Below are 72,089 nucleotides of genomic sequence, written 5' to 3' on the forward strand. Positions count from 1 at the left end.
TTTCCTGGTTATGACTCAGTACTTACTACGACACTTCCATATGTACTGAATACATGAGACATAACGTTAGAAGGGATACATAATTGTAGATTGTGATTGTTGCACTCCACGCTAGCATTTTCGTACAGTAGACATGTAACTAAACATTTTATTATTTTACTGGCCTTCAGTATGTACAGGATTATTTTTTTTACACATTTCTTACCTGGTTTTTAACGTCATTTTTCTAGGGTGAACTACAATTGTGCAGTTACTGTTCTTGAGATAGCATTGACGTTTTTAGTTTTTAGTAACTTTCTATTTTTTTCTCAACTCCTGTATGACGCAAGTTAATGTAGCCTTGACGTAATCACGTGCTTAACTTCATTCTTGCTACACTACAGTTGTTGGCATTATGGAATTAGTCTTGTGAGTTCCTTCCTCTTTACCTTTTTTCGATGGCACATGAAGTGACATGGGTGTTCGTTTATACTGCATTCTTGTACCTCTAATGCCTTGAAAATAACTGACACGGTGTTCTGGAATATTTATTGACCTCCACATTCTCTGTTAACCATCTACTCACGAAGGTGCCAACTGACGCATTCCATATACTGACATGTTTTCTGGTTGTTTTTCTGTCGTAGGTTGTATTTTCTTTTGTCTTTCCCTCCTTAAGATCTACATTGCGGGTATAGGTACATGTCCTTGGTTCTTCTGATTGAAATGAATACACATGTATTGCAGGACTCCTCTTCAGACTTAATTCGTAGTTTATGGTTTGGTGCATCACCCAGCTACTACTCAAGAGGACGTCGTTATCAGGAGAAAGAAAACTGGTGTTCTACGGATCGGAGCGTGAAATGTCAGATCCCTTAATCGGGCAGGTACGTTAGAAAATTTAAAAAGGGAAATGGATAGGTTAAAGTTAGATATAGTGGGAAATAGTGAAATTTGGAGGCAGGTGGAACAAGACTTTTGGTCAGGTGAATACAGGGTTATAAATACAAAATCAAATACGGGTAATGCAGGAGTAGGTTTAATAATGAATAAAAAAATAGGATTGCGGGTAAGCTAGTATAAACAGCATAGTGAACGTATTATAGTGGCCACGATAGACACGAAACCGATGCCTACCACAGTAGTACAAGTTTATATGCCAACTAGCTCTGCAGATGACGGAGAAATTGAAGAAATGTATGATGAAATAAAAGAAATTATTCAGGTAGTGAAGGGAGACGAAAATTTAATAGCCATGGGTGACTGGAATTCGAGATTAGGAAAAGGGAGAGAAGGAAACATAGTAGGTGAACATGGATTGGGGCTAAGAAATGAAAGAGGAAGCCGTCTGTTAGAATTTTGCACAGAGCATAACTTAATCATAGCTAACACTTGGTTCAAGAAACATAAAAGAAGGCTGTATACATGGAAGAACCCTGGAGATACTAAAAGGTATCAGATAGATTATATAATGGTAAGACAGAGATTTAGGAACCAGGTTTTAAATTGTAGAACATTTCCAGGGGCAGATGTGGACTCTGGCCACAATCTATTGGTTATGAACTGTAGATTAAAACTGAAGAAATTGCAAAAAGTTGGGGATTTTAGGAGATGGGACCTGGATAAACTGACTAAACCAGAGATTGTACAGAATTTCAGGGACAGCATAAGGGAACAATTGAAAAGAATGGGGGAAAGAAATACAATAGAAGACGAATGGGTAGCTCTGAGGGATGAAGTAGTGAAGGCAGCAGAGGATCAAGTAGGTAATAAGACGAGGGCTGCTAGAAATCCTTGGATAACAGAAGATATATTGAATTTAATTGATGAAAGGAGAAAATATAAAAATGCAGTTAATGAAGCAGGCAAAAAGGAATACATACGTCTCAAAAATGAGATCGACAGGAAGTGCAAATTGGCTAACCAGGGATGGATAGAGTACAAATGTAAGGATGTAGAAGCTTATCTCACGAGAGGTAAGATAGATACTGCCTACAGGAAAATTAAAGAGACCTTTGGAGAGAAGAGAACCACTTGTATGAATTTCAAGAACTCAGATGGCAACCCAGTTCTAAGCAAAGAAGGGAAGGCAGAAAGGTGGAAGGAGTATATAGAGGGTTTATATAAGGGCGATGTACTTGAGGACAATATTATGGAAATGGAAAAGGATGTAGATGAAGGTGAAATGGGAGATAAGATACTGCGTGAAAAGTTTGACAGAGCACTGAAAGACCTGAGTCGAAACAAGGCCCCGGGAGTAGGCAACATTCCATTAGAACTAATGATGGCCTTGGGAGAGCCATTCCTGACAAAACTCTACCATCTGGTGAGCAAGATGTACCAGACAGGCGAAATACCCTCAGACTTCAAGAAGAATATAATAATTCCATTCCCAAAGAAAGCAGGTGTTGACAGATGTGAAAATTACCAAAGTATCAGTTTAATAAGTCACAGCTACAAAATACTAACGCGAATTATTTACAGACGAATGGAAAAACTGGTAGAAGCCGACCTCGGGGAAAATCAGTTTGGATTCCATAGAAATGTTGCAACACGTGAGACAATACTGACCTTATGACTTATCTTAGAAGAAAGATTAAGGAAAGGCAAACCTACGTTTCTAGCATTTGTAGACTTAGAGAAAGCTTTTGACAATGTTGAGTGGAATACTCTCTTTCAAATTCTAAAGGTGGCAGGAGTAAAATACAGGAAGCGAAAGGCTATTTACAGTTTGTACGGAAACCAGATGGCAGTTATAAGAGCCGAAGGGGCATGAAAGGGAAGCAGTGGTTCGGAAGGGAGTGAGACAGGGTTGTAGCCTCTCCCCGATGTTATTCAATCTGTATATTGAGCAAGCAGTAAAGGAAACAAAAGAAAAGTTTGGAGTAGTTATTAAAATCCATGGAGAAGAAATAAAAACTTTGAGGTTCGCAGATGACATTGTAATTCTGTCAGAGACAGCAACGGACTTGGAAGAGCAGTTGAATGGAATGGACAGTGTCTTGAAAGGAGGATATAAGATGAACATCAACAAAAGCAAAACGAGGATAATGGAATGTAGTCGAATTAAGTCAGGTGATGCTGAGGGAATTAGATTAGGAAATGAGACACTTAAAGTAGTAAAGGAGTTTTGCTATTTGGGGAGCAAAATAACTGATGATGGTCGAAGTAGAACGGGTATAAAATGTAGACTTTCAACGGCAAGGAAAGCGTTTCTGAAGAAGAGAAATTTGCTAACATCGAGAATAGATTTAAGTTTCAGAAAGTCATTTCTGAACGTAGTTGTATGGAGTGTAGTCATGTATGTAAGTGAAACATGGACAATAAATAGTTTGGACCAGAAGAGAATAGAAGCTTTCGAAATGTGGTGCTACAGAAGAATACTGAAGATTAGGTGGGTGGATCACGTAAGGAATGAGGAGGTATTGAATAGGATTCGGGAGAAGAGAAGTTTGCGCACAACCTGACTAGAAGAAGGGATCGGTTTGTAGGACATGTCCTGAGGCATCAAGGGATCACAAATTTAGCATTGGAGGGCAGTATGGAGGGTAAAAATCGTAGAGGGAGACCAAGAGATGAATACACTAAGCAGATTCACAAGGATGTAGGTTGCAGTAGGTACTGGGAGATGAAGGAGATTGCACAGGATAGATTAGCATGAAGAACTGCATCAAACCAGTCTCAGGACTGAAGACCACAACAACAACATTACGTAAGTGGTACCTTATTAATCTATTGCTTTGATGTAACTTTATATTCTCGTTTTAATAGTTATTATTAGTATATGGAACATGATGATACAGATAATTGTGGAGTTGCCCTCCAGCGAATGGTTAATGTCTTATTGTTATATGACAACATGTAGTTAAATATCTTACATTCAATTTGTACTCAGCAGTTTACGACTAAATGTAATTTATCTTCGCTCTGATGTTACTCCCTGTACAATTAGGTATTCTTGTATATTGGTACATATTACCAATATATGTAAGACTTGTACTGCCCCTTTTGTTACGTATTTCACAATGCTACAATGTTGTCTGTACGCAGGAGCCTGAAGATGGCGTAACATACAGCTTAAACTGGTTGCTAAGTAAAGTAACAATTGGAAGTTTAGATGTCTGAAAGATGTTTTGATTCAGCACCCATATCCCCAATGGGAGCCAGGTAGTTCTTATTTCCACAATACCTCTTCACAAGTTAGAAAAGTGTGTAGCAGATTGGGCTGTAATCTGCCCATAGGTTGAGGAGGAGATATGTAAGACACACACACACACACACACACACACACACACACACACACACACACACACACACACACACACGCACGCACGCACACGTGAATGAGTGCAAATGTGAACACACACACACACAAACACGAGCACACAAGCACACACACCCATACACTGGTATACGCATGCGCACACACATCGTACATGGACACCAATTCTTATGCACTTAAGCCACTAATTTCCATAGCTTACTATACTGAAATTCATTTAAGAACCATACACATAACGTCAATGGATCATCACACCGAAGAGTAAAATATATAATATTCCACGATATGGTAAAAGCAAATTAGAATAACTATTGTAGAGTATTTACGTCCCCTACGTTAAACGTGCTGCTGATTTTTTTTTTTTTTTTTTTTTTTTTTTTTTTTGTAGGTACTGCCAGTCTCGTCTTTCTCTATCAACGTATAAATATCTTAGAGGCGATATGTATAAGGTCTAAAGGTGTCTCTGAATACTTGCTCAAGAAATTGTGTTGATAATTGACTGAATGAGGGGCTGAGACACGCAAACTCACGTATATTAAGACAAGTAAATCTATACAGCTGCGGTGTTCGCTAAATTGTTACCGGAAATGTTGACATACTCAAGAACTTTTTCAAGATTACGACTATGGAATTATGACACCGTCGTTTTTGCTTTATCAAACTGGTGTATTATTTTCTCCTTGACATTACGAACAGCCTTCGGCAAAATATTTTAATCCAATAACACCACCATGCCCTGTTACCATGCAAGGCACGGTGTTTCGCGAGCAACTGATCCTAAGAAACCCACCTGTTCTGCTAATAATGTTTGCATTCATCTGTGCAGGATGGTCGCAGCATCCATCGTGTTGTACCCTATCTATTGTCTTATGGGCAATGGAATATCTTGAAATATCTACTGCATCTTATATGTTACGATCTGTAACTTAGTTCCACCAGTAAAACATGGACCAACAGTGAGGCTTTTGAAAACCGGCACACCGCGTTGAGAGAGCGAGGCAGTTGTTTATCGACATCGCACAGTTATCTTTGGTCTTGGGATGACCAGTGGTGCATAATAAGAAGATGGATCTCCAAATTGTTTCTGATTAATATTTCATGTGTGAACGAACTGTTGCTTGGATATAGATTTTTCGTACACGCCATTCGGCGAACTGTAAACGAGTTTGAAGTTCATTTTCATGAAGCTTATGTAGCGGAATGTGGAAACGATGAAATGCATCCGAATACAGTATTTAACAACTTCTCCTTTGGGTGGTCCTACACTCACATTCCAACTGTCTATGGATCCCGTCGTAACGGTGCCGAAATATTGGTTGCATTTCTCTCATCGGCTGCTGTTTCACATAGGTGTATTTCATTCTTTACACTTCCAGTTTCTAGAATTTTTATGAAATATTTGATAAATCAGACTGTGAAAATTTGGAACTATCAAGATTCATTTTGGCCTACAACTCAACTCCCACTCTTATAGATTGGCGATATTCATCATTATTTCTATACATTTTTGTCGTATACGTGACGAGAGTCTGAATACCACTACGAGCAAGTTCGCAACAACACCGGACCACTTACTGGTGGGCTACAAAACAAACTTATTTATGTACCCCTTATGTATGGAACACTATGGCAGATGTTTGTGCGACTTATTCTCATGGCGGTGGTACAGATCTTTCTCCTACTTTGACTTATTTCTCTCTGTTCGGGTTCCACACATGTTACGTCACTGAAGTCCGCATTGAAAGTTCTTTCCATTGATACGGAGAGATATATATAGTACTTGAGTGTGGCATCAGAGTACCCAACAAAAATGAATAGGTGCGCCAGCGGGAAGAATTTAAGGGAATCAGTCATAAAAATCTACACTAGTGGCCATTAAAATTGCTACAGCAAGAACAAATGCAAATGATAAACGGGTATTCGTTGACAAATATATTATACTAGAACTGACATGTTATTACATTTTCACGCAATTTGGGTGCATAGATCCTGAGAAATCAGTACCCAGAACAACCAACTCTGGCGGTAATAACGACCTTGATACACCTGGGCATTGAGTCAAACAGAGCTTGGATGGCGTGTACAAGTACAGCTGCCCATGCAGCTTCAACACGATACCACAGTTCATCAAGAGTAGTGAGTGGCGTATTGTGACGAGCCAGTTGCTCGGCCACCATTTACCAGACGTTTTCAATTGGTGAGAGATCTGGAAAATGTGTTGGCCAGGGCAGCAGCAGTCGAACATTTTCTGTATCCAAAAAGGCCCGTACAGGACCTCCAACATGCGGTCGTGCATTATCCTGAGAAATGTAGGGTTTCTCAGGGATCGAATGAAGGGTAGAGGCAAGGGTGGTAACACATCTGAAACGTAGCGGCCACTGTTCAAAGTGCCGTCAATGCGAACAGGAGGTGACCGAGACGTGTAACCAATGGCATCCTATACCATCAAGGAGGGTGATACGCCAGTATAGCGATGACGAATATACACTTGTAATGTGCGTTCACCCCGATGTCGCGAAACACCGATGCGACCATCATGAAGCTGGATTCATCCGAAAAAATGACGTTTTGCCATTCGTGCACCCAGGTCCGTCGTTGAGTGCACCATCGTAAGCACTCCTGTCTGTGATGCACCATCAAGGGTAACCGCAGCCATGCATCGTCTCCGACCTGATAGTTCATGCTGCTGCAAACGTCGTCGAACTGTCTGTGCTGATGGTTGTTGTCTTGCAAACCTCCCCATCTGTTGACTCTGGGATCGAGAAGTGGCTGCACGATCCGTTACAGCCATGCGGATAAGAGGCCTGTCATCTCGACTGCTAGTGATACGAGGCCGCTGGAATCCAGCAGGGCGTTCCGTATTACCCTCCTGAAACCACCGATTCCATATCCTGCTAACAGTCGTGGGATCTCGAGCAACACGAGCAGCATTGTCGCGACACGATAAACTGCAATCGCGATAGACTACAATCTGACCTATATGAATGTCGGAAACGTAATGGTACGCATTTCTCCTCCTTAAACGAGGCATCACAACAACGTTTCACCAGGCAACGCCAGTCAACTGCTGTTTGTGTATGAGAAATCGGTAGGAAAATTTCCTCATGTCAGCACGTTGTGTGAATGCTCTGAAAAGCTAATCAATTGAATATCAAAGCATCTTCTTCCTGGTGGTTAAATTTCGCGTCTGTAGCACGTCATCTTCGTGGTGTAGCAATTTCAATGGCCAGTAGTGTATCTGTAGAAACAAACAGTCTATGGACCACGGTTATTCAAATACATTTACAAATTCAATTTGTTCGTAAGGAAAGGAAACAATGAATTGTTTAGATGAGAGATAGGGGGGGGGGGGGAGGGAGGGAAGGAGGGAAGAGGGGGTGGCGGAGCCGGAGGAGGCTGGGGAGAGAGAGAGCTAAAGTGAATTTTTACGAGATGATGCACAGGCTGATTTCCACGTGTACGAATGCGTAATGGAGACGGATGGCGACGCCTCGGTAGTGGCATATATTCGGCGAGCGACGCCAGTCTGGCTGAGGACAGAGCTGAGTGTCCTGCATTGGCGGCGCGACAGAAGACGCTCACCGACCTCGTGTCATCTCTTTCCTGTAGGCAGAAGGTTTCCCTTTTCCTCTTGGATGACAGATGTCGCCGGCCGGTGTGCCCGAGCGGTTCTAGGCGCTTCAGTCTGGAACCGCGAGACCGCTACGGTCGCAGGTTCGAATCCTGCCTCGGGCATGGATGTGTGTGATGTCCTTAGGTTAGTTAGGTTTAAGTAGTTCTAAGTTCTAGGGGATTGATGACCTCAGATGTTAAGTCCAATACTGCTCGGAGCCATTTGAACCATTTTTTTGACAAATGTCCTCTTTGCCGGCTCGATCACAAGTGTCTCCAAATCAGTCACTTTCCGTCCTACAGATCTCTGTCCCTGGGCATGGTCATAAAATCACGTTATTATTGCTTTACATTTTTGCACTCAACAGTTTCAAAATTCTCACGGCAAGAATGGATAACCACATGTAGACTTCACTGTGGATAAAACTTCTTCACCCGGCAAGCTCCATGTAGCTATTTACTGGTCGAGACCCTGTGAAAAGTTCAGAGGGATGGTTCTAGAAATCAAACAAACACCGATAACGATAGTTCAGGTATGCCGACGTCGTAAGCTGAAGATGAAGGCATAGAGAAAGGATACTGAAAGCGAAATACGTAAAGGAAGGTGAAACTCTAAGAGTCATCGGTGACTGGGATGCAGTTGTAGGGGAAAGAGTAAAATATGAGCTTGGGACCAGGAAAGATAGGAGAAAGACTAATTGAGGAATTTCAGCTAGTAACAGCGAATATTCTGTTCAAGAATTACAAGAGGAGGTAGTGTACTTGGTACAGGCCGGGCGATACGGGAAGATTTAGTTAGATTACATTACGGTCAGGCAGAGATTCCGAAATCAGATACTGGATTGTAAGGCGTACTCAGGAGCAGATTTAGACTCAGATCACAATACAGTGATGAAGAGTAGGCTCATGTTTAAGAGATTAGTCAGGAAGAATCAATACCCAAAGAGCCGGCCGCGGTGACCGAGCGATTCTAGGCGCTGCCGTCCGGAACCGCGCGACTGCTACGATCGCAGGTTCGAATCCTATCTCGGGCTTGGATGTGTGTGATGTCCTTAGGTTAATTAGGTTTAAGTAGGTCTAAGTCTATGGGACTGATGACCTCAGATGTTAAGTCCCATAATGCTCAGAGCCATTTGAACCATTTTGAATACGAAAGGAAGTGGGATACGAAAGCACTACAGAATGACGAATGCACTTGAAGTTCTCTAAGGCTATAGATACAGCAATAAGGAATAGCTCAGGAGGCAGTACAGTTGAAGAGGAAGGGCAATCACAGAAGTTGGAAAGAAAAACATATGTACAAAGAAGATAACTACCATGAAACCGAGGGTAACAGCAGAGATACTTCAGTTGGTTGATGAACAAAGCAGAAAAATGTTCAGGGAAATTCAGGAATACAGAAATACAAATCGGTGACGAATGAAATAAATACGAGGTGGTGGGAAGCTAAGACGAAATTGCTGCGCGAAGAAATTGAAGAAACAGAAAAAGAAATTATTCTCGGAAGGACCGACTCAGTGTTTAGGAAAGTCAAATCAGCTTTCGATGAAATTAAAAGCAACAGTAGTAAGATTAAAAGTGCAACGAGAATTCCAGTGTTAAATGCAGAGGAGAGAGCGGATTGTTGGGAGGAGTACACTGAAGGTCTCTATGAGTGGAAGATTCGTATGATGTGATAGGAGAAGAAATAGGAGTCGATTTACAAGAGATAGGGGTTCCAGTATTAGAGTAAAAATAGAGCTTTGAAGGACTTAAGAACTAATATGGCAAAACGGTTAGATAACGTTGCATCAGAATTTATAAAATCTTTGGGGGAAGTGGAAACAAAACTACTATTCACGGTGGTGTGTAGAATGTATGAATCTGGCGAAGTAACATCTGACTTTCGAAAAAATATCATCCAAACAATTCGAAAGACTGCAAGAGCTGGCGAGTGCGAAATCTATCGCACAGTTACTTTAATAGTTCATGCATCGAAGTTGCTGACAAGAATAATGTACAGACGAATGGAAAAGAATATAGAGGATGTGTTAGGTGATCGGTTTGGGCTTTAGGAAAGGTAAAGGCATCAGCGGTGAATTCTGACGTTGCGGTTGATAACGGAAGCAAGACTAAAAAAATCAAACACGTTCATGGGATCTGTCAACCTGGAAAAAGCGTTCGACAATGATAAATGCTGCAAGATGTTTGAAATTCTGAGATAAATACAGGTAAGTTATAAAGAGAGACGGATAATATACAAGAGAGAATAATAACATTGGACAACCAAGAACGAAGTGCTCGGATTAAAAAGGATGTAAGACAGGGATGTAATCTTTAGCCCCTACTGTTAAATCTGTAGATCCAAGAAGCAATGACGGAAGAAAAAGAAAGGTCCAAGAGTGGAATTGAAATTCAAAGTGAAAGGATATCAATAATAGGATTCGCTGCTGGAACTGCTATCCTGTGTGAAAGTGAAGATAAACAGTCTGGTGAGTACACAATGTGGATTGAGAGTAAATCGAAAAAGAGCAAAGTAATGAGGTTGAAGAAAAATATCCGCTACCATTGACAAGTCCGCAGCTCGTGGTCGTGCGGTAGCGTTCTCGCTTTCCACGCCCGGGTTCCGGGGTTCGATTCCCGGCGGGTTCAGGAATTTTCTCTGCCTCGTAATGACTGGGTGTTGTGTGCTGTCCTTAGGTTAGTTAGGTTTAAGTAGTTCTAAGTTCTAGGGGACTGATGACTATAGATGTTAAGTCCCATAGTGCTCAGAGCCATTTGAACCATTTTGTATGTAAACATAGTGTAGTGCACATCATAACAGTGTAATATGGAGCTATACCTGATATATGGACGTGAAAATGACCGTAAGTGTATAACTAAGTGGGGAAACTATCATCACAGCATAAATGTAATAATGGTGCTTCATCTTTTTGTAAGTACAGATGTATTTTCATCAAATGGTGCGTTACCACTTACAATTGTTCCCACTTGTATTTGTGTAGTCGCCAGCAAATAATTTTTTGTATTTATGCAGTGATCTCCAACAGTACAAACACGTAAACGAATGTACTAACACCTGAAGATGGCCGCAAGCCCGAAACCGGTCCTGTGACGAATAAACACCTTTTATTGTGACTGGTAGCGGATATTTTTCTTAAACCCCATTAAGGAACAGTCACGGAGTTCGACAGCATCCACTATGGATAAAATTCATCGAAAGTAATGAGAAGTAGCAGAAATGAGAACAGTGAGAAAGTTAACATCAAGGTTGATGATCACGAAGTAGATGAATTTAAGGAAGTCTGCTACCTAGGCATCAAAATAACCAATGACAGGCAGAGCAAGGAGGACATCGAAAGCAGACAGCACTGCGAAAAAGGGCACTCCTGGCCAAGAGAAGTCTACGAGTACCAAACATATGTCTTAATCTGAGAAAGTAATTTCTGAGACTTTTCGTTTGGAGCGCACCATTTTATGGTAATGAAACATATGTGGGGAAACGGAAACAGAAGAGAATAGAAGAATTTGAGATGTGGTGCTACAGACGAATGTTAAAAATCAGGCGTACTGATAAGGTAAGGAATGAGGAGGTTCTGTGCAAAATCGGAGAGGAAAGGAATATGTGGAAAACACGACAAAGAGAAGTGACAGGATGAAAGGACATCTGTTAAGACATCAGGGAATGACTTCCATGGTACTAGAGGGAGCTGTAGAGGACAAAAACTGTAGAGAAAGACAGAGATTGGAATACATCCAGCAAATAATTGGGTATGTTGGTTGCAGGTGCTACTCTGAGATGAAGAGGTTGGCGCAGAAGTGGAATTTGTAGCGGGCTGCATGAAACCACTCAGAAAACTGATGACTCAAATAAGAGGAATCCTGTTTTCCATCGATTTGTCACTTCAGCCACCTGCTCTGTTAAGATCTTCTTCCACTTCAGTACGCCTTTCCCACATTGCTCTCACCGAGAGAGCACACACCGTCACTAACAGGCATTCGCAGCAAGTATTGTTTCTCTTAGCAAACTGCACATCGCTATCTCACATAAGCGTCGCAGGTCTTGTACAGGAACGCAGTTGTCCCGTTGTCTGGCTCTCTGCAAAACCTCCTTTTCCAGTCTTAAAAGCTGTCTGACTTTGCGTCTCTTCCACTCTTCTCAAGCGCGCAGAAAAACGATCTGGTGGATCATAGCCAGCAAGTCACGACGTGTGGCGGGGGGAGGGGGGAGAGGTGGGAGCAGTTCGTTCTCCGTCCGTCCACATCCGTCTGCCACCTTCAGTGGCGATCAGTATCTGGTGACGGCGGTGGCGAGGCCTCTACCCACAGGTTCAGACAGTGTAAATCAACAGAAACGGCGCACCGCGAAAGAATTACCCTAATGGTATGGAAATCGGTAAAGGTGGAGTACATGTACTTACAAGAAAAAAGTGATTACAATTTTAGCAAATTGGATATTTTATTCAAGAGAAAGAGCTCCACAAATTCAGCAAGTCAATAACTCGTTGGTCCAACTTCAGGCTTCATCCAAGTAGTTATTCGACCTGGCGTTGATTGGAACTGTTTCGGATGTGATCCTTTCGGATACCGCATCAAATTCTCTCCTATTGAGAGTTTGGTAAACACGAAGACCAGCAATAGAAAAACTCGACTTTGCAGGGAGGTATTAATTTGCTAAAATGTGCGTCCAGGACGGATTGCCATGAAGGGTAACAAGACAGGGCGCAGAATATCCTAGACACAAAACAGTGCTGTAAGGGTGCCACGGACCACAAGCAAAGGGGTTCTGCTATGAAAATAAATGACACATGACACCATCGCACTTGGTTGCACGGTTGGCGGCAGCCAGGTTTCTGTCCCACTGATGTCCGCGCGGCGTCTCTACACATGTCTTCAGCTTGTAATCTTATTGAATTGAGTATAACCGTCGTCATCGATGAGTGACACTATGAACTGAGCCCCGATGACGAACGAAGACGTGTCTGGAAACGCCCCTAATAGCGGTGGGGTAGAAAACTGGCTGTCGGCCGCCATATAACCCGAAGACCAAGAGGGATGGTCTAAGGTGTCATTTCTTTTCGTAGCAGGACCCCTTTGGTTGTCATCAGCCGCACCTTCACAGCACAGCGGTAAGTCGATGACATTCTACGCCCCAGTTCGTTGCAATCTTGGGCTTGCACTTTTAAGGTAATGCCCGCCCGCGCACTTCTTGTCTTCCTCTTTCCCTCTCGCAGCGAGGTTGCCAGGTCACTCTCAAACTCAAAACATTTGTATCATTATGGGGAAGGCCTTCGAAAGCTCGGGATTTTGACTATCTAACGCCCCAATTGGACAGAATGGCACAGGGGGACACCCAGACATTTTTTCAATCAATGCCAAACATAATATGTGTTGGACTTGGTCAACTGGTGAAGCCCCTCTCCTGCGTTACTCTGTCCGAAGTAACTTACTCAATATGGACGTAAAGTTTTGTGGGAGACTTAAAGATGAAAGTAACTGTCGCATGATGTGTCATTGCCAAGTCAATATCTCGATAAAATGGGAACTACATAGAATGAACAATTAAAGTGTACGATAATGACTCAAGCAGAAGAAATGAATTAAAATTTGTGCTGCGGGCGGGACTCGAACCCGGGCCTTCTTCGTCACTTTTTCTTCGTGCTATTTTATCTCTAAGAAAAATTTTTATATGCTCAGATGTTTAATCAGAACGGCCCTTTCTAGTACTTTTTTTATTTTTATTTTTTTTTATCAGAACTTAATAAAAACGCGAATGATACGAAAAAAAATCTGGAAGTGCTGAAACATGAAACATTGCCCAGATTAACAACACATTAGATAACACTGACGCTACTCATTCCGCTTTTTTTTCAATGGCTCCCACCATTTTTTATGTTGTAAGAAAAAATAAGATAAAAATAAAAACGCGGTTCCTCCGCTTTATGGTCCAACAACGCGACCACTTCTTTTTTTTTTTTCTTGGGAACAGGAAGGCAGGGTAAACAAACAATCTTTATTCGTACAATTGTGCTGTCCTAGGGATAAGAAAAGTATCGAGACAGCAAAAACAATTTGGAAACCATAAAGTCAACGCAAAGGCCGCCCTCATTTTTCCCCTTTTAACAGGAATAAAGTAAATGACAATCCTAGTAACGGGCGGACACTCCAGCTGTCGGTCGGATTGTGAAAAATACTTCCTAAAAAATTGGAAAAGTAAGTCCTGTATTTCGTATGACTCCGTATGAGCTCGTGTTGTTCTTGTAAATACATCCAATAATCCATCACGGAGTTAATATCGTACGAATACAAATATTTCGTCGCATGTCCAGCGATCCAATTGACCGCATACGTATTTTGTTTGGGAAAAAAGGTCTTATCCGGTAGAAAAAGCACATCCGATGTGTTTTCTGTGAAGTTAGTGTGCCGAAGGAAGGCCGGTATTCGACGCTTCAGCATCCACACGTCCCTCACTGCGCCAAACACTAAACCATGTTCTTCCGTTGCTAACAGCCCACAGTTTGTGCAAAGAGGAGAATCGACCATATGAATTTTATGTAATCGGCCCCTGGTCACAAGTTTACGGTTTATAAGAGCATACAACATCGATCTCGCTGCTGTTGACAGTAATGGAGTATGCACTACACACCAAATGTGGTTCCACGTTCGAGACGGGTATTTGATTTCCATTATGTTGCGGCCATTGTGACCCATCAAGCATCTATAGATCTCCCGAGTCGTGGGTATTCTCGTCGAAGGTACGTTCAGACGAACATAACTGCAATCAACAAGAAATGAGGCAATGTGTGCAAGAGAAGGTGAAATATTGCCCACCGCAATAGGGGGTTCGTACGAAGGCGGAACAAGTACTTCTATCAGAGCTGACGTTATGGTATGCTTTCTTTGTTGCCAATTTCGTATCATCGCTCGCATGTAAAGCACCAGAGCTTTGTTTTACACGTTTGTGAGGTTGAGGCCACCGTTCCGGAACTGTAGCGTTAACGTATCATACTTGATGTTAAATAACATCCCAGTACTAACATAGTAACCAAAGGTAGCCATGAGGCGGTCTGCAATACCCTTTGGTATTGGTAGGATCTGCGCTAAATGGGGCAGTCGTGACGCTATGTGAACGTTGGTGTATGCCACACGTTGGATCATGTCAAAGGCTCTCAGTGAGTTGTTACGTATCGTCAGACAAACATTCTGCAGAAGCCGCCGAGAACTCGCCGCCGCTGACCGCCGTAGTGAACGGGTAAATGTAATCCCCAGACATCTCAGCGATTCCACCGTCTGAAACGGTCCCGGTACGTCTCCCAGACCCCATCAAATGTGCATAATTTTGGATTTCGTCATGTTAACGACGCTGCCTGCCGCCGTCCCGTAAGAGTCTAGATGTTCAACAGCCTGACGCACTTCATGTCCTCATCTGACAAGAAGGATCAGGTCGTCCGCATATGCGCGACGTACGAAAGAGTTCTCATTAAGCGCTATCCCAGTAAGTGAGAGCTTCATAACACACATCAGCGGCTCAAGCGCTATCGCAAACAGCATCATGGAGAGTGGGCACCCTTGTCGGACTGAGCTGTTAATAGGGATCTAGCCCGCTTCCCGTCCGTTTACAGTCACCTTCGATGTAGCCCCTCGTATTAGCCTCATAACGATGGAGATGAAAACTGGTGGAATCGCCATTCGGCTCATGACTGACGCCAAGAAGTCATGGTTTATCCTATCGAACGCGCGATCGACGTCCACCGATATCATCGCTGCTCGCATTTTACATGTTTCAGCAAGGGCGATAACGTCACGGTATTCACTTAACGCCGAGGAGATGTTGCTTCGCACCCCTAGGCAAACCTGATCAGGGGATATTGTCCTGGATATCGCCAGCTTGAGACGAGACGCTAGTAGCCGTGCAAAGATTTTATAGTCGGTGTTTAGCATAGTGAGAGGCCGATATTGATTAACACTGCGACTCCCCGCCATCTTCGGAATGGGAAGAAGAAAGCCCGCTACAAAATCCGACGGTAGGCGCATGTCCGGACGCATCGCCTCATTGTACATCGACACCAACTGTGGCATCATCATGTCCATGAATTCTCGATAAAACTCTAGCGTAATCCCATCTAGCCCTGGTGATGTATGGGCCGCTCCTTTTGTGAGTGCCATCTTTATATCATCGTCTGTGAGTGGCTCCATAAGCGCTTCATTATCCGTCTCTGTCAGTGTCGTTTGCAGATGTTGCAGTATCTCTTCCCCCACCAGACGGTCCGTCGGTGTACCGGCATAGAGGTGGCGGAAATGCTCTAAAAATTCATTTGCAATGTCCTGTTGTGTTGTCAGTTGACGGACATCTACACCGTGGAGTACTCTTACCATTGCCCGGCGGCAACGTTTATGTTCCCGCGACACATGGTGCATCGATGTACGTTCCCCAGTGATGGTGTCGAGACATCTTCCCCGTATTGGGATGCCACCCAGTCGTCGTCACGTGATCGATAGGATTTGTGCCTTGACACGATGAACTTCCGCATGATGTTCTGCAGACGGCACCTGGAAGGACAGCTCACGAAGCATGGTGTAATAATAATCAAGAGTGTCTCTTTGCCATCTCGTCTTATCCCGACCATACTGTATTAGAGCTCTTCTTATTACCGGCTTAGTGCACTCGAGCCACCATTTAAGCACGGAGGTATATGTTTGTAGACGGCGTTGACATGTGGCCCATACCTCCTCTACTCTCTGACGACATTCGGGGTCCGCCAAAAGTGACGGATTGACCTTCCATGTCCCGCGGCTTCTCCACATACTTTGCCTAGGGAGTGATATGGTACAAATGTAAGCCAGATGATCAGTAAATGCCGCAGGCCATCGTTCCGCGTCGACCACCTTATCCTGTAGTCCAACCGAAACATATATTCGATCGAGTCTGCTCGCCGAGTGACTGGTATAAAAAGTATATCCCTCACGGTTCCTATGAATCATGTCCCAGGTGTCGCTTAACTCCAGATCCCGGCATAGCACATGCAATTCACGAGAGGTATTGTAATGTGGAGTCTGGTCTTTTTGGGCTAAAACACAATGGAAGTCACCACCTATAATGAAATGATCGAATCTGCCGGTAAATAAGGGCACAATCTCTTCCGAATAATATCTCGCACGCGCCCGTCTGTTGTCGGTGCCGGAAGGGGCATAAACATTGAGAATGCGGATTCCATTAACAGTTATCGCCGAAGGTAGATAAGCCAATCGCGAACCGGAATCCCGTCCCGGACCAATATCGCCGTTCCACTGTCGTTGTTCGAGTGCGGCGAGGTGTAGGAGATGTAGCCATGGACTTCCTGAAACTCAGGAATGTAAATTTCCTGCACCATCAGTATATCCACATCCGGCGCGTATGTCATGTCTCTAAATAACTGCTGTTTCACGGGTGATCTAATGGTATTTACATTCACTGTCCCTATTCTGTATGCCTGGGGTCGAGTTGCTGTCATCTCCACATGATGTTAAAATGACAGAGTTTCACCGTATCGACAGTCCCTTTGCACATCCGCAGAGGATCTCCCGACGGACGTGTCCCTGTGGCATTAGGTTTCTTGAGATGCGGACGGATGCGAGTCCCCACCAGTAGAATGGCCCGCATCGGTGATTTCGTCGTCCTGCTCATACCAGCTGATATTATTGGGGTGCTCCAAATTTTCCTGTGCGGTATTGATGAGTGACATCTGTTGTTCTTTCGCAGCTTTAGACTCCACCGCAGAAGGGGTAGCAGGCCCCTGAGCGGATGCGTCGTCTGAGCGACATGACATCTTTTCACTGTCCGAATTCATATGGTCTGCGACATCCGAAGCTTGTGGTTCCAAGTCAGACAGGTCCATAGTGTTAGACTCATCTGGGCTCCCAAGAAGAGAAGGGAGCGTCTCCGCAGAGTTTAGTTGGCGCTTTGGCGAGCGTTGTTTGAAGGACCCTAACCCCGGCGTCTGGTTTGGTGAATCTTGTATCTCCTGCTGTCTCGCCGCCGCCGCTACGCCCTGGGGCCTTTCCACCTCAGCTTCCATGCCGGTTGTGATGCTGTCAACCTCTTTCTGCACCACATGTAATGTCTGCGATTGGAGGTTGGTCGGAGCCATTCCTTCTTCAGTGGAGTACGAAGGTGCCTCAGTCAACTGCGGCGTCGGTTCGATAGTGCGCTCCGACCTCGGCGTCACCTCCCCGCGAAGCGCCGCCACGTTAGTCATCGGCAGTGACGTTGGTGTAGTCGGATTCTGGAGGTCTCCGCTGGGGAGTTGAACGAGTCTCCTCTGCATACACGCAGATCGAAGATGTCCTTCACCACCACACCCGGAGCACGTCCGTGGCTGTCCATCACAGATGACAATAGCTCGACAGCCTCCGATATTGATGTACGATGGCACATGTTTCGTAAGGGCAATTCGCACCTGTCGGACACCATTGAGCACTGGATACGTGCTAAAACTTGCCCAACGTTCGGCCGTATTACTGATAACTCTGCCATACGGCTGGAGCGATTCAGTGACCAATGATTCTGGTACCTCGAAAGGCAGCTCGAAGACTCGAATCGTACGCACGCCCAGGCCTGAATGAGCGACTAAAACTTCGGAACTGGAATCCTCGTTTGGCGGATTCAATGATCCTATCGCATGCTGCGTCGTCAATCATCTTTACGTAAAGAGTGCTGCTCACGATTGATAAATGGATTCCAATAATCTCCGTGTAATTAAGTTGCACCTCGTCCCTCAAGAAACGTTCGATTTTGAAAGCCTTTGGTCTTGCATACTCGTTACAGAACGTGAACTGTATCGTGGTTTTTCGGAAATTGTGTGCCGTTGCGTTCGATTCAAACAGTAACACACGCGAGTGACGACGGTGTAAACACCGCTTCTTCCGCCGGGAAGTAAACAAGTCCGAGCTGCTCCGCGGCTAAAGGCGGATTGTACTGAAGCCCCTCTCTTGCGTTACTCTGTCCGAAGTAACTTACTCAATATGGACGTAAAGTTTTGTGGGAGACTTAAAGATGAAAGTAACTGTCGCATGATGTGTCATTGCCAAGTCAATATCTCGATAAAATGGGAACTACATAGAATGAACAATTAAAGTGTACGATAATGACTCAAGCAGAAGAAATGAATTAAAATTTGTGCTGCGGCCGGGACTCGAACCCGGCCTTCTTCTTCACTAGGCAGAAATACTAAATATGAAACCACCACAGAAATATGGTTACCATTGCTGAACGAACTACGCATCTTATTTTCCCTCCCCAACATAAACATCAAATCATATCTTCTGCTTATTTTCCCTTACATTGTCACTATTGCGAGGGTTCTCCGGCATTGGAATAGCGCCCCAGAGCTACAAGTAATGCGAAAGTCCTCTACCATAGGTGATATTATAGACCTTATAATTACATTTTTCCCTGATACATTCAAGTCTATATAATTATAAGATCTATAATATGAATAATCAACAAAATAATAATATTCTAGGAGTCGGGGCGTGGAATGTCAGAAGCTTGAACGTGGTAGGGAAACTAAAAAATCGAAAAAGGGAAATGCAAAGGCTCTATCTATATATATTAGGGGTCAGTGAAGTGAAGTGGAACGGAGACAAGGATTTCTGGTCAGATGATTATAAGGTAATATCAACAGCAGCAGAAAATGGTATAACGAGAGTAGGATTCGTTATGAATAATGGTACAAATGGCGCTAAGCACTATGGAACTCAACATCTGAGGTAATCAGTCGACTAGACTTCAAAGTACTCAAACCTAACTAACCTGATTTAGGTTTTCCGTGATTTCCCTAAATCGCTCCAGGCAAATGCCGGGATGGTTCCTTTGAAAGAGCACGGCCGACTTCCTTCCCCATCCTTCCCTAATCCGATGAGACCGGTGACCCCGCTGTCTGGTCTCCTTCCCCAAACAACCCAACCGCAACTAACCTAAAGACATCACACATAACCATGCCCGAGGCAGGATTCGAACCTCCGACCGTAGCAGCAGCGTGGTTCCGGACTAATGCGCCTTGAACAGCTCGGCCACAACGGCCGGTGTTATGAATAGGAAGGTAGGGCAGAAAGTGTGTTAATGTGAACATTTCAGTGATAGGCTTATTCTCATCAGAATCGACACCAAACCAACACCGACAACGATAGTTCAGGTATACATGCAAATGTCGCAAGCTGAAGATGAAGAGAGAGAGAAAGTGTATGAGGATGTTAAAAGGATAATACAGTGCGTAAACGGGGATGAAAATCTAATAGTCATGGGGGACTGGAATGCAGTTGAAGGGGGAGGAGAATATGGGCTTGGGACCAAGAATGAGAGAGGAGAAAGATTAATTGAGTTCTGTAATAAACTTCAGCTTGTAATAGCCAATACTCTGTTCAGGAATCACAAGAGGAGGTGGTATACGGGAAGATTTTAGTTAGATTACATCATGGTCAGGCAGCGATTCCGAAATCAGATACTGGATTTAAGGCGTACCCAGGAGCAGATACAGACTCAGATCACAACATAGTAGTGATGACGAGTATGGTGAAGTTTGAGACATTAGTCAGGAAGGATCAAAACGCAAAGAAACCTGATACGGAAGTACTAAGGAATGACGAGATACGCTAGAAGTTCTCTAAGGGTATGTATACAACAATAAAGAACAGCTCAGTAGGCAGTACAGTTGAAGAAAAATTGACATCCCTAGAAAGGGCGATAACAGAAGATGGGAAGGGAAACATAGTTACAAAGAAGGTAACTGCGAAGAAACCACGGGTAACAGAAGAAATATGTGAATTAATCGATGAAAGAGGAAGTACAAAAATGTTCCGGGAGACTCAGGAATACACAAATAGAGATTGCTGAGGAATGAAATAAATGGGAAATGCAGGAAACTTAGACGAAATGGCTGCAGGAAAAATGTGAAGAAATCGGAAAAAATGACTGTCGGTAGGACTGCTCAGCATTCAGGAAAGTCAAAACAACTTTCGGTGTCATTAAAAGCAACGGTGGTAACATTAAGAGTGCAACGGGAATTCCACTGTTAAATGCAGTGGAGAGAGCAGATAGGTGGAAAGAATACAGTGAAAGCCTCTATGAGAGGAAGATTTCTCTCATGTGACAGGAGAAGAAACAAGAGTCGATACAGAAGAGATGGGGGACCCGGTATTAGAATCAAAATTAAAAAGAGCTTTGGAGGACTTAAGATCAAATAAGGCACAAGGGACAGATAACGCTAAATCAGAATTTCTAAAATCGTTGAGGGAAGTGGCAACAAAACGTTCACGTAGAATGTATGACACTGACTTTCGGAAAAACACCATCCTCACAATTCCGAATAAGTCAAGATTTTACAAGTGTAAGAATTATCGCACAATCAGCTCTTGCATCCAAGTTGCTGGCAAGAATAATATACAGAAGAATGGAAAAGAAAACTGAGGATGCGCTAGATAGCGATTCGTTTGGCGTTAGGACAAGGTAAAGACATGAGGGAGACAGTTCTGACATTGCGGTTCATAATGGAATCAAGACTAAAGAAAAATCAAGACACGTTCATAAGATTTGTAGATCTGGGAAAAGTGTTAGACAGTGGAAAATGGTGCAACACGTATGAAATTCTGAGAAAAATAATGGTAAGCTGTGCCACAGCCAAGTATGAATAATAAGGAAGAACGACCAAGAACTAAGTGGTCGGATTAAAAAAGGTGGACGGCAAGGATGTAGTCTTTCGCCCCTGTTGTTTAATCTGTACATTGAGAAAGCAATGATGGAAATAAAAGAAAGGTTCGGGACAGGAATTAAAATTCAAGGCGACAGGATATCAATGAGACGAATCTCCGATGACATCGCTATCCTGAGTGAAGAAGGTTTACATCATCTGCTGAATGGAATGAACAGTCTAATGAGTACAGAGGTAAAGACAAGTAGTACAAATTAGAATATCGAGAAACTTAATATCAGAATCAATCTTCGCGAAGTAGATGAATTTAATGAAGTTAATAAATTCTGATTCCTAGGCAGTAAAATAAGGAGCGGCGGGTGGTGCAAGGAGGACATCAAAAGCAGACTAGCAATGGCAAAGCCTACTAATATGAAATATCGAAATTAATTTGAGGAAGAAATTTCTGAGAATGTACGTCTGGTGTACAGCATAGTATGGTAGGGAAACATGAACTGTGGGAAAACCGGAACAGAAGAGAATCGAAGAATTTGAGATGTGGTGCTACAGACGAACGTGGAAAATCAGGTGGAGTGATAAGGAATGAGGAGGTTCTGTACAGAACCAGAGCGTAAAGGAAAATGTAGAAAACACTGTCAAGGAAATGGGACACTATGATAGGACTTCTGTTAAGACATGGGGAACGACTTCCATGGTACTAGAAGGAGGTGTAGAAGGCAAAATCTGTAGAGGAAGACATAGTTTGGAATACATCCAGCAAATAATAGAGGACGTATGTTGCAAGTGCTACTCTGACATGGAGAGGTTATCACAGTAGAGAAAATCGCGGCGGGCCACATCAAACCAGTCAGAAGACTGATGACCCCAAAAAAAAGAAAAAAGATCGTCTGTGGTACAGGACTTTCTCATTACGTCCAGCGCTCGGGTGCTATTCCAATTCCGGAGAACCGTGGCAGTAGTGACAATGCAAGGGAAAATAAACAGAAGATGTGATTTGAAGTTTGTGTTGGGGAGGCCACTCAACTTGGGTAGTTCATGCAGCAATGTTAACCACAGTGTTGTGGTGGCTTAATGGTTAACATGTCTGCCTTGCGAGCAACGGCCGCAGAACAAATTATGATTCATTTCTTCCGCTTCAGTCATTGTTGTAGGTAAAGAAGAGACTTGAATATTTCAGTGAAAACCGTAAATATAAGATGTTAAAGACAACTGAAAAAAATTCGCGAAGAGACGAAAAAAAATTACACTTAGGTTGAAATACGGCATTTCCACTGAAGACATCGCTATTCATGATAGCTCCTGACCATAGCAAAAGGCAGGATATGGTTTTTAATAGAATGTGTCTCCATCACTGACAGTAATGCATGTTCTGCAAAGTACTGCCACGCTGGTTACAATGTTGTAAAGGAGTCTTTGAGATGAGGCGTGTTTAACAACAGCTGGATGGTCGTTGGTACATATGGATGTGCTGCAATAGTTTCCGTAACAGGTGCTCGATGAGACTGGATCGGCGGAACGGGCAGGCCAGACCATTCGCTGAATATCGCGTCGCTTCAAGAGGTGCTCCGGTTGCGCCGTTCGATGCGGTCACACAGTGTCATGCATAAAGAAGTAATAATAGCTGATCGCGCTCCCGAAAATTCGCATATGTGGAAAGTGTACAATGTCGCAATAACGTCGACCAGTGAGTGCAACGTGTTCGAAGATTAAAGGTCAATACGTGTATGCATAATTGTGCATCGTTACATTATACACATGGATAACAACAGATACCATCTTTATGTATAGTCGAGGCTAACCGGCCATGGACCTTATTCTTCTGGGCTGGATGCACACGTATTGCCCGAACTCTTGCGGGACTCGGTAAGATTGTCTGCCGCGAGTAATTAGGGTAATGGGCAGGGGCACTACGAATGTAGTGTGTGGACATTAAGTTTGGAATGTGAGTCTAATGGGGAGCGTGCAAGGGATCGAACTATCCTCTGTGCCCTCGGTGGCTCAGATGGATAGAGCGTCTGCCCTGTAAGCGGGAGATCACGGGGCACACGTTTTCAACTGTCCCCGTTGATGTATATCAACGCCTGTCGACAGCTTAGGGTCTTGGTTTAGTTATCATTCCTTATCAAACATGTGCCCAGAAAGGGAGCACGTTGTAGAACACGAGTTGTCGTCTGTAATGATCACACAGAATATTATTATATTACCTCTTTGGTAGTTCCCGGGGTACAATCACAAATCACAGTGACTTAACTTTCATTATTTTCTTTTGATACGTCATTTTGGTCGTCTCATTGCGTGTTTGTGTCAGTACTGTACTGTAACTGTTGCTTCTACGTATGGTCCAAGTTTCTTCGAGCTATGTGGCTTGGCAGAGACACATAATGTGACAGATACTTTCGTACTTAACTAGTGAACATCAGTATATTTGGAATGTCCTGTCGCAGAAACGTCCCTCTTCGCATTGACCATTTTTTAAAATCTATGTTTTGTGTTGTACCTTCACATGAAAATTACTTTTATGGGTTACTAATCAGGCTCAGGCTTAACCGCAACTGTAGTTTCTTTAGCTGCCAATCGATAACACCGAGAACGCACGTTCCGTGCCGTTTAGACCTGAATTCATCTTAGTTCCACCTACGTCTCGAAAAATGCCCATAACAGCAAAGTTTATGAAATTCAGAGGTGACAGCAATACCAGAACTCTCTTCCGTGACGCATCATCACGTTTACAGTTGTAAAAGTAGAGTCACTGAGTGAAAAATGTGGCGTGTGCGGAAACATGCTTTAGAGAGAAATGTTAGGGTGATGCCTCCTAGACAAAACTCATTTGGAGATTCTCATGGACTAAACAGTTTCACGTGGTGGAAAAATTGCAAAGGATTCCTGTTCATTAAATAAGGGTGAAAGGACGATTGTGTAGAAGTGCAGATGAGTACAGATAATATTCAGTTTCAGGCTGAGCTGCAGCAAGTCGGTTAACAGGAATTCATGGAAAGGCTAGGAACTGGGTTAACAGGAATTCATGGAGAGGCTAGGCCCCAGATAATGACATCACTCATTATTTGCCAACCGATTCACATTTATTAAGCAACAATAGTAAAATGCAATTAAATAATATTTTTGAAATCAGTAGTTCTTAAAACAATGAGTGGACTGCTTTAAATACGAGTACAAGGTAGCGCAGTGGCTTAAACAGTTTATCAACGATAACAAAATGTTTAAACAAATACGATAACTTAATTGTCCCAGGCTAACACACTTATTTTAATTTAAAGACACTATATTCATCACGTTCCTTTAAGAGACTGACAAATCTAAAGCGAAATTTTTTAAGATCAAATATATCAACGACTAGCACAAATTTAGCGACAGGTAGAATGTTTAAACAAGTTTAAACCGCAATCATGCAAAATGTTTTGAGTGACACACTGTTAAGTGACGTGAAGTTGGACAAATACATAAATTCTAAAGAAGGAAGACAAACAGAAGAATGAGATTTATTGGAAGGGTTATGTTTTTTGTTAACTAACCATAAGACGGGCAGGAAATTACAACTATCATTCGAACAGTAGGAAAGATATATTTGTTAGTTTATTAGGTCCATGTTCCTGAATTCGCTGTTAAAACATCGCAACTTTATTCGAATCTAAAACTATACAGATATGTACTAGCCTATTATGAAACTAATATGAAAGAGACAGACACAGGTAAATTAATGGGCAATAGACGGTAAGCCAACCGAACTGCTCTTCTGTGAAGAATGAATAAGGAAGATAAGAAACTGATGTAGGTAGGCTACTTGTAAGAGAACATATAGTGTTGGATTTTCATCAGCAAATAAGGTACCAAACATCCTTTCCGTTTCTGCCGTAATGCGGTACAATGGATTGTCGAAAATTCTTCACTTTTTCCCTTTGAATTCCTGAAGAGTTATGATAGGAACAGATTTTCAACGCTCTTGTTTCCAACTAGTGGAAGTATTTCGTAGTTCTGAGGCGGATGCTGTTTATAATCGAGTACATACTACATATCCATCGTCTGATTAAAAAAAGGACCATCCCTCAAGATTTTAGACGTATTCTCTTCATTAACTGTATTGTGCTCTTACGTATGGCAATCAATGTCGTTACGTTTGTCATGCACTTTCAGAGAGCCCACAATATTCGCGTGTGATACAGTTGGGCAGACGCTGAGGTTAAGTATGTTTAGAATGGACTGTTATTCCTAGGAAAAAGATAATATCTGATCCCAATACTAATCTGAACGGTCATATCTAATAGACGGTCTTTGAAATTATAAGAAGTATATCTATGGGAAAGACGGATGGAAAAGATTAGTAAGAAAAACAGCGGAAGAAGGTAGTACCAAGAATAAGTACAGGGGCCTTAAGTAACGTAAAATGAGGTGAAACCGATCCAAAACGGCAGTTTGTTTATTTTTTTAATTTCCTCCATTTACTGTTCCGATATCGGAATAAAAATTCAGTATGTTAATTTCACTACGCTAATAATGATATATTCACGTATTACATTATTTTTCGTTTATAACTGAAGTTATTATTTTAAGTTAATTGTTGATCGGTTTCACCACATCAGTTGGGGCGAATCCGATCAACATTGTATTTTGTATGCAGGAACTTAATCAGACTTCTAGTGAAGTGAATTCGATTACTATTTTGATTTAGAAACATACCTTGCTGCTTTTGCAACAAAATTTTACAATTTCTAGACTAAACAAATTTTTACATACACATTAAACTTGAGATTTTTGCTAAAACATTTGCATTCACGAAATTTGACGAACAAATATTAATTTTTAGTTATTGTATGTCAAAATCAATGTGAAAAGTATTTACTCAATGTCATAACCATCTATCCCTCCAAAAATAAATTTACCTCGCCTTCCATGTTCTGGAACATCTTTTTTAGTAATTTGGGCTGAGTATACCTCAGCTGCATCGTCCGTTTCTGGAATGACAAAATAAACATTACCTTGAAAAACTTTCTTTCTCAGAAATGTCATATAATAGGTGTCATTAGAAATGCTTTCAATTCTACCAACATAAAACCGTAACCCTTTCTTTGTAGTAAAATTTAGTATGGTGAAATTATTTTCTTTGCATTCATGCCAATCTTTATCCTACTTCTTGTCCATTTGTTCATTTTCATTTGACTCGTGCTGTTCTAGATCGCTGTTAAGCGTTCCGGATAGGGAATCCCTGCTTGTAGCCCCGTCACTATCATTTTCATTGAAGTTGTTGATAACAATTGCGTTTCCTGGAGTTAATGCTAAACGCTTTGCTTGGCGCTGCTTTCCTATTGTTTCGTTAGAGCGAACCTGTTTCAATTACATTTCGAAGGATGCTGCCCAAGAAACTTCTGATGAGCTAGTGACATGTGCATTTATATCGGTTGCTTCTGGAATCTGCGAAATGACTTTATCTTGACAGAAAGGAAAAATTCTTGCATTTCTGAATCCAGATATTACATTCGATTTCGACGTGATAGCTATATTTTCATAGTTTTTTCTCAACAACAAAGAAGTTGGGGTTTTGGCACCACTTCTCCATTCTTCCTTTTACAATAGCACATTTCTCCAAGCAAGTCTGAAAGGTCCAAAAAAGGCCACATCAAGTGATTGACACAAATGCGTAGAGTTAGGTGGCAGAAACACAGCTTCAATATCGTGTTCCTGGCACACTTTATAATGTTGAAGGAAGGGACACCACTCAAGATCAGTTCAAGGCTTTTAAAATAATCAATCACTCTATCTTGGATAACTGCTGCATTTTCGCTTACTCTTTATCACTTTTCAGAAAAGATTTTATCCACTCGCACCCAGGTCGATTGTCACGAAATCTTTTTTTTAATCCTCCCTGCTCGATTGAGATATGACTGTACAATGTCCCTAAAATCATTATTCCTCAAAGGCAACCCCCATGTCGCACAGCGCAACAATACTTCAACCAGGCTATTTTCCTCACTATTAGTTAACGCTGGTTGGACGACCATTTTGTATTTGTACCTTTCCATGAGTTTGTCATTTGATGTGGTATATGGACCTGGGTATTACTCTGAAGCTTTCCAGACGCTTAATTTTCCTGGTTTGACAGCTTTCACCGCACTTAGAAGTAATTCTGGTCTGTAGTTAGATATCCGTGTTGGTCCTAGAACGTTTTGGTACACGCGCATGATTGGACGCACCCTACGAAAAGACAGTCTTGTAATTAGGCCTGCATGCTGACTGAGCAATATTAGCATTGAACAAAAAACCGAAACTGTATCACTTAAGACGATCATATGCAAGCAATATGTTCCAACTTACCAGTAACACTTCGGAAGTAACTTGCACCAGCAGAAGTTTTCGCGGTGTTGTGTTAACAACAAGAGTGTAGCACAAGAATCACACTAACACGCCATTGTTATTGATAGATTAGTCAAGAATTCACGACAGTGGTCGGCTGCAGTGTAATTGTTAAAATGCTAGGCTCAGTTATCTAAATGTGGAAAAACTGGTACATGATCGGATTGACACCACCTGATCGGATTCACCGCATTTTATGGTAGTGGAGAAGATCAATCCTACAGAGGCACATAGCGAAATTACCAGAGAATATTTTATACGCATCATAGACACTGATTTTCAGTTGCTTCCTACATGATTTTCAGCATTCCAGGAAGAATAAAATACAATTGACATCAGTCATTCAGTTTCGATTTTATTTTTGTATGGGTTTGTTGTTGTTGTCGTCTTCAGTCCTGAGACTGGTTTGATGCAGCTCTCCATGCTACTCTGTCCTGTGCTAGCTTCTTCATCTCCCAGTACCTACCGCAACCTACATCCTTCTGAATCTGCTTAGTGTATTCATCTCTTGGTCTCCCTCTACGATTTTTACCCTCCACGCTGCCCTCCAATGCTGAATTTGTGATCCCTTGATGCCTCAGGACATGTCCTACCAACCGATCCCTTCTTACAGTCAAGTTGTGCCACAAACTTCTCTCCTCCCCAATCCTATTCAATACCTCCTCATTAGTTACGTGATCTATCCACCATATCTTCAGCATTCTTCTGTAGCACCACATTTCGAAAGCTTCTATTCTCTTCTTGTCCAAACTATTTATCGTCCATGTTTCACTTCCATACATGGCTACACTCCATACAAATCCTTTCAGAAACGTCTTTCTGACACTTAAATCTATATTCGATGTTAACAAATTTCTCTTCTTCAGAAACGCTTTCCTTGCCATTGCCAGTCTACATTTTATATCCTCTCTACTTCGACCATCATCAGTTATTTTACTTCCTTAAGTGTCTCATTTCCTAATCCAATTCACTCAGCATCACCCGATTTAATTTGACTACATTCCATTATTCTCGTTTTGCTTTTGTTGATGTTCATCTTATATCCTCCTTTCAAGACACTATCCATTCCGTTCAACTGCTCTTCCAGGTCCTTTGCTGTCTATGACAGAATTACAATGTCATCGGCGAACCTCAAAGTTTTTACTTCTTCTCTATGAATTTTAATACTTACTCCAAATTTTTTTTTGTTTCCTTTACTGCTTGCTCAATATACAGATTGAATAACATCGGGGAGAGACTACAACCCTGTCTCACTCCTTTCCCAACCACTGCTTCCCTTTCATGTCCCTCGACACTTATAACTGGCATCTGGTTTCTGTACAAATTGTAAGTAGCCTTTCGCTCCCTGTATTTTACCCCTGCCACCTTTATAATTTGAAAGGGAGTATTCCAGTCAACATTGTCAAAAGCTTTCTCTAAGTCTACAAATGCTAGAAACGTAGGTTTGCCCTTCCTTAACCTAGCTTCTAAGATAAGTCATAGGGTCAATATTGCCTCACGTGTTCCAACATTTCTACGAAATCCAAACTGATCCTCCCCGACGTCCGCATCTACCAGTTTTTCCATTCGTCTGTAAAGAATTCGCGTTAGTATTTTGCAGCTGTGACTTATTAAACTGATAGTTCGGTAATTTTCACGTCTGTGAGCACCTCCTTTCTTTGGGATTGGAATTATTATATTCTTCTTGAAATCTGAGGGTATTTCGCCTGTCTCATACATCTTTCTCACCAGCTGGTAGAGTTTTGTCATGACTGGCTCTCCTAAGGCCGTCAGTAGTTCTAATGGAATGTTGTCTACTCCCGGGGCCTTGTTTCGACTCAGGTCTTTCAGTGCTCTCTCAAACTCTTCACGCAGTATCTTATCTCCCATTTCGTCTTCATCTACTTCGTCTTCCATTTCCATAATATTCTCCTCAAGTACATCGCCCTTGTATAAGCCCTCTATATACTCCTTTCACCTTTCTGCCTTCCCTTCTTTGCTTAGAACTGGGTTGCCATCTGAGTTCTTGATATTCATACAAGTGGTTCTCTTCTCTCCAAAGATCTCTTTAATTTTCCTGTAGGCAGTATCTATCTTACCCCTAGTGAGATAAGCTTCTACATCCTTACATTTGTCCTCTAGCCATCCCTGCTTAGCCATTTTGCTCTTCCTGTCGATCTCATTTTTGAGACGTTTGTATTCCTTTTTGCCTGCTTCATTAACTGCATTTTTATATTTTCTCCTTTCATCAATTAAATTCAATATTTCTTCTATTACCCAAGGATTTCTAGCAGCCCTCGTCTTTTTACCTACTTGATCCTCTGCTGCCTTCACTACTTCATCCCTCAGAGCTACCCATTCTTCTTCTACTGTGTTTCTTTCCCCCATTCCTGTCAATTGTTCCCTTATGCTCTCCTTGAAACTCTGTACAACCTCTGGTTCTTTCAGCTTATCAGGATCGCATGTCCTTAAATTCCCACCTTTTTGCAGTTTCTTCAGTTTTAATCTACAGGTCATAACGAACAGATTGTGGTCAGAGTCCACATCTGCCCGTGGAAATGTCTTACAATTTAAAACCTGATTCCTAAATCTCTGTTTTACCATTATGTAATCTATCTGATACCTTTTAGTATCTGCAGGATTCTACCATGTATACAACCTTCTTTTATGATTCTTGAACCAAGTGTTAGCTATGTTTAAGTTATGCTCTGTGCAAAGTTCTACCAGACGGCTTCCTCTTTCATTTCTTAGCCCCAAACCATATTCACCCACTATGTTTCCTTCTCTCCCTTTTCCTACTGACGAATTCCAGTCACCCATGACTATTAAATATACGTCTGCCTTCACTACCTGAATAATTTCTTTTATCTCATCATACATTTCATCAATTTCTTCATCATCTGCAGAGCTAGTTGGCATATAAACTTGTACTACTGTAGTAGGCATGGGCTTTGTGTCTATCTTGGTCACAATAATGCGTTCACTATGCTGTTTGTAGTAGCTTACCCGCACTTTTTTTTTATTCATTATTAAACCTACTCCTACATTACCCCTATTTGATTTTGTATTTATAACCCCGTATTCACCTGACCAGAAGTCTTGTTCCTCCTGCCACCGAACTTCACTAATTCCCACTATATCTATCTATAACCTATCCATTTCCCTTTTTAAATTTTCTAATCTACCTGCCCCATTAAGGGTAAACTGTAGCATTATTCTAGAAGAGCGAATCATGTTCTAAACTGTTCAAAGATGTACGAAGGAAAGAACATTGCACCAGTGCCACATAGAGCTTTAGGGCAGATGTAAACATAGGCCATTCAGACGCCATAATGTGCATGTAGAAGCAATCCGTACGCACCTTAAACCATAACGTAGCATTCCATCACAATTACAGAAATTATATACGATGTCATATGAGTCGACATTGTATAAGGGAGAGAAGATAGGTATGGTTTCGCAACGAACACTTGAGCGTGCCTATTACGGAGTAGGAAAACCGTTGGCAATCAAAAAGCTTTCAGTCGTCTCAGAATGTATATATACTGGTCCTGTATGATGTGAAAGCGAATCTTACACCATTCTTCCTACTCAATAATGGTAACTACCAAGGTCACGTAATAAAGTTGGAGATGAATAGCGATCACACGCCCCTCTCTCCAAACGAGACCACAAAGGCTCAATAATATTGAGATCTAGTGACTGTAGTGGCCAGGGAAAATGGCAATCGTCCTCGCGCTTACAAAAATCGTTCGTTGACGACACGAGTTGTGGTAACATAACCAGTCGTCTTGGAACACAGCATCACCATTGGGAAACAAGCTTTGTACAATGTGATGGACCTGGTCACCCAAAAACGTCACCTAATACTTTGGAGTATTGCGACTTTGGGGTAACGATGGGGCCAATGGAATACCACGATATGGCTGCCCTTATCATCGTACCCCTGCCTTGTTTCACTTTTGAGCCAGAATGTGTAAAAAGTGTGAAACAACACGCATTCACCAAATGGCGTTCTTCCACTGTTACATAGGCCACGTCCTATGGCTTTTTCACCACGTTTCCTGTTATGGGCATTTGTAACACTGATGAGTGTTTTTGGAGTTCCAGCTAGCGCTACAGTTCCCAGCTTTGGTCCCGTTATTTTGGTCCTGACATGGTTCGCGAGTGCGAAATTCTTTACTGCAGTGACTTTTGCAACTATTCTCTTGTTCTTCCAACATAATGCTATTCAATGACCATCCCGAAAACGTTTACGGCATCACCGAACACTTCGGTTACATTGGTTGCGAACGCACCTACCATACGAGAACCAACAGTTTGCCCAAGTTTGAATAAAATTGGTTCCAACAAAATGTACTCACAGCTACAAAGAACACTGTTCTGATGACTGACACTTGCAGCGTAGTGAGGACACTGCACACGTTGCAATATTATAGGGTTTCGGATGCTGTGTATACAGAATGTTTATCATATAAGAAAAGAACAGCTATCGAGCCGTAGTTGGTAACATTTTATATTTTTGTAATGTGCGTCTGCACAAAGACGCGCGTTCTCCATTAACTGCTTCAAATAAACTCTATGACCCTCTGGGCGCAGATATTTAAATCATTGCCGCAGCATTCGATCCTAATAAGATGCGAAACATGTGAAACACAAAAATCTGTGAATCTTTTGGTATGTATAGTTCTAGAAACTTGATTACCTTTCCTGTTTCGTCGCCGACATGTTAAGAAGTGCTGTGCAGCATCGCTACGAGCTATATTTTATTTTGAGCAATGAAGTATGACATAATGAAATACTCACTCGCAAAACGGGACATTTAAGTTTAATAACTATTGGACAGACAAGAGAAGACATTGTCGAACATCGCAATGTTCGAAAAAAATATCACCTGTAAGTTTCATGTTTCTTGAATATTTGTACCTGTTTAGTAGTATGGGGTTTTTAAGAATATATTGATAATTCATAACGATGTATTCTCCTCGCTATTCTTTTCTTTAACCAACCTGAGCGATTTTTCGATGTATGTGAGATATGCTCCAGGTCAGGTCCTTATAGCGGAATCTTGATTGTTTTCGGGAAGCGACTAATGTGTTCAACCTCAGATTTGATAACCATCATCATAAATTCCACTTTCGTGCATTCATTTTTTTTTAATATTCAGTTAGGCCCCTTAGGTATTTGTATCAAAGATTCAGATTGCGTGAAGGCAGTCCGGGTTAAATGTCATGTTCAAACCACCTTCGCGTAATCAAACTTTATTCCTCCTGAACACAATGGCGAACCGACACTACGCAAATCATTTACTTTTTTTCTCTCTCCAACCCGCACCAAAGTTGGTAAAACCGAATTGACGTGAGCACGGAATCGAGTGTAAATTGTATTCTTGGTATTATTAGCAATATATATTACACAATATCTCATCATTATGACATATAAAATGCAGTTTATACTAGAGAGTGTCATTCGTTGTCAGATAAAACAGCGCAACATGCAAACTTGGCTATCATCTGCATTTACGTTCAAACACACGTATCTAGCGGTATTTCCATATTTTTGACCACGCTTTCTACATTGACGTAACTGTGTTCGGGATAAACGCTAGGTTCTGTAGATTTGCGTAGTTACTTCAATACTTAACGGAACTGAAATACTAGTTCCTTGGGCATATTTTTACAAATAACGCACAATTTTTCAGTCTTTGGAGACTCATATCATAAAATTCCGACGAAAAGGTACAAAATGGTAAAAACACAGAAGGAAAGGAAAATTGTATGCAGCGACTACGAGGTCGTTTAATGTAAGGCTCGGATTTTGGAAAGGATGAAGAGGGAAATTGGCCTTATTTTCAGAGAAGAACCATCCACATAATGAAATTTTCACTCTGCAACGGAGTGTGCGCTGATGTGAAACTTCCTGGCAGATTAAAACTGTGTGCCGGACCGAGACTCGAAGTCGGGACCTTTGCCTTTCGCGGGCAAGAGCTCTACCAACTGAGCTACCCAAGCACGACTAACGCCCCGTGCTCACAGCTTTACTTTTGCCAGTTCCTCTGCAAGGTTCGCAGGAGAGCTTCTGTGAAATTTGTAAGGTAGGAGACGAGGTACTGGCAGACGTTAAGGTGTGAGGACGGAGCGTGAGTCGTGCTTGGGTAGCTCAGTTGGTAGAGTTCTTGCCCGCGGAAGGCAAAGGTCCCGAGTTCGAGTCTCGGTTCTGCACACAGTTTTGATCTGCCAAGAAGTTTCACAACCATCTCCATGTTTCTCTTAAAGGATTTGACGAGGCGCAGAGAACTTAAATCTAGAGGAAATGTGCAGGGATTAGAACAGCCGTCTTCCTGAATGAGAGTCCTGTGTGCTACCCACTCTGCCATCTCACTCGATGAGAATCTAAAATTGTGTTCTCTGAAATATGGATGCGAGAGACTGCACCAGCGCTACACGACGTAATATACAATGTAATAGGATATTGATAATTTGAGGAATGTATAGGTGGCATTTACTAATGCGTTAAGGAGAAACAATTATTTAGAAACAGCTTATCCTTGCACGAGGGTTGCCCAGAAAGTAATGCACTACATCTTTTTCCTCAGCCGAAAACAGTGCTACGAATGCAAAACGTTAGGTATGAATTTTGAGAAGTCTCGTAAGTGAGCGCTCCAAGTTTCCACCACTTCCAACAGATACCTTAGCTGCAGGACAGTTTTAAAATAGCGTCTGCAACGTGCCGCCATTGAATTTCTTACTGCAGAGAAAGTAACTATGAGGAATACTCAGAAACGCTTGTGCAAAGTCTGTGGAGCATCTGCTGTCGACAGAAACACAGTTAGTCGCTGGGCACGGAGGGTTAGGAAATCAGGAGGCGGTTCGGTGGAGCTCCACAGTGGTCTGGCAGACCATCCGCGGCTGTCACACCTCACCTAGCTCCCTCGGACTTTTTTAGGCCAGTAAAGGATACCATCCATGGAACGTATTTTGAGGACGATGAGGAGATGATTCACAGAATGAAGCTCTGGTTCCGCCACCAGGGCAATGATTGGCACCGACAGGGCATACACGCCCTTGTTTCGTGCTGGAGGAAGGCCGTAGAATGGGATGGAGATTTCGAGAAAAGTAGGGTGTGTCCATAAAAAACCATTTCTTCCTGTGTGTAATTCTCGTTATGTTCAATAAAAAATTCGGTGCGTTACTTTCTGGGTAACCCTCGTAGTAAAAGTGTGTGCCGCGTCTTGCCATCTGTGGAAATGTTTGCCCTGGCCAACATTTGGTGGCGGTTCCTTCAATTCAACCACGCGTAAGTCGGTATCCCGAGCCAGGTACTGTGACATCAACTCAGCTGACAAATTTGAACGGCGTAGCTAAGAAGGCTCCAGAGGCTCGTTTCTGGGCGATCTTTTGCACGTCGCTCTCAGCCGGTCTCGATCGATGCCGCTGCTCCTACATGTCACGAGCTGTTTTTGCACTGTGCTACATACTCCAATATCTCAACTTTGGTTAGCACCTTATTAAGTTACTCATTGATGTCATCAGGTGTACAATATCAGTTTATTGCTTCTAGGATTTGAGTAAAATATGAGTGTGCATGTGTGTTCTCCAACATATCGTTCTATTCAGTCATTAGGCACCCTTTGCCCATAGCTAGGTGCTAACTTCAGTACAATGAACATACTTCATGTACGCCTATTTCAACTATGTTCTCAGTCTTGAAAGCATCAGTCGCTCTCTCATAGATACGAATTTGTACTGTGCTGTGTTTGAGTAACAGGAAAGAGATAACTGCTGTGTCCTCTGAAAGATACTGAATACATTGAGCCCTGAATCATCTAGTACTCAACTTAGTTCAAGCTAACCATTAGAGGGGGCGCACTAGGCAAGATCGTTTTTATGCATCCGCCATAGTTCCCAAATGGGAATATAAACGGACACACGGCTTTTCTCAGAACAGTTATGCATAGTATCGGTACCAAAACATCAGGACTGCGTCTCTTGTCGCCGCTGAAAAAGGGCCACTGGGTATGCTCCAAATGGTAGCATTTGTTGTTCACTGGACTAGAATTAAGGATAGGCCTAACTACAGTTAAGTATTTTAGAGGTACTTTCAGTACATTTTTGTTCTTGCTACTTCCATTTGCCATAGCTGTCGCCTAAACCTACACTACTGGCCATTAAAATTACTTCACCAAGAAGAAATGCAGATGATAAACGGGTATTCATTGGACAAATATATTTCACTAGAACTGACATGAGATTACAGTTTCATGAAACTTGGATGCATAGATCCTGAGAAATCAGTACACAGAAGAACCACCTCTGGCCCTAATAATGGCCTTGATACGCCTGGGCATTGAGTCAAACAGAGCCTGGATGGCGTGTGCAGCTACAGTTGCCCATGCAGCTTCAACACGATACCACAGTTCATCAAGAGTAGTTACTGGCGTATTGTGACGAGACAGTTGCTCGGTCACCATTGACCAGATGTTTTCAGTTGGTGGGAGATCTGGAGAATGTGCTGGCCAGTGCAGCAGTCGAACATTTTCTATATCCAGAAAGGCCCGTACAGGACCTGTAACATGCGGTCGTGCATTATTCTGCTAAAATGTAGGGCTTCGCAGGGATCGAATGAAGGGTAGAGCCACGGGTCGTAACACATTTGAATTGTAACGTCAAAGTGCCGTCAATGCGAACAAGAGGTGACGAGACATGTACACCAATGGCACCCCATCCATCACGGGGGGTGATACGCCAGTATGGCGATGACGAATACACGCTTCCAATGTGCGTTCACTGCGATGTCACCAAACACGGATGCGACCATCGTGATGCTGTAAACAGAACCTAGATTAGCCATTCGTGCTCCCAGGTTCATCGCTGAGTACGCCATCGCAGGCGCTCCTGTCTGTGATACAGCGTCAAGGGTAACCGCAGCCATGGTCTCCGAAATGATAGTCCATGCTGCTGCAAACGTCGTCGAACTGTTCGTGCAGATGGTTGTTGTCTTGCAAACGTCCCCATCTGTTGACTCAGGGATCGAGACGTGGCTGCACGATCCGTTACAGCCATGCGGATAAGAAGCTCTCATCTCGACTGCTAACGATACGTGGACGTTGGGTTCCAGCACGGCGTTCCGTATTACCCTCTTGAACCCACGGATTCCACATTCTGCTAACAGTCATTGGGTCTCGCCCAACGGGAGCAGCAATGTCGCGATACTATAAACCGCAATCGCGATAGGCTGCAATCCGACCCTTATCAAAGTCGGCAACGTGATAATACGCATTTTTCCCCCCTTACACGAGGCATCACAACAACGTTTCAACGGGCAACGCCGGGTAACTGCTGTTTGCGTATGAGAAATCGGTTGGAAACTTTCCTCACGTCAACACGTTGTAGGTGTCGCTACCGGCGCCAACCTTGTGTGAATGCTCTGAGAAGCTAATCATTTGCATATCAGAGCAGCTTCTTCCTGTCGGTTAAATTTCTCAAGTCATCTTCACCATGTTGCAATTTTAATGGCCAGTAGTGTATTTGTCCATATGACGACGCTGCATATTTGCTACGTGCAAACAAGCAGTACTTTTAGGTGTAAGGGGGTTGTCTTTCTCCCACAGTATTGTGTCCGACGCCAGGTGTATTGCAGGAAAACGAGCCGTGGTAAAATTAATATCCTCAGTCTCCGTACCTGCAGGACACAAACGTCTCCTGCAAATAACCAAAGAAGTACGAATTGCTTATGCTAATGATAAATTATATAATCGAGACGGTTGCACGTGAATTTATTTCACACCCACAGCAACAGCTCCCGGAAGTTCGTCAACGCCCTCGCCCTCTCAGCCACCACCGTCTCCTCACCCCCTCAACACTGCGTCAAGGCACAACGTATCAATTACAAAAGCTCTCTCTGAGAGCCACGCTCTCTTTACTGATTGTGGGTCTCATGAGAATTCCAGCGAACGTGAGACACGCCCCCTCGACACAGCGCCACCATGGCTTATCCGAAACAATAAAATTAATCGTTTGTCACTTGTCTTCGCTGGTACAACGATTTATTTGATTGTAATTATGGAAATGAAGATTAAATTTAAATACAATGAAACGTTAAATCAAGAATTGTCTTACTTCCCGTTCTCCGTCCCTTGCATTTTTCCTTTTAGTTCCCTACTGAAAGGAGTTCGTGGAAATGAAAATTTTAAACGAAGTACGCGGAATCTCAGTGCCTCGGTATCACAGTAAATTATCTGACCCTTGGCAGAGAATAAGTTTTAATGGAAAGGAAATTTTAAGTGGCGGGGTGAAACGGAAGTTGAAACACGGTTCGCTGGAGATGGCAATTATAAAGCTTTGAACTTGAAGCTGCTCTTGCGCTTCTCTCTGTAGTATGCGGTGTTACTCTGCTCGCTTGACTGCACTAAGACAGACTTATGGGTGTGATATTTGCCGCTATTACATCATCGTCTCACGCTGTTCGAAAAAAGTTGGTTGCCATTCCCTCTGTCTATAAACGAGTCGTGTTACCTGCTTCTTACATGAATGGATTGATCCTTGCGAAAACAATTCAAAGTAGCCTTTTTATGGCTAAACGTTACTAACTTACTAGGTATCTGTCAACATAGCTCCTGTTATGTACTATGCTATTATTAAGTATATCGTGTATGCTACTCTTTGCCAACAGTGAGAGCTAAGTTTCTTTGCACCAAGCATTTTCATACGAGAGACTCTGAATGCGATAGACATACAATTTTTTCACAATATTTTCCTTTCTCTTTCTTTGTTTTCTACTCTTTCATTTCCAAATAGAAATTTGGTTTATGATGTTTTATTTTTAAAAAATTTTTCGAAACGACTAACAAAATTAAAGTTATCCTTCAAAGGAATACGAAAGTGTCGTATTCTAGTAGCGAAGAACAGAAAAAGTAGTGGAGTATTTGCGTTGATACAGATGTACACGTACATGTAATGAAGAGGAAGACACTATGAAACCGCTTGCTGAAAAAGGGATCGCTTCGATGTCTCCCTCAGAAAGAGGCTATCAGCAGTCTCAGACGCTGAAACTCTGTAACACAGCAAGATGTTTGCAATTTAATCCAAGATACTGGCACTACGTCACATCACCAAATACTTAAGAGCTCACCTGTCTTCTCTTGGTCGATTAAGTAACTTGAGATGAAATTTTTTTCCAAAAATGGTTCATATGGCTCTGAGCATTATGGGACATAACATCTGAGGTCTTCAGTCCCCTGTAAGTTAGAATTACTTAAACCTAACTTACGTAAGGACATCACACACATCCATGACCCAGGCAGGATTCGAACCTGCGACAGTAGCAGTCATTCGTTACCGGAAGGAAGCGCCTAGAAACGCTCGGTCACAGCGGCCGGCAGAAATTTCTCCCATAGCAGCATTTCCTACTAGTTATCTCCAGCCGAGCGTCTCTGAGCAAACTACCCTTCTCCAAGTGCTATATTGTATTCGTTGATATGACTAAACCAACAAGGTAAAGAAATAAAAACTTTGAGGTTTGTCGATGACACAGTAACTCTGCCAGAGAGAGAGCAGGTCTTGGAAGAGTATTTGAACAGAGTTTCTGAAGAAGAAAAGTTTGTTAACGACGAATGTGAATTTATTAGAAAGTCTTTTCCCGAAATTATTTGTACGAAATGTAGCCGCATATGGAAGTGAAACATGGACGATAAACAGTTTAGACAGGAAAAGAATAGAAGCTGTGGTGTTAGAGAAGAATGCTGATGATTAGATGGGTAGATCATGTACCGAATCAGGAGGTACTGAACAGAACTGGGGAGAAAAGTATTTTGTGGCGCAGTCTGACCAGAAGAAGGTATTATCGGTTACTTTGACACATACTGAGACATCTAGGATTCACCAATTTAGCACTGTAGGTAAATGTGTGTGTTGGGGGGAGGGAGGGGGGTAAAAGTCATAGGTCATAGTGGGGGACGAGAGATATAGTAAGCATCAAACCAGTCTTCCGACTGAATACCACAACAGCAGTAACAAGTGTTTGATAGAAGCCTAGTCCATATTTCACTCGTTCAAACACCTCAGACACTTTTACAGTATACTCCCCATGAGCTAGTTCCAGCAGCATAAACAAACGGCCTCAGGAGAAATGCCGTGCGGCATTAACGTGTCACTGGTGGAAAATACTCCCCTTGTAAACAAGCTGCCGATTAACTGTTATGTAACCCTTCCATGGTAAATACAACTTTGAATTGTCCAATGGCTTATAACGTCGGTAGCCACCTAACTACCGAGATAAGGCAGTATATACAGGAAGAGCATTATCAGATTCCAGCAGTGAACTGCGGCGAAGAGCACTGCTACAAAGACGGTCGAAACGATGTTATTTTAGCTGTTTAGTGTTGCATAATGACGCAGCTTAATACACAAGGTGATTTTGCTCAAATTGACATTCACTGTGGAATCTTACGAACTTATATTAGGCATGTGTTTACATCTGCCCTGAGTTTCTGAATTTTGATATACCTGCGACCCCTGGGAATATTTCACCAATCATCTAGGATGGCTTGTAGAACTGTTACATGTCCACCCAGTTCAGAGCTTTAAGGTCTCCACGGAAAACAGACTTCTCGTCGTCTTCAGGTAGTTCCCGATGACTGCTGCTCTCTTACGGCAGGCAAACTAGGTACATTGGTCATCGTCCCCTCGGCTCCTTTGCTCCTTTCGTTGTCCGCACAGCCACCACGGGTCAGGGGGAGGAGGGGTTGGGAAGCGAAGTGGGCAGCGAAGTCCGTCCACCAGTCTCCGGCTCTCGACGTCGGACGCGGACCGCACTGTGCAGAACTGTTTTGTTTTTTCTCGTTCCAGTGCGATGTTCCACTCCTGACCCCGTTGTAGGGTCGCTATCTCTGATAACCATTACGTCTTGGACCCTACTATCAATGACCACGTAACCATGCGATGGGAGAAGTAAGAAGACTATCCGAGCGTCTTGCTTTTATTGTGTGGCCAGCTTTCGCACAATGCTTGGTGAAGGCTGACTTTGTTGCCTGGCGTAATCCTGTGTGGCTTCTAAGCGTATGTTTCGCAGTATGTCTCTTCCACTGAGCGTACAATGTCTGCAATATATGCCTCGCCACATTAGCAGGACATTTAGAAGATTCCTGGCTTGTAAAGGTCTAGATTACTCTTTACGGAAGCTAGTAGTGCTAAGGAACCTGGGAAAAAAAAGTTATTTTTTCAATCAGCATTATCTACACTACAGATATCACAACGTCGCCGCTGCCGTAGAGCATTGCTAGATTGCCGTTGTTGCCGAGCTGGATATATACCAGTCGGGAGAGGTGGCCAGCAAGTGCTCTTTACGTAGCTGGAAGTACGATAGTCGTTCAGGTCGATAGAGCATTCTCTGAATGTGCTGTCGACTCTCATCGGTGGCAGCGGCGAGGACGGGCGTGGGGAAGGAAAGGGGGGGGGGGGTGGAGGAGGGGGTGTGTGCGCACATCCTGGCAGGCTGAATCGAGTGTTGCCCATTGTCTTTGCCGTCTCCTTGTTCGCAATGAAAAGCGTCAACTCGTAGTCTTCAGCTGCCGTGGACTCTGCTGATTTCCATCTCAGCCTGTGTAGACCACTAACAAAGGAAAAAAAAAAACACTCAGCTGCTCTTCATTCCAGTGAACATTAAATATTACAGAAATTATTAATTTCTTAAACTTAAAGTTGGATTAAGTCATAGTGACCTACGTGATACTTACTAACGTTCTCAACGCCAACTAGCATTTATCTGTGGTAACCCGACCACACAAAATTCATCTTGCTGAGTACATATAAATATAAACTTAGGTAATCAAGTAGGTTTGTTGTTCAGTAATTTGTGAAGATATTCCATACAGGGACGCAAGGTAACCTGCTAAAGATAATACATTATTATGTAATATGTAGCCTAGTCCGCTACTAAATTTTAGAAAAATTCCATTTATGAGAACGCTTAAAATTATTTCGATGAAGTGTGATTACAGTTAAGGATGTTGCCCACTATGATAGGGTCAGTATATTATGCTGCAGGTTATTACTTGTAATACAATCTCACACACTTCAGGATGGCACAAATATCTGTCACTAAGCATTATCCGCTAATTTGGGGCAAGGTCTTCCAAACATGACCCAGTAATATACATCATTATAACAAGCACTTAATGCAGAAAAGTGTATACTCATGAGAAGTAAATACGTAACAGATGCTCTCTGCTCTATCAGTGCTTATAGTTGGACCGAACCGTGGCATGTACATACTTGGGAAGAATAGTGTGTGGTGATACGTTTTTTTTTGTTTGTTTTTTTCTTTATTGTCATTTTGAAACCTCATACGAGGTAGGCCGGCAGCGGCAAAACTACGCCGCTCTTCGGTCACAGGTAATATATGCAGTACAAGTGGAGACATCGAAAAACGAAACAGCACGGTGGATAGACAACAGTAGACACACAAATTAAAAATACATGAAGTCGTTCACAGGTGCTTCCAAATAAAAACGTTCAGCTCTCGGACACTAACAAACACGACAGAAATGGCACCCGTGAACGAAGGAGCAATGACGAAACACTGAATCACTAACACGATTGCACACAAAATCACTGGCGACGATCTCTGGCGCGCAAAAGTTCACTGTACTTGTACTAGTCCGGGGACATGCCAAAAGAGGAAATGGTGGGGGAGGCGGGAAAGGGTAGGTTGTTGATGCCAGTGGCAGAGGAGATGGGAGGGGGAGGAAAGAAGGTATGGGGGGGTAGGTGAAGCCCAGGGGGAGGAGGGAGGGAGGAAGGGAGGAGGAAGAGAATGGAGAGAGGATGCCCTTGGGAAAAAACACAGGGGTTGGAAGGGCAAGATCAAAGTTGGTAGGAGGGTTAGATGGAGGGGATGAGGGCATAATCAGGGAGGGGAAGTTGGTGGAAGAAATCTTGGGCGAGGGTATGGAGAGTGGAGAGATGGAGAGCAGGTGGAACATGGGAATACAGGCACGGCAGCGGACAGGGGTGGGAGGGGATGGGAGAGACAAGCAGGTGAGAGGGATCATGTTTATGGGTGGTGTAGAGGATCTGTATCCATTCGAGGAAAAGGAAGAGGTGCGGGAACAGAATGAGGTCAGACAAGATCCATGTGGGGGAGGGAAGATGAATGCGTAGGTGAGGCAGAGCGTATGGCGTTCTAGTATTTGAAGGGATTTGTAAAAGGTTGGAGGGGCGGAGATCTAGGCAGTGTGGATGTAGCAGATGATAGGATGGATGAGGGATTTATATGTGTGGAGGATGGTAGAGAAGTCCAGACCCAATGTGCGGCCAGAAAGGACCTTGTGGAGACGGAGTCAGGAGTGTGCCTTTGTTTGGATTGTCCAGAGATGGGGTTCCAGGATAGACGACGGTCAAGGGTAACACCAAGGTACTTGATGGTGGGAGTCAGGGTGATAGGATGGCCGTAAATAGTGATATAGAAGTTGAGGAGGCAGAAGGAAGTGGGGTTTTGCCCACAATGATCGCCTGGGTCTTGGAAGGATTGACCTTGCGCTACCACTGGTTGACCAAGTGGGAAACCGATCAAGATGGAATTGGAGAATGTGTTGGGAGTGTTGCAGGGTGGAGGCTATGGCAAGGAAGACGGTGTTATTGGCGTACTGGAGAAGGTGCACAGAGGGTGAAGGTGGCGGCATGTGCACCATATATAGAAGGTAGACAAGGGAGGAGAGGACGGAACCTTAGGGCACACTGGTGGTGGAGGGTTAGAAGGTGTAGGAATCCATGTAATGGGTGGTTGACATAGGAAGGACGCTGGGAAAGAAAGGACCAAATCAGCCAGACAAAGTTGATAGAAAGGGAGGTTGAACAGGAGACAGGAATGCCATACATGGTCATAAGCATGTTCAAGGTCGAGTGAATGGAGGATGGTGGATCGACGGGAATTGAGTAGTTCAGAGAGGAGATGAGTGAGGTGAAGGAGAAGGTTATCAGCAGAGAAGGATGGTCGAAAGCCACACTGGTAAGAAGGAGGCAGTGCTGGAGGAGATCCTGGTGGATGTATCGAGTAAGGATGGATTCCAGGACCTTGCTGAAGACCGGGGTAAGGCTGATGGGACAGTCGGAGGAGGCAGCAGATGACAGTTTGTTGGGTTTGGGGCACATCAGGATATCGGAGGTTTTCCACAGGTTGGGGTAGTAGCCGGTGGACAAGTGGACAAGACCACATGATTTAGCCTGGCCAGAGTGAAGAGGAAGGAGGCGGGAGCTTCACGGAGGTGGCAATTGGTAACACAATCATGACCGGGAGTGGTGTTGCATTTCGTGCAGAGTGTATTGATGGTATCCTGAGTAATGAAGGGGGCATTGAGTTCTTTGTATGTAATGTCCAAGTACTGGAAGCCAGGAGCGAGTGGAGGGACAGAGGTGTCAGTTCGATTGCAGATACTCAGGAAGAGGGAGTAATCGAACTGGGGATGGTCAGGGAGGGTAAAGATATCAGAGAGGTAGCAGGCAAAGTGATTGGCCTTACTAAGGTTGTCAGAGAAGGATTGGTCATCATGAAGGAGAGGGTAGTAGGAGGAGGGGGAAGATCCGGTAAGATAGCAGAAGGCTGACCAGTACTTGGACAAGTTGATAGGAAGGGTAGCATTAAGACAGGTGCATGTGTGTCGCCAGTCCCGTCATTTCTTAGCCATGAGCAAATTTCTGATGTGTCATCGTAGTTACAAGTGGCATTGTGGTGTGTCCTGGTCATGTGTGTGAAGGAAGGCATGGTAGAGACGGCGGGATTCACTGAGGAGGAGGACAGCCTGTGGGAAAGAAGTGGGATGGTGCAGGTTGATGGCAACAGTAGAGATGTGGGCCTCCATGGCCTCAGACAAGGTCTGCTGGAGGAAGGAGGCAGCATGGGTACCATCATCAGGGTGGTGGTAGGTGAGGGGGTGGCTATCGACCTGGGTAGAGAGGGTATCCTAGTAGGCATTCGATTCGACATGTGAATAATTATGGATATATTTTGGGGGAGGGTCGATGCGAGTATCGGAATAGAGGTGACGACCGTTTGAATGGTGAGGAGGACACGGAGATGATCACTGCCAATAGGATGAAGGACGTCCACCACTATGCAGCCAAGGAGGTTAGGGGAAGAGAGGATGACATCGGGAGTGGTATTGCATTTAGGGAAGGTGTGTTGGGGAATGGGAACCGGTGCCACCACTGTCACTGGGTGGCAAATAACTATGGATGTTGAGATCGGCTGCAACAACATAGGAGGAGAAAGTATGGTCGACGTGGGAAAGGCAGTCAAAAGGAATAGTGGCAGTAGGGCAAACATAGATGGTGGCGCAGGTAATGGTAAGGCCGGGGAAGAAGAGACTGAAGATCATGTGTTCTGTGGGGTCAGGAAGGAGGGGTTGGAGCTGAACAGGGATCCGGTGGTGGTGGCCAATGGTTACTCCACTATGCGCTGTCAGGAGAGGATTATCAGAGCAGTAGAGGAGGTAGGGTTATGTGTGGATGGTATGCTGGAGCTGAAGAAAGGTTTCGTTGAGGAGGAAGGCATCCATGCAGTGGGTCATCAGTGTGAGCAGGAGGTTTTTGTTTGTGGAATGTTATTGAACAAGATACGGTGCTGTGAAGCCATTATAGGACTTAAGAGAAGTGTGGCGAGACGGGAGAGGGTGAAGTGGGCTTGGTCATGGGAATAGGTGGCATAGATGTTAAGGTGGAAAATGGATCAAGTGGTGACGGATATCTTCTGGAGGGTGTGGGGGCACTGGAATGGGTGGACATACTGGAGGACAACAGTGTCAAATCTAATGATGTCCATGGCAGTGGTGGGGGAGGGTGAAGGGAGTTGTCAGGAGGGACTGCAGCGCCCAATGGGTGGACTGGGATGGTGAGTTCAGTAGTGGTGGGGAGGGAGCTCGGACCTTGCACTTCTGGGAGTAGGTAGGGTGTGGAGGTTTCAGGTGTTGCAGGAAGGAGGGGACTGGAGGTTGCAGCACTGCCCGAGGAAGTGTGCCTGTTTGCAGTGTGGGCAGAAAGGGCCCTCGCAGCACTCGGATGTTGGGTGTTGGTGATGAAAAAGGAGGGCACCCTCCTTCAGGTGAAGGTCAAGGGAAGGGGCGTGTTCGGAAACACCTGCTTAAGGTGGGTGGGGCTGGCAGGAGTGAAAATCTGGAGTACCACGCATATTTCCAGGTACAGGTGGGTCTTAAGCTCCACCAACACCTCCTTCTCCATGATCGTATGACTAAGCCGATTGATAACGGTGGTGAGGATTGGCAGACGACGTAGGGATTGGGGTTGGTGGGATAGCGACGAGGACAGAGCAGGGTTGAGGTAATCATTGGGGAAAAAGCGGGTGATGGGGATTCAGGACAGGATGTCAGAGCGCAGGGTGGGATCTAGGGGAGGTGATGTGATTGGAGTCCCAATGGGGAGTGAGGAGGGAGATGGGGGCTCCAGGAAAGTGTTGGCAGGAGTTTGTGGGCCTCGGGTAGTGAAGGATCAGCACGGGACAGGAGGTATTTGTAGGAGGACGCGAAGGAGGAAGAGGAAGACGAGGCGGTAGAAGGGACAGGCGAGAAGACATCCATTGCATCCAGGGGTGAGGAGGCAGAGGCTGGGATTTTTTGGGAGTGCAGGAGCTGGGTGTGCCACTGGGGCACTTAAGAGCGACAGAAGAGTGAGAAGAGGCGTGGGGGATGGGAGCAACTGGGAGATGATGGGAAGTGGCAGGTCCCGGTATGCCTGCTGGCACTCGTGTCCAAGATGGCTATGGTGATGGTGAAGAAGATGGAAAAGGTGATGGTGACAGTTGTGCATGGGCCGTGACCCTCCAGGCCACCACCCTGGTGGGGGCTGCAGGGACAGTATCAAAAAGATGAGGGAGGGGAGGGAAGGGATCAGAGGAGGAGGCTAAGGGAGAGGATCCTTGGGATGGGACGACGAAGAGTGCAAGAGGTGGAGGGTGAGAAGTGGGGTGGATGGAGTTGGGGAGCCCTGGGGAAACCATGAAATCGTGGTGGCATTGGTGGACAGAGAGATATAGACGATGTCAGTTGTCGTGGTAGTGCTGGTGGGTGTTGTCATGGGGAAAAAGGAAGGAAAAAGGAAAAGAACAGGACAGGACAAAGAAGATGAGGAACTCATGGAGACAAAGACAGATGATATGGATGCCAACTGGGGCCAAAGCCTCACTCCACTGCTGCAGGCAGTAATGTGACTGACTGCAGAGGCTACTGGGATGCTGGGATGCTGGGCTGCTGGGCTGTGTGGGCTGCTGGTCTGCTAGGCTTCAGGCATGACTGCTGCTGCTGGGTTGCTGGGAGGGCTGCTGCTGCTGCTGCTGTTGGCAGGCGGGCTGGCTGGCAGTCTCGTTTGCTTGCTTGTTAGCTGGCTAGCTTGTCGGCTGGTTGCCTCGCTGTCTGGGTCGCTGGCTACCTTCATCACTGGCTGGCATGCTGGCTGGCTCGCTGGCTGACTCGCTGGCTGGCTCGCTGGCGGGCTCGCTGGCTGGTGTGCTCTCTGGCTTGCTGGATGGCTCACTGGCTGGCTCACTGGTTGGCCCACTGGCTGGCTCTCTGGCTGGCTCGCTGGCTGACTCCCTGGCTAACATGCTGGCTGGCTCACTGGCTGGCTCGCTGGCTGGCTGCATCACTGGTTGGTATGCTGACTGGAACGCTGGGTGGCTCACTGGCTAGATCACTAGTTGGTTTGCTGTCTGGCTCGCTGTCTGGTTGCCTCGCTGGCTGTCTTGCAGGTTGCCTCACTGGTTGGCTCGCTGGCTGGTTTGCTGGCTGTGGCTGGCTCGCTGTCTGGCTGCCTCTCTAGCTGGCTCACTTATTGCCTCGCTGGCTAGCTCGCTGGCTGGCTGCCTGGCTTGCCATATGGTTCACTGTCTGGTTGGCTCGCTGGCTGGCTCGCTGGCTGGCTCGCTGGCTGGCTCGCTGGCTGGCTCGCTGTCTGGTTGCCTCGCTGGCTGGCTCACTTATTGCTTCACCGGCGGGCTCGCTGGCTGGCTGCCTGGCTTGCCATATGGCTCGCTGTCTGGTTGGCTCGCTGGCTGGCTCGCTAGCTGCCTCGCTGGCTGGCTCGCTGGCTGATTCGCTGGCTGGCTCCCTGTCTGGCTCGCTGGCTGGCTTGTAGGTCGGTTCTCTGGCTGGCTCGCTGGCTCGCTGTCTGGCTGCCTCGCTGGCTGGCTCACTGGTTGCCTCGCTGGCTAGCTCGCTGGCTGGCTCGCTGGCTGGCTCGCTGTTTGGCTCGCTCACTGGCTCAATGGCTGGCTCGTTGGCTAGGTTACTGTCTGGCTGGCTCGCTGGCTGGATTGCTAGCTGGCTCCCTGGCTTGCTCGCTGGCCAGTTCGCTGGCTGGCTCGCTGTCTGGCTCGCTGTCTGGCTCGCTGGCTGGCTCGCTGGCTGGCTCTCCCTGGCTCGCTGGCTGGCTCACTGGCTGGCTCGGTCGCTGCCTCAATGGCTGGCTAGTTGGCTAGATTACTGTATGGCTGGCTCACTGGCTGACTCACTGGCTGAGTCACTGGCTGGCTTGCTGGCTGGCTCGCTGGCTGGATCGCTGGTTGGCTCGCTTTCTGGTTTGCTGGCTTGCTCGCTGGCAGGCTCGCTGGCTGACTCGCTCGCTGGCTCTCTCTGGCTCACTGGCTGGCTTGCTGTCTGGCTGGCTTACTGGCTGACTCACTGGCTGGCTCGCTGGCTGGGACGCTAGTTGGCTCACTGGCTAGCTCACTGTTTGGTTTGCTGTGTGGTTCGTTGTCTGGTTGACTCGCTGGCTGGCTCCCTGTCTGGTTGCTTCGCTGGCTGGCTCGCTGTCTGGTTGCCTCACTAGCTGGCTCACTGGCTGACTCGCTTGGTAGCTCGCTGGCTGGCTCGGTGGCTGGCTCACTGACTAGTTTGCTGGCTGGCTCACTGGCTGGCTCACTGGTTGGTCCACTGGCTGGCTCTCTGGCTGGCTCGCTGGCTGGCTTCCTGGCTAACTCGCTGGCTGGCTCACTGGCTGGCTCGCTGGCTGGCTGCATCACTGGTTGGTTTGCTGACTGGAACGCTGCGTGGCTCACTGGCTAGATCACTGGTTGGTTTGCTGTCTGGCTCGCTGTCTGGTTGCCTCGCTGGCTGGCTCGCTGTCTGGTTGCTTCGGTGGCTGGCTCGCTGTCTGGTTGCCTCACTGGCTGACTCACTGGCTGACTCGCTGGGTAGCTCGCTGGCTGGCTTGCTAGCTGGTTCTCTCTCTGGCTTGCTGGCTGGATTGCAGTCTGGCTGGGTTGCTGGCTGACTCACTGACTGGCTCGCTGGCTGGCGCGCTGGCTGGCTCCCTGGCTAACTCGCTGGCTGGCTGGCTCACTGGCTGACTCGCTGGGTATCTCACTGGCTGGCTCGCTGGCTGGCTCACTGGCTGGCTCGCTGGCTGGCTCGCTCGCTGGCTCACTGGCTGTCTCGCTGGCTGGCTTGCTGTCTGGCTGTCTCGCTGGCTGACTCACTGGCTGGCTCACTGGCTGGCTCGCTGGCTGGCTCGCTGGCTGGCCTCCTGGCTGGCTTACTGGCTGGCTGGTCGTCCGCTGCTGCGTCTGCAACTCCTAAATCTTTGATAAAGGTCTATGCAGTGATCAAAGCGCGGTACTCTTCTTACTTACTGACGGAGATGGGTGACATGGTATATGACGCTCATACAGGCAGTTGCTGCAGTTACATAATGGTGAGAAGCTTTAGTACATTTACAAAATACTTCACTAAATAGTTGTGTGGCCCATGGTGGAAGACTGCTCACTTGAAGGGAATTCATATCAAGCAGTATACAGGATGGTCCATTGATAGTGACTGGGGCAAATATCTCACGAAATAAGCATCAAACGAAAAAGCTACAAAGAATGAAACTCGTCTAGCATGAAGGGGGAAACCAGATGGCGCTTTGGTTGGCCCTCTAGATGGCGCTGCTGTAGGTCAAACTGATATCTACTCCATGTTTTTTAATAGTAACCTCCGTTTTTTATTACATATTCGTGTAGTACGTATAGAAATGTGAATTTTTTAGTAGTACCACTTTCTTCCCTTAGTGATAGATGGCACTGTAATAGTCACGTGATATCAAGCAACGTTCTTCCAGTGCGGACGGTGTTTCCTTCCTGATACATTACCCGTCTTAAAATGGACCATTTACCAATTGCGGAAAAGGTCGATATCGTGTTGATGTATGGCTATTGAGATCAAAATGCCCAAAGGGCGTGTGCTATGTATGCTGCTCGGTATCCTGGAAGACATGATCCAAGTGTCCGGACCGTTCACCGGATAGTTACGTTACTTATGAAAACAGGAAGTGTTCATGTGAAACGTCCACCATCAAGTGCAACAAATGACGAAGCCCAAGTATATGTTTTAGCTGCTGTCGAGGCTAATACGCACATCAGTAGCACACAAACTGCACGAGAATCGGGAATCTCAAACACGTCGGTGTTGAGAATGCTACATCAACATCGATTGCACCCGTACCATATTTCTATGCTCCAGTAATTGCATGGCGACGATTTTAAAACTACGGTACAGTTCTGACACTGGGCATATGAGAAATTATGGGACGATGACAGAATTTCTGCCCGCGTTCTATTTAGCGACAATGCTTCATTCACCAACAGCGGTAACGTAAACCGGCATAACATGCACTATTGGCCAACGGAAAATCTACGATGGCTGCGACAAATGGAACATTAGCGAAATTGGCGGGTTAATGTGTAGTGCGGCGCTATGGGAGGAAGGATAACTGGCCCCCATTTTAACGATGGCAATCTAAATGGTGCAATGTATGCTGATTTCCTATGTAATGTTCTACCGATGTTACTACAAGATGTTTCACTGCATGACAAAATGGCGATGTACTTCCAACATGATTGATGTCCAGCACATGGCTAGCGTGCTGTTGAAACGCTATTGAATAGCATATTCCACGACAAGTAGATTGGCCCGCACGTTCACCGGATCTGACGTCCCCAGATTTCTTTCTGTGGGGAAAGTTGAAGGATATTTGCGATCGTGATCCACCGACAACGCCTGACAACATCCATCAGCGCATTGTCAATGCATGTGTGAACATTACGGAAGGCGAACTACTCGTTGTTGAGAGGAACATCATTACACGTATTGCCAAATGTATTGATGTTGACGGATATCATTTTGAGCATTTATTGCGTTAATGAGGTATTTACAGGTAATCACGCTGTAACAGCATGCGTTCTCAGAAATGATAAGTTCACAAAGGTACATGTGTCACATTGGAACAACCGAGATAAAATGTTCAAACGTACCCACGTTCTGTATTTTAATTTAAAAAAGCTACCTGTTGCCAACTTTTCGTCTAAAATTTTGAGCCATATGTTTGTGACTATTTTAGCGCCATCTGTCACAAAGCGAAAATAGTGGTCCAACTAAAACATTAATATTTCTTTGCGTACTACACGAATAAGTAATAATAAATGGAGGTACCTATTTTTAAAAAAACGCAGTTGATATCCGTTTGACCTATGGCAGCGCCATCTAGCGGGCCAACCATAGCGCCATCTGGTTTCCCCTTTCATGCTAGACAAGTTTCGTTCTTTGTAGTTGTTTCGTTTGACGCTTACTTCGAGAGATATTTGGCCCGGTCACGATCATTGGACCACGCTGTATATATGCAATGTGTATTGACTGAGGAAAAAATATTAATAACGGACAAATAACAGAAAAAATAGTCTGCTGCTTACTATGTAGCGATTCGTGCAGTATAGATTATGCGGAAGTAGAAGAAATATTTCATACGATGCGCATTTGCACTTACGTAGTGACGGACACTGTTCATCAGATATATCCATCCGGTAAGTGTAAAATGTCATGAAGAGGATTTGTTTCTTGTTAATGACGACTGTTCTGTTTCACAGTCGTGCGATAACTAGGGCCCCAACTGTGCAAATTTTCGCGTACTTAACATACACTGCTTGGAAGAAATCAAATGTCTATTATAATTTGCAATTTTAGTTGTTAATAATGACTACATCTGCATTATAAGTAAGAGATCCATTCTAACAACAGCTTTCATAATTCATGCGTCAGGCAATTTTGAGCTCACCATTTAGAGAGTTCCAAACACTGTCTTCGGCAACAGCTTACTATCGATCTACGCCTCCCTGTAGTACTCCAAAAGTCATTCTGTGATGTCTGCCATCTTCTCCCCACTTCTCGTCAGTGTTTTGCACATGTTTCGTTCCCCGACGATGCTGTGGAGAGTCCCTCATTTATTTTGTTCAATTACTTTTCATAATCCCTTTATAACACATATTAAAAGCATCGAATCTCTTATTTTCGAGGTTTCCCAATACATTTGACTTACCAGAATCAGATTTTCACTCTGCAGCGGAGTGTGCGCTGATATGAAACTTCCTGGCAGATTAAAACTGTGTGCCCGACCGAGACTCGAACTCGGGACCTTTGTCTTTCGCGGGCAAGTGCTCTACCAACTGAGCAACCGAAGCACGACTCACGTCCGGTACTCCCAGCTTTACTTCTGCCAGTATCCGTCTCCTACCTTCCAAACTTTACAGAAGCTCTACTACGAACCTTGCAGAACTAGCACTCCTGAAAGAAAGGATACTGCGGAGACATGGCTTAGCCACAGCCTGGGGGATGTTTCCAGAATGAGATTTTCACTCTGCAGCGGAGTGTGCGCTGATATGAAACTTCCTGGCAGATTAAAACTGTGTGCCCGACCGAGACTCGAACTCGGGACCTTTGCCTTTCGCGGGCAAGTGCTCTACCAACTGAGCTACCGAAGCACGACTCACGTCCGGTACTCACAGCTTTACTTCTGCCAGTATCCGTCTCCTACCTTCCAAACTTTACAGAAGCTCTTCTGCGAACCTTGCAGAACTAGCACTCCTGAAAGAAAGGATACTGCGGAGACATGGCTTAGCCACAGCCTGGGGGATGTTTCCAGAATGAGATTTTCACTCTGCAGCGGAGTGTGGGCTGATATGAAACTTCCTGGCAGATTAAAACTGTGTGCCGGACCGAGACTCGAGTTCGGGAACTTTGCCTTTCACGGGCAAGTGCTCTACCAACTGAGCTACCAAAGCACGACTCACGACGCGTCCTCACGGCTTCAGTTCTGCCAGTATCTCGCCTCCTACCTTCCAAACTTCGCAGAAGCTCTCGCGCATACCTTGCAGAACTAGCACTCCTTGAAGAAAGGGTATTGCGGAGACATGGCTTAGCCACAGCCTGGGGGATGTTTCCAGGAAGCCATGTCTCCGCAGTATCCTTTCTTTCAGGAGTGCTAGTTCTGCAAGGTTCGCAGAAGAGCTTCTGTAAAGTTTGGAAGGTAGGAGACGGATACTGGCAGAAGTAAAGCTGTGAGTACCGGACGTGAGTCGTGCTTCGGTAGCTCAGTTGGTAGAGCACTTGCCCGCGAAAGGCAAAGGTCTCGAGTTCGAGTCTCGGTCGGGCACACAGTTTTAATCTGCCAGGAAGTTTCATATCAGCGCACACTCCGCTGCAGAGTGAAAATCTCATTCTGGAAACATCCCCCAGGCTGTGGCTAAGCCATGTCTCCGCAGTACCCTTTCTTTCAGGAGTGCTAGTTCTGCAAGGTTCGCAGAAGAGCTTCTGTAAAGTTTGGAAGGTAGGAGACGGATACTGGCAGAAGTAAAGCTGTGAGTACCGGACGTGAGTCGTGCTTCGGTAGCTCAGTTGGTAGAGCACTTGCCCGCGAAAGGCAAAGGTCCTGAGTTCGAGTCTCGGTCGGGCACACAGTTTTAATCTGCCAGGAAGTTTCATATCAGCGCACACTCCGCTGCAGAGTGAAAATCTCTTTCTGGAAACATCCCCCAGGCTGTGGCTAAGCCATGTCTCCGCAGTATCCTTTGTTTCAGGAGTGCTAGTTCTGCAAAGGTTCGCAGAAGAGCTTCTGTAAAGTTTGGAAGGTAGGAGACGGATACTGGCAGAAGTAAAGCTGTGAGTACCGGACGTGAGTCGTGCTTCGGTAGCTCAGTTGGAGGTAGTCGGCTTTCGGCCGTGGTCGCGTGCGGACCGGCTCCGCGCGCCGGACAGCGCACCGTAGTTTGTTTACTTCCGCGTCGCGGTATTTCGTGTTGTGTAGCGTCCATTTCTATTGCACCTCATGGCGCACTGTTACCGCCGAGCGACAGTTAAAGTAACATTCCAAGCCGAACATGCTAGACCACGCGCTTTTGAAATTGAGCAGTTCATTCGCGAAGAGCTACGTCTGGACCCTCAGGAAGTGATAGGTATTCATTTCTTTATCGCTAGCAGCATCGTCTATATTAAGATGACGGCGGAGGAAGCGTGTGCTAACGTAGTTCGACAACACGCACGCGGACTCAAGTTCAAACATTCTGACGGGCATATTGGAGAGGTGACGGTCGATCACGCTGGTTTCGGACTTCGAACAATCCGGGTTTTTGAGCTCCCTTTCGAAGTGCCGCAAGATGTGGTCGTCGAAGCTTTCCGACCCTATGGCAATGTTGTGGGGCACATCGCGGAGAAATGGCAGACATTCACGACATACAACGTGTTGAATGGTGTCCGCCAAATCAAAATCGAACTCTCCAAACATGTACCATCCTATCTGCTGATAGGTGGCGTGCGAGCCATCGTTATGTATGATGGCCAGCCGCGGAAGTGTGCCGTTTGCGGACAGGAGGGCCATGTTCGGTCAGAATGTCTCCGCCGACGTTTGCTCCAGGTCCCGACCAGTGACTCAGCTCCCAAAGTGACGGCCGCTTCTTTACCAGATAGCTACGCCACAGCCGTACGCAGCCCCGATGCGTCACTTCAGGAAGCACCTCTTCTCCACCCGGCACTCCCCACTGGAAATGACGGTGCTGCCATGGCCTCACCGGCACCATCTCCTCTGACGGCTACGACACCACCAACTCTCCAGAGCTCGATGGACATCGACGCGAATGCGGTGCCTACCTCTGCCTTTCTTCAGACTGGCGCGACCTCGGACATCGAACATCCACATTCTGATTCAGAACAGCACCTCCGAAAGCAACGGTCGCCCAGAAAACGGAAGAAGAGGAGTCAAACGCCATCTGACGACACACTTCTTCATATGGCATCACAGGCAGTGGAGCTGATACACGACAGTGATCTCCCTTCGAGCGTTCTGACGACAGGAGAGGCTGCTCCTGATGTCCCATCTGAAGAACGATCTCACACGAATATGACGGATTCCAAGGAGGGTGCCTCCCTGGACCCCACTACAGCAGCGTCGCTACAACTCGCCCTCGAGGAGTGTGACAGTCGCTCACCGTCTGTTCCAGTCTCCTGGGCTGATGATATCGACGAAGGAGCAGTTCGAGATGGTGGTCCTCCCATCAGGCAGTGCCCCATGGAGGTGCCTGACCCACCTTCCAGCCAGTGATTACGACAACGGTGACTACGTCAGATGTTACACGCCAGCCAGACATCTCTGCCGGAACATCTGTGCCAATGGTGGGAGCACGCCCCCAACATTACCGCATAGCGACGATGAATCTGGCCACCATTCGGGCCCCCCATAAACTGGCTATGTTCCGTGAGACCATTTATGCTGCTGATGTCGACATTGCCCTCCTCCAAGAAGTGTTTGTCGCCGATTTCCATGCCCCCACTGGCTACGTGGCACACATCTCCCATGCTTCTGACAACGGTAGTGGAGTTGCCATCCTCCTCCGTTCTGGACTCCCTCACGCTGTTCGGCGTCCGTATCCTCAATGTATATGCGCCGTCCGGCTCCAGTCGACGTCGTGATCGACACACTTTCTTTATTGACGAGGTAACGCCGCTGTTTGAGGTCCCCTAGATGATATGGTCCTCGGTGGCGATTTCAACTCCACGCAAAGGCCTGAAGATCAATTACCGCATCATTCCCCTTGTGCGGCCCTCTCCGTCATCATCGACAGACTCCTGCTTGTTGACACATGGTCAAAGGTGCATGGCACCCGTGCAGGTTTTACATATTATACGGCGCATTCATCTAGTCGTCTCGATCGTATATACCTCACACGTTCCCTTGCTGCCGACACTCGACATGCCGAAGTATGGCCTCTGGCTTTCTCTGACCATGACGCCTACATCTGCGATGTCGTCCTCGCCCGCCAACAAGTGTGGCACAGCCGCGGCTTGTGGAAATTCAACGTTTCCCACCTGACTGTCCCTGACTGCCGACGAATCGTTGAGGATGCGTGGGCCCTCTGTCATCGTCGTCGCCCCGCCTACGCATCCACCTTATCGTGGTGGGTATCATGCGCGAAACCAGCTCTGCGCAGGGCGCTGATAGGATATGGCAAAGACTTCAAAGCCTGGCAAGCGAGCACCATGGACTTTTATTATGCAGTCCTTCGTGACTGCACTTCGATGGCCTTCTCTCCTGATCGTCAGATGATGGTGCATCGTGCTAAAGCGCAGATCACTTCCCTCACGCGACGGCGCTTAGAAGGGACTCTTGTCAGATCCTGCACCCGTGACCATATGCCTCATGAAACGCCATCGATGTACCACCTTCTCAGGGAACGCCGACGTCGTCGTCGAACCCTCATCCACGATCTCACAGATGCGGAAGGACGACGACACACTACGCAATGCGACATTGGTCACGCTTTCTATTCTCATTTCCGTCAACTGTTCGCTGCCGTCCCTCATCCCCCGACCTTAATTGAGGAGGTGGCAGCAATGACTGTCAACACCATGCCAGAGGATGTGGCTCAAGAACTGCAGGAACAAGTGACCTCTGATGAAGTCCTAGATGCAATCAAGGTGGGGGCTGCCAACAAGTCCCCTGGACCTGACGGCCTCCCCCTCGACTTTTACAAGTATTTTAGCTACCTTTTGTTACCTGCCTGGACGTCCATCTGTCGTGAATTGATGTCACCCACAACGATGATCCCAGCCACCTTCCTTGATGGGGTCATCATCCTGGTCCCTAAGCCACATGGGCGATCACGGATCTGTGATTACCGGCCCATCACTCTACTCAACAGTGACATGAAAATTTTCACCCGTTTGTTGGCCTCACGCCTCAAGAAGGCAGCAAGATCCGTCACCTCCCTTGATCAGACTTCGTTGGGCGGTGACAACAACATCCATACGGCCCTTTGCCGTTATAGGGACATGATTGCGCTCGCGCGCTCGCGACATTTACCTGGCGCATTGGCATCGCTTGACTTCCGTCAAGCTTTCGACCGTGTCGACCATACTTTTCTGAAATCGGTCCTCCAACACATGGGTTTTCCGGTTCGTACAATCACCGTGGTAATGCGGCTCTTGAGCGGCGCAACTTCAAGAATACTCTGTAATGGTCGCCTCACCGCGCCTCTGGCGATCGAGCGCTCTGTCCGACAGGGATGCCCACTTTCCACGATACTGTATGCTTTGGCATTAGAGCCCCTCCTACAGGGGCTTCGCCAACGCCTGGTGGGCCTGACATTGCATGGGCACCGCTTCTGTTGTACAGCCTATGCTGACGATCTAGTCCTCTACCTCCGCAATGAAGACGATGTTCGCGCTGCTCTGACTTGGGTGACGACTTATGGGGAGGCATCGGGCAGTTCTCTTAACATTTCCAAATCGAAGGTTCTGCTCATTGGTGAGGGTCTACCAGAAAGATCTGTCGCTCCTCTAAGTGTGGCCACCAGCGTCCGCTGTTTGGGCATTGATTTTATGAATGACCTCCGTCGCTCAGCGGCAACCAACGGTCGACGTCTCCTACAAACGATCAGGGCTGGCCTTGTGGACCACCGGCTTCGATCCCTCGACATTATACAGCGCGCGCAATACGTGAATGTTTATCACGCCTCACGCATCCCCCATGTGGCACAAGTGTTCCCGGTTCCGATTACCCTCGCACGTCGTATGTTGATGGCGATGGGATCCTTTGTCTGTGCCGGGATGTTATTTAAAGTTCAATATTCCTCCCTTGCCCTCCCGCGGGAGCGTGGTGGAGTGGGCTTATTCCATGTGCCAGACAGAGTTACCGCACTTTTTGTTAGCTCCCAACTGAAAGTCTGGCGTCGCTGCCCGACGAACCTGACCGGACTGCTTTTGCGTGAATACGCACCAGTCTCCATGTCAGCCCCGGTCATGTTATCCGACATTCCACCCCCCTTTTATCACTTTCGGTACTTCTTCTTTGAAATCAGTTACATTCTGCACTCCTTACCCCTTCTCCGTATACTCCAGACAAAGACTGTATACAACACCTTACAAATGTGTCAAACCCCCAACCCCATTGAACACAAGTTTCCCCAGATCATATGGCGCCGTGTGTGGAAAGCAGTGCATGCTGGTTACCTCGACACCAGCGTTCAGTCCACCTGGTATATCACCGTCAATGGCAAACAGGTCAACCAGTCTCGTTTGCACCGCATCCGCCTTGCTGACACACCACTCTGTGTTCACTGTGGTGTAGAGGACACGGACGCTCATCGGTTCTCATGTGGTCCGTCTGCTGACGTCTGGAGGCTCGCGCAGCGTATCCTGGCTTTCCTCACCCGACAGCCGCCTGCTCAGATTATTTTCCTGACGCTTCTATTCCCGGATGTGATTCATTACCCCACAACAAAAACTAATGCCGTGAATTGGATACGCGGTCATACAGTCCGCTACCTTTTTGGGCCCGATGAGAAATCAGAACTAGGTTATTGGACGTACCTTAACGATCGACATTGTGCACTTGTTCGCAACCCCAGATACAAGCAGTTCTTTTCCAATTTTCTACGGAGCGTCTTTCATGACCCGCCTTCCAGCTGGAACGTCCAAGCCATGAGATGCTGATGCTTTTTTGCCGATATGTTGTTCTGAACGTACTACACACGGAATCCCCACTAAAATTTCGAGAAGACACGTTTGGATGTTCCGCCAATCAGACGGCGCAAGCGACTCCTAGAATTCTGGTGCAACGACTGCCATAATACAAAAAAAATGAATAACTAAAAACATACATACAAAAAAACAAAGAAAAATAAAGAAAACAAAAATGCAATACAATAAACTAAAAAAAAAAGTTCCTGTTCACAACAAATTTCATTTTTTTTATCGCTACTCTCTATGTTTCTTCCCCCCTACTTTCTTCCTTTCCTACACCTTTGCAGTAATAGGTTAGTTGTTTTGGAATAGGTGTAGATAGGTGCCAACGCCTGAAGAGGTGCATTTAATTTTATTTTTTTGTTAGAATACAAGTGGCGGTGGCAAATAGACATTTTTTTTTGTAGTTTTTCCTTTCCTGTCCAGATAAAAAAAAAAGGGTAGCGTCTTATTAGAAAAAAAAAGTCGGTAGAGAATGAAAAAAAAAACAAGGCACCGGCAAAGGTTAAAAAAAATAAAAAAAAAGGTCATTAGAGACGGAGCGCAAGCTCGGGGTAGAAAAAGAAAAAAAAAAAAAAAGTTGGTAGAGCACTTGCCCGCAAAAGGCAAAGGTCCCGAGTTCGAGTCTCGGTCGGGCACACAGTTTTAATCTGCCAGGAAGTTTCACATTTGACTTAGTTCAGAACAATGCTGTGCCCCAGACGTAATTTTCAGGTGCTTCTTCCTCAAAAGAAAGCCATTTATTACTATCAGGTTTATTTCGGCAGGTATTACTTCCTTTGCTTTTGCTAGTCTGCATCTTATGTTCTTCCTATTCGTCCATCAAGGGTTATTGCAAGGTAGAAGAAATCTTCCAATTGATCCACATCTTAGCGTCCAATTTTTGCGTTAATTGTAATTATAATCTCATTTCTCGTACTCTTCAACACTTTTACCTTTATGGTTTGTTATGAGTCCATATACTGAGCTGAGGTGTCTGTTCCTGTCAACAGATTCTCCAGTTCTTTCTCACCTTCAAACAGGACAGCAGTTCCATCAATGTATCTTATCATAGATGTCTTTCACTTTAAATTTTAGTATTACTTCTAACCCTTTCTTAGATTCTATTTCTTCTTCAGTTAGTACCTGATGTCCGTTTGCCTCGACGCTTCATTTTTTAGTGCGAAATTTTTGCATTAATTTGATAGACGGTTTTTAAGTATTTGTTTCCTGAAAACATCTGATCCACATCTTTTGGTCGCGCAATGAGATAACCGATAACTATCTTACGAAAAATTGGGAGCGTGCAGTATCGATAAATTCACAGTAGAAAAAAACGTATGAATATTACACGGTGGGGAACTGTTCAAAAGGTGAGGAAAAACTGATACAGAACCAGAATATGCCTAAAGAATATACCTAAAGGAAGGGCTTGCTCTATCATTGAGGATATATATGTCTTTGTAACCCTACTGGATGACTGCCAACATGGTTCAGAAAAATTTGCTCTTAATTTATGGCAAATAGCTTTGTAAAATTAATCAGTTTTGGTTGACAGCGACGGTAGAAACCCTCATTTGCGTGTTCTCCTAGTATGACATGAGAAACCACTTCCCTGTCTTTTTGTCGTCACGTAATCGAGTTTCGAAGAGAGACAATCGACCAGTGTGGCTCTGTTAATTTATTCATGCTGCTTTTAAAACGCATCAGCTAATACTTGGTGCTGCTAAATATTGGATGGCTTAACCGAACGCTTTGCAGACGTCGGACAACTTTGTTGGAGCTCCTGCAAAAGTTTGCTAGTGCTCTTATTTCCCGTGGTGTTGTTATTCTCTGATAACTAAAGACTCTGTGTCCGTAAACACCTCACAAAGAAATGTCAAATTGTGTTTGATTGCTATAACCGCTCTACCCCTAGAAAACTTATTTCAACTATTCAACATAGACAACTATTGGATTAAATATATTTAAAAGTAATCCATTACAAAAGTTTGTTTCCAGTCGAACGCTTCAATTTGAATTGGCAAAAAATTACGGTGAGAAACAAGAGGCATGTGACATGCTACGTTATACAGAAGACATACCTACCTCTACCCTCTTTTAAAGTGAGATACGTCCGTGGGAGAAGTATCATCACATTTTATTGGAATACAATGAGATTTATTTGCCTATCGGTTATGTATGATAACTGTGCTCTCCAGATCACGATGTTTCACGAAGTTTATGCCACTGATACTACCGTCTTTTAAAATAAGCCTCAGCAATCTGGTCTTGTAGCAGGAATTTTAGTGGATGATTGCTTTCACGTGGCCAGTACAGGGTGCCGTTAGGGACTGTGAGACAAGAAGGATGAATTTTCGAACGGTAGTGCGTAAGATAACTCTTGCCGCTGCTATATAGCTGACCAGACCTGTCTTCCGGAGATCATTGCTGTGTTAGGTAATATCGCTGCATTGCTCATCAACTGCTGCTTTCGTTTGCACATACCTTGTAGCTCAGTCGCTATGGTCTGTCACAGCCACTGGAGTTGATTTACTATTTGTAATTTGCCGTCATATTGTTGATTTAGATTCTTGAGACGGCACGCATCCCATGTACTACCAGCACCAGTTCCCACTGTGTAATGAAACATGTCAGTGATACACTACTGGTCATTAAAATTGCTATACCAAGAAGATGATGTGCCACAGACGCGAAATTTAACCGACGGAAGAAGATGCTGTGATATGAAAATGATTAGCTTTTCAGAGCATTCACATAAGGTTCGCGCCGATGGCGACACCTACAACGTGCTGCATGAGGAAAGTTTCCTACCGATTTCTCAAACACAAACAGCAGTTGACCGGCGTTGCCTGATGAAACGTTGTTGTGATGCCTCATGTAAGGAGGAGAAATACGTACCATCTCGTTTCCGACTTTGATAAGAGTCGGATTGCAGCCTATCGTGATTGCGGTTTATCGTATAGCAGCATTGCTGTTCGCGTTGGTCGAGATCCAATGAGTGTGAGCAGAATATGGAATCGGTTGGTTCAGGAGGGTAATACGGAACGCCGTGCTGAATCCGAAAGGCCTCGTATCACTGGCAGTCGAGATGATAGGCATCTCATCCGCATGGCTGTAACGGATCGTTGCAAGACAACAACCATCTGCTCGATCAGTTCGACGACGTTTGCAGCAGCATGGACCATCAGCTCGGAGACCATGGCTATGGTTACCCTTGAGGCTGCATCACAGACAGGAGCGCCTCCGATGGTGTACTCAACGACGAACCTGGGTGCACGAATGGCAAAACATTTTTTCGGATGAATCGAGGTTCTCTTTACAGCATTTTGATGGTCGCATCCCTGTTTGGCGACATCACTGTGAACGCACATTGGAAGCGTGTATTCGTTGTCGCCATACTGGCGCGTCACCCGGCGTGATGGTATAGGGTGTCATTGGTTACATGTCTCGGTCTTCTCTTTTACGCATTGACGACACTTTGAACAGTGAATGTTTAATTTCAGATGTGTTACCACCCGTGGCTCTACCCTTGACTCGATCCCTGCGAAACCCTACACTTCAGCAGGATAATGCTCGACCGCATATTGCAGGTCCTATACTGGCCTTTCTGGATACACAAAATGTTCGGCTGCTGTCCTTGCCAACACATTCTCCAGATCTCTCACCAATTGAAAACGTCTGGTCAATGGCGGCCGAGCAACTGGCTCGTCACAATACGCCAGTCAGTACTCTTGATGAACTGTGGTATCGTGTTGGACTGCATGGGCAGTTGTACCTGTACACGCCATCCAAGCTCTGTTTGACTCAATGCCCAGGCGTATCAAGGCCGTTATTGCGGCCATACGTGGTCGTTCTGGGTACTGATTTCTCAGGATCTATGCACCCAAATTGCGTAAGAATGTAATGACATATGAGTTCTAGTGTTATATATTTGTCCATTGAATACCCGTTAATCATCTGCATTTCTTCTTGGTGTTGCAATTTTGATGGCCAGTAGTGCATCTACATTTTGCTTTACATCAACGTTATGTCTCCTCCGAACTGCTTATAGATTGATTGATTTTCTATTACCTGGAATATGCTATTTGAGGTCCACATGGTCGCCATTACGATTTGTTTCCTTGAGAACACACTGACTCATTTTCCTACCTTTTAACGTCGTTAACTTTCACTCAGAATATTCATTATTATAGAGCGGATCTTGGAATGACAGAAAGTCTTTTTTAGTGAATTCGAATCATGCCGATATTCGTAAAATATTTCAGTCAAATAAAGGTGGTATTTTAAACAGTGAATAGAATTCTTGCTTATTTCATCTTTACCAGCGTATTTTCCTTGTGAGAATGACAAAATGCAAGCACATTAAGAGATTAGCAAGAGCTTTGCGTTTAGGGACTGGAACTAGATGAAATTCATTGATATCTTTATTCAAGCTGCCTCATGATAAGAACACTATTCTTATATCTCGTTTGAATGCAGAGTGCGATATATATCTACATATGACTTCATGCCATAGCGATGCTCACCAAATTACGTACAGGATGGTAAAATATTGATACTGGGTGTCCACAACTGTGAGGCGAATTTCCTAACTATTACAGGGTTCTTGAGTGGTAAGATGATTGATGACCATGTCTGTGGGTCGATAAAAATACAAACAAATTGAATACACTAGGGGCCAGAGATATTAACTACCCTAAAATGCACAATGGAAATACCCAGAATTGAATGGGGGTCGGTAAAGATCAATCAAAAAGAAGTATGCAATTGAAACAATTCATAACTCTACAGTAGCTGATCAGTCCTTTTCGTCAGATCGGACATCTCGCGTTTCTGCTTCAGATAGACCCGACAATCGTGAATATGTTTAACTATGGGTTAAGGTGGAATGTACAAAAAAAAAATAGGAGTGAGGGAGCCGACCGCAGTTCTGAGTGTCAATAGAGTGTCAGTTGCTGGCGTGGCACGGACGCCGGTGATTACCTTGCATCCGCGGAGGCAGTGGCGGCTGTCCGCTCGAGCTGTGAACTGAGAATCTATTCTAAATCCCTCTCAACTGTTAAACACCAGTCGGATACATTTTCCTAAGTCTTCAGTGAAGCTGAGACTCTTAGTTATTCCCTAGCTAAGTTAAATGGCATGGTACATGCTATTTGGCTGAAACGTGCAGACGTCATTGCCCTCAAATCGCTCACAAGCGTTAACTGTCGGTGTTCAGTGCGATTCTCAATACTAGGAAACTTTGCAGTTTAACTCCCTGCGAGTTAAGACGAGCCTCCGAACAAGTGTTAGCTTAATGATTCTCGCAATCGACTCAGTGCGGTACGAGAAGCCTTTCTCAAACACTTAACGATGTCTGCAAGAGAAGAGAGCCAGTTACTCTGTCCACGAGTGGCCTATATCGAACTGGTGGCCTCACGTTTTCTTTCTGGCCACCTAGAGCGTTCGTACTTTGTTATAAATGGTTCAAATGGCTCTGAGTACTATGGGACTTAACATCTGAGGTCATCAGTCCTCTAGAACTTAGAACCACTTAAACCTAACTAACCTAAGGACATCACACACATCGGTGCCCGAGGCAGCATTCGAGCCTGCGATCGTAACGGTCGCGCAGTTCCAGACAGAAGCACCTAGAACCGCACAGACACAGCGGCCGGCGTACTTTGTTATAACTCGATCCACTAGAAATTTGTAGCCTATCATAGGCGTCGTTTCTTTCGTAGGGCAGGGTTTATCTTTTGCTACGTAATACTGAGATAAACAGCTTTTTTCTTCATGCGTATTTTTAATGCAGGTGGCTACAGTGAGTCATCTATGTTTTGAGTTGGGTTTCTCGGGACGTTTCATCCCCGGATATTCTATCTAGCATCTCCCACTGTGTTCCTGTAGAAAGGGTTTCAGAAGCATCATCATTAAAAGCAGGGTCAAAGGACGGCTTTTGCCGACAGCATACGTAGTGACTTCGGGCGTCTCATTGTGTCCGCTAGATGCCCCGTAGCAAATTGTCACGGCCTACATGGGACGGGTATTGCAGTTATAAAGTTCTCTTTCCCTCAGAGATACATCTTGTAGCTCAGGTTATAGAAATTACTTGCGTGCAATTACTAGAGTGAGCTATAGTGGTTTATATTCACGAAATGTTGGCTTATTTATTACATCAGTATTTTAATAACATTCGTTCAGTTTCACGTAACTATGTCATCTGGCATATCGAGTTAACCAGAACTGTTTCAGGAATTCAATGTAAGGTGTATTATTTGTTTGACACCTTACAAGGCCAGTGTCTTTACTTGGCGTGCCAAAATTCGAATGAACATAGAAACATTCTACCGATTCTTCCTATTGCAACTTGAGAATTCATGAAAGTAATATGTTTAGTATCAGACATTAGACATAATGATTTCATTTTCTTCGCTCGTACCATGTTGCCTTACTGGTATTGGCTTTGCCTTTTACTCGTTACTTAATATGCATGAGTGGTAACTCCTGATCAATCAGTCGAGATTATTTCTCACTCTAGGTGCCTGTAAACAATTTAGTGACAAAAGTAAAGTAATGAGTAATTAAAAACTAATTGGTCTCTTCTTAACGGTACCAATTTCCGCACATAACTATCTCTAAGTTTCAAATTCCAGATTTCAGGTTCCAGGTTGGTAGTTGCTTACATAAATTTCATTGCTTTAGCTGTTATACGTTAGAAGTTGTACTGTAAATAATAGCTTTTGTTGTATGATTCTTGATAGAAACATCCCCTTTGGTGAGGATCTTTGTTTTTTTTTCTTAACATGTACAAGCGTTTTTCAATAAAACTTGAAATAAGTGTTATTCAACACATCATATGAATGTATGTGCTCAGTTCCAGTTCTTTGACTTGTAAACTGTAATAAAAAGGACCTTGAAAAGGTTTGTAAAGGAAGCCAGGCTAAGATTGTATGTGAAACTTGATAACTATTGCACAATCTGGTTAGCAGCTCATGCATATGAGTTATGATCATGAATAATATACCGAAAACAGGGAAAGAAAATCGAAGTTCCTTTAGCTTAAGGAAGGCGAAGACACCACAGGCAGCTCGGAAGTCGTACTTGACAATGAAAGAATGACTTAAGAACAATAGAGGCACCAGCTTAGGAAAAGAGTTAGACAATCTAAAAGGTGCAAAGCCGTATCTGTTGGCTACCTACTATCCATGCCACTTTCACCTTTGACCATCGGGTTGCTTAAATGACTGGGGCAAATGCAGTAATCCCATTGTCTGTGATATCTAGTTTTTCTTGGACAATGGCGGCCAGTGAAACGAAATAGTCAGTAACAATGTAAGCCAAGAACTGCTGTCTTGGCCAAGCCCGAAAGTATACAAACCACTGGAAGTGGGGGCCATGTTCAATACTAGTTGATTATTTATCAGAAATCTGTAAATATATTGACAAAAATACTACTGATCTAAATTACAGGTTAATCAGCACTTGTGGACATCAGTAGTTCGATCTCTGCACCAAACTGGGTGTAAGGAATAATAAAATCTAAGTTATCTGTCATAATACGTAAGCCCTGTTATCAACAAAATATGTAATAGGTGTAACATACAGTATTTAGACACCGGTATTATTTATCAAAAATACTGAAGCACCTAAAAAGCTGTTGTATCAGTAAATTGCATCACACTCGGCGCCTTGTCACAGTCCGTGCGGCTTCTCCCGTCGAAGGTTCGAGTCCTCCCTCGGACATGAGCGTGTGTATTGTCCACAGCGTAAGTTAGTTTAAGTTAGATTAAGTTGTGTATAGGCTTAGGGACCGATGACCTAAATAGTTTGGTCCCATAAGACCTTACCACAAATTTCAAGTTTCCAAAAAGACATTTATGTCAAATTCCGAACATTAATAAATTTCTTTTTTCTCTGTAATGGTTACTTTCTATGACGGTACAAAACGGATGTGACTAAAAGTAATACGCTAAGCAAGAAGTATAAGTAAGGCTATGTAGAAAAGCGAACTTCCTTGACAGGCTGCGACATTTATCCATGATAACTACGGAGTCAAATCTCTGTAAAAAGCTTACATATATCCTTACGTTTCTATACTAAATTGATCAGGATCAAATCCTAATGTTTGAAAATACGAGATGCAAACAAATAACATGGTGAAAGAAACTGATGGGGAAGAAAGTTCTTTCCACGTCTAAATTCTCTGAAATCCGTATCAAAGTCCGTGAAGGATTCTGGCATTCAAAGATGCTGGCATTTCGATTGTACGCTCGCTTAACACTACTTTACCCCTGATAAGAGTATACCCCATGAACCATGGACCTTGCCGTTGGTGCAACCACAACGGAGGGGTATCTGTTGAGAGGCCAGACAAACGTGTGGTTCCTGAAGAGGGGCAGCAGCCTTTTCAGTAGTTGCAGGGGCAACAGTCTGGATGATTGACTGATCTGGCCTTGTAACAATAACCAAAACGGCCTTGCTGTGCTGGTAATGCGAACGGCTGAAAGCAAGGGGAAACTACGGCCGTAATTTTTCCCGAGGGATTCCAGCTTTACTATATGATTAAATGATGATGGCGTCCTCTTGGATAAAATATTCCGGAGGTAAAATAGTCTCCCATTCGGATCTCCGGGCGGGGACTACTCAAGAGGATGTCGTTATCAGGAGAAATAAAACTGGCGTTCTACGGATCGGAGCGTGGAATGTCAGATCCCTTAATCGGGCAGGAAGGTTAGAAAATTTAAAAAGGGAAATGGATAGTTTAAAGTTAGATATAGTGGGAATTTGTGAAGTTCGGTGGAAGGAGGAGCAAGACTTCTGGTCAGGTGGCTACAGGGTAATAAACACAAAATCAAATAGAGATAATGCAGGGTTTGATAATGAATAGGAAAATAGGAATGCGGGTAAGCTACTACAAACAGCATAGTGAACGCATTAATGTGGCCAAGATAGATACGAAGCCCACACCTACTGAAGTAGTACAAGTTTATATGCCAACTAGCTCTGCAGATGACGAAGAAATTGAAGAAATGTATGATCAAATCAAAGAAATTATTCAGATAGTGAAGGGAGATGAAAATTTAATAGTCATGGGTGACTAGAATTCGGTAGTAGGAAAAGGGAGAGAAGGAAACGTAGTAGGTGAGTATGGACTGAGGCAAAGAAATGAAAGAGGAAGTCGCCTGGTAGAATTTTGCACACAGCACAACTTAATCATAGGTAACACTTGGTTCAAAAATCATAAAAGAAGGCTGTATACATGGAAGAAGCCTAGAGATACTAAAAGGTATCAGATAGATTATATAATGATAAGAAAGAGATTTAGGAACCAGGTTTTAAATTGTAAGACATTTCCAGGGGCAGATGTGGACTCTGACCACAATCTATTGGTTATGACCTGTAGATTAAAACTGAAGAAACTGCAAAAAGGTGGGAATTTAAGGTTATGGTACATGGATAAACTAAAAAAACCAGAGGTTGTACAGAGTTTCAGGGAGAGCATAAGGGAGCAATTGACAGGAATGGGGGAAAGAAATACAGTAGAAGAAGAATGGCTAGCTTTGAGGGATGAAGTAGTGAAGGCAGCAGAGGATCAAGTAGGTAAAAAGACGAGGGCTAGTAGAAATCCTTGGGTAACAGAAGAAATATTGAATTTTATTGATGAAAGGAGAAAATATAAAAATGCAGTAAATGAAGCAGGCAAAAAGGAATACAGACGTCTCAAAAATGAGATCAACAGGAAGTGCAAAATGGCTAAGCAGGCGTGGCTAGAGGACAAATGTAAGGATGTAGAGGCTTATCTCACTAGGGGTAAGATAGATACTGCCTACAGGAAAATTAAAGAGACCTTTGGAGATAAGAGAACCACTTGTATGAACATCAAGAGCTCAGATGGAAACCCAGTTCTAAGCAAAGAAGGGAAAGCAGAAAGGTGGAAGGAGTATATAGAGGATCTATACAAGGGCGATGTACTTGAGGAGAATATTATGGAAATGGAAGAAGATGTAGATGAAGACGAAATGGGAGATAAGATACTGTGTGTAGAGTTTGACAGAGCACTGATACATCTGAGTCGAAACAAGGCCCCCGGAGTAGACAACATTCCATTGGAACTACTGGCAGCCTTGGGAGAACCAGTCCTGACACTCAGACTTCAAGAAGAATATAATAATTCCAATCCCAAACAAAACAGGAGTTGACAGATGTGAAAATTACCAAACTAACAGTTTAATAACTCACAGCTGCAAAATAGTAACGCGAATTCTTTACAGGCGAATGGAAAAACTAGTAGAAGCCGACCTCGGGGAACATCAGTTTGGATTCCGTAGAAATGTTGGAACACGTGAGGCAATACTGACCCTACGACGTATCTTAGAAGCTAGGTTACGGAAGGGCAAACCTACGTTTCTAGCATTTGTAGACTTAGAGAAAGCTTTTGACAATGTTGACTGGAATACTCTTTCAAATTATAAAGGTGGCAGGGGTAAAATACAGGGAGCGAAAGGCTATTTACAATTTGCACAGAAACCAGATGCCAATTATAAGTGTCGAGGGACATGAAAGGGAAGCAGTGGTTGGGAAGGGAGTGAGACAGGGTTGTAGTCTCTCACCGATGTTATTCAATCTGTATATTGAGCAAGCAGTAAAGGAAACAAAAGAAGAATTCGGAGTAGGTATTAAAATCCATGGAGAAGAAATAAAAACTTTGAGGTTTGCCGATGACATCGCAATTCTGTCAGAGACAGCAAAGGACTTGGAAGAGCAGTTCAACGGAATGGATAGTGGCTTGAAAGGAGGATATAAGATGAACATCAACAAAAGCAAAACGAGGATAATGGAATGTAGCCGAATTAAGTCGGGTGATGCTCAGGGAATTAGATTATTAAATGAGACACTTAAAGAAGTAAAGGAGTTTGGCTATTTGGGGAGCAAAATAATTGATGATGGTCGAAGTAGAGAGGATATAAAGTGTAGACTGGCAATGGCAAGGAAAGTGTTTCTGAAGAAGAGAAATTTGTTAACATCGAGTATAGATTTAAGTGTCAGGAATTCATTTCTAAAAGTATTTGTATGGAGTGTAGCCATGTATGGAAGTGAAACATGGACGATAAATAGTTTGGACAAGAAGAGAATAGCAGCTTTCGAAATGTGGTGCTACAGGAGAATGCTGAAGATTAGATGTGTAGACCACATAACTAAAGAGGAAGTATTGGATAGGATTGGAGAGAAGAGAAGTTTGTGGCACAACTTGACCAGAAGAAGGGATCGGTTGGTAGGATATGTTCTGAGATATCAAGGGATCACCAATTTAATATTGGAGGGCAGCGTAGAGGGTAAAAATTGTAGAGGGAAACCAAGAGATGACTACACTAAGCAGATTCAGAAGGATGTGGGTTGCAGTGGGTTGTGGGAGATGATGAAGCTTGCACACGATAGAGTAGCATGGAGAGCTGCAACAAACCAGTCTCAGGACTGAAGACCACAACAACAACAACAACATTTTTAACAACTCCTTAAAGGTTTTCATTGGATTTTTTCCTTCTTTTCTTTTCTCTTTTTTGTTTTTATTTTTATTTTTTTATTTTACTTTTTTGTGGAAGCTGTAGTGAGTATTACAGACACTTTTGTTTCTAAAAACGTATACTAACAAATTTATAATGAAACAAGTTCCAGTGAATCGGGACTTCTTGGTTAAATTTAACACATCGTTAACATAAATAGATTACTGATTGTGGACGCTGAACAGTCTACGGAACGAACTAGAAATCGGGTTATCGAGAAAGACTTGAAACCATACAAAACGGGTGAGAATGGATGACAGAAACTACAACTCAACGAAAAACGGCGCAGATGAAATGAGGTACGAGTGGACATCCTAAAAACAATGAGAGTGGTCGAACGAGACCGACCAAAGAAGACCGATGTGGTAACGAGAGTGACCTGAAGGGAACAGGGAATGGGCGTTTAGTTTGGACTGTCCCTCCGTGAACGACCTGCCTCTATAATCTTGTGCCTTCTGCGGCTACAGAAGTCTCAGGAAACACGTCACATTGGGATGCCTGTTGACTGCCACATGAAATACAATGCCGGAAAAGGATGCATCACTCTAAAGGGCCCATGGGTGCACTGAAGGGTTTTAGTATTAGTGATCCATTTGTCACTGCCATCGGAGATCAGGTAGTGCTCAGGAGATCTGCCTGTGAACGTTCTGCTCTGATTTGGCAGGCAGCAACAGTGCTGGTTTTAGAGTGGAACAGTGTTTAGGACATTCATTCTAGGTTACGACCATACCCCACAGACTCCTCTTGGACAGCCTCAACCATTTCATTCTGGTTGCATTGTGAATCTGCGAGAAACCGGATGAGTGTATCGACAGACTGCTACACATGTTGAGAACAGTGCGCTGGAGGTGCTTCGCTGCTCTCAGTAGGGGTCTGTGAACATTCTCTCACCTGTAGACTAGGTTCTGGACGTCCGCATAGTTCAGACGCACATCAAGATCGACGCATTCTGCGAACTGTGATGGCCGACCGAATATCATCAAGCGACGAAATCCGTGCATATATTGCACCTACTGAGTCATCAGGGACCAGCGGGAATTGCCTGCTTGCAGCACGAATGGGATCAGCTGTGCCTCTGGCGAGGCTACCACTGACACAGCACCACCGCCCTGTGTGGCTGCCACAGCGGCCAACTCTATGAGGCCTGAGGGGGTCCGAGCACCCTCAAAAATTCGTTTGAGGAGTGGGGGGGGGGGGAGCAGAGTCCCCACAATAATTTAAGAAAATTATTACTTATATCTGTAAAATCACAAAAATACGTTGGAATTTCTTATTTTACTTGTTTGATGAAAGTTACCTCTTAAAATACATTCAGTAATGAGTTAAAACAAATAATTATTACAGTAGTTAGCAGGTTAACTGAAAACGAGTGTTATGAATCGTGATAGCGTTACGGTGCTTCGGGCACACTTAGAATTTGTACCGGTGCGCGAACCTTTGGGTAAAGGCTGGCGATGGGTGGACCAGCGCTGTGGCCGCAGCGATATCGAAAGGACTGGAGCAGAAGCTGCTGGAACCCTCCGCCTCGCATCGCCTTGACGCTTCGAGACATTTACGACGCCGCGACTATATAAAGGCCACCCAGCTGTCGCAGTCACTCAGTGTGGATAGTTTCGTTCAGTGCATTCTGCAGACGTGTTTAGCGTTCCGACGTTAGTGTCTAGTGGACTACTTTATATGACTACATCTTATTCGTTTAGTTTAGCCTCTTAGTACATTGTGAATTAAGTTTTGAAATGGATAAATTAGTAACCAAAGAGGCGCTCTTGGGAGTTGATGACGCTGCAAGTCAACCTCCAAAAGTTATTGCGTCATCAACTGCTTTGTCGTCTTCATGCGATAGCCGTCCACAGACAAAA

The 72,089-nt window shown here is 44.6% G+C and overlaps 1 non-coding gene and 1 pseudogene across 1 annotated transcript; one reads left to right on the forward strand and one right to left on the reverse strand.

The window, feature by feature from the left end:
- The first annotated feature begins 47,172 nt into the window (after window positions 1-47,172).
- On the forward strand, window positions 47,173-49,459 carry LOC126267651 (prisilkin-39-like; annotated as a pseudogene).
- Window positions 49,460-52,600: 3,141 nt separating this feature from the next.
- On the reverse strand, window positions 52,601-52,675 carry Trnas-cga (transfer RNA serine (anticodon CGA)). The gene has a single exon. It is a non-coding gene; the product is annotated as a tRNA-Ser (tRNA).
- Between the last annotated feature and the right edge of the window lie 19,414 nt (window positions 52,676-72,089).

The sequence above is a fragment of the Schistocerca gregaria genome, chromosome 4 (genome assembly GCF_023897955.1).
Source record: "Schistocerca gregaria isolate iqSchGreg1 chromosome 4, iqSchGreg1.2, whole genome shotgun sequence".
In the NCBI taxonomy this organism is placed as follows: Eukaryota; Metazoa; Arthropoda; class Insecta; order Orthoptera; family Acrididae; genus Schistocerca; species Schistocerca gregaria.